The sequence below is a fragment of the Ambystoma mexicanum genome, chromosome 1p (assembly GCF_040938575.1).
Source record: "Ambystoma mexicanum isolate Mex_15411 chromosome 1p, UKY_AmexF1_1, whole genome shotgun sequence".
NCBI classification, from domain to species: domain Eukaryota; kingdom Metazoa; phylum Chordata; class Amphibia; order Caudata; family Ambystomatidae; genus Ambystoma; species Ambystoma mexicanum.
Genome location: NC_090921.1, coordinates 516229863 through 516301951, shown reverse-complemented (window position 1 = coordinate 516301951; position 72089 = coordinate 516229863).

Sequence of the window (72089 nt, the reverse complement as noted above, 5' to 3'; positions counted from 1 at the left end):
CAACCAGAATGTATGGCGTAGAACAAAGAAAAGGACAAGGCCGTATTTAATCTGGAATGAGTATTGCATTTGCTCATCCCGTTACGTGGCTTTGTTCGGGAGTCTTGCACCACTGCAAAAGAGTCACACCTCACGCTGTATCAGACCCTTGATAACATCACACATCATTTAAATGAAATACTGCATCTCGTTGATATTGACAGCAGTGTTCAGGCTTGGTGGTGGTGAAGCTGTGACTGCGGGGAGTCTGAAAAGTCTGCGTGTACCCACACACAAAAGAGAGCAGGGCCATCTTTCCTTTTGTTCGTATTTGTTAAACGGAAACCGGAAATGTATTTAATCGCTGCAGGGCCCAGGCATGGGCCTAATTTTAGGGGGGGGACAGGGGTGTTTCCCCCCCCCAACTTTAATGGCATACCATTTTGTCCTCATTCATTTGACTGGGGCACCTTTTCTTCAGATGTCATGTCCCCCCCAACATTTTCAGCAATGTTACTCCACTGGGCCCGGGATCACAGTGAGGCTCCGGCAGCAGCGCAGCACCCTGCAGGGTGGTGCTGCAGCTCGCGGGGTCACTCCCCTCCGCCTTGCGGTGGCTTTATTCTTTCGTCATGGGAGGGTGATCGGGCCCTCCCTCTTAGGGAAGGGGGTGGGGCAGGCACTCCTCTCGCTATGTCGGGGGCTGCATCCAGCCGAAGGCGGCCGCACCAGTACTTGCCTGCTTCAGGGCAGGGGACCGCTCCATTTCTTTTCTTCAGCAGCGGATGCCACTTCCTATGGTGCAGAGAACTTACTGACACTGCCGTGGAGGGGTCCGGTGGCCTGCCACACTTTATTTACTCTGGGGCAACAGGCACTCCCAACCACAACTCTTTGTTTTTTGCGGGATGCCACGCACCCGTGCGCGTTCATCTGCACACCCACTGCTGCTCCTTGATGGGCAGGCGCCCACTTCCTGTGCTCCACCAGAGCACTTCTTGTATGGCAGATGCCGCAGGGGGGGGAAAAAGCCTGCGGCGACTGCCACCATACTCAGGCCACGTCCAGGGAAACTCACCAGCAGGGCACCCCACCTTGTCCTTTGTCTCCGCACCGTCATTCGCAGCAATGGCTGCCTCATGCAGCTCACAAAACAAAGGGAGACAAACTCTGGAACGGTGGGAATGACATAACCCTGCACGGTTCGTCCTCGTCACCAATGTTGTGGGTGGCTGCCATTGACATCCGGCAGGCCCCCATAGTGCTGCATTGGTCTGGGCATTGTATTGCAGAGACCAATGCCAGAAGTAGGTAGGAAAAGAAAGCTTGAAAATACTTAACAACAGCTTTGCATGTGTGTGAGGAACCAAAGACAGCTTGGGAATGTTGTGCTGGCTTGAGCCGCCGGTCTCCCCCCCAAGTCCAGGCACACTTGGCGCCACTGATGCGGTTTACAAGGAAATCAAACAAAAATTACAAGCTCTGTGCCCAGAAATGACCAATCCCAGAAGAAAGCGAGAAAATACTTGACAACAGCTTTGCGTGCGTTTGAGTAAGCAAAGACGGTGGGGAAAGTAGTGCTGCCACGAGCACCCCGTCTGCCATAAGGTCCAGGCACACTTGGTGCCTATGATGTATGCGATTTCCAAGGAAATAAAACGAAAATAACAATAGCAGCGAACTAAAAAGTTATACATTTAAAAAATGATGCATATCTATAAAAAGCAAAGCATCCAGTCATCTACCTGGCGCAAAAGCACATAAAAGGAAATTAATAAGAAAGCAGTTAGAACAAAATTGGAGAAAGTAAAAAACCCACACTTAGCATGTGTAACTGACGAATCAACTTCCGGGGCACCAGTGGTCCAGGGATGAATAATGGTTTCAAACCATCAATCAGCCCCACACCTCTAGTACATCAGAAGGGATCCGAACAGATTGGAAACACAATTCAATGAAACCTCCTTGTAATATGTTGGTAACATGGACGGAACAGTTAGTTGCAATTGCAACATAGCGAAAATACAATTATTACCCAATGATAAAAGGGACTGTCCAGTAAAGGTTGTATACAAATATCTAATTACAACAGACAGTTCTAGCACACTATAAAATACAACCCAACCTGTATAGGGACAGAGAGGGCAGACAGTTTCACAATGAAAAGGGATGCACTCTGAATGCTGACAGGAGAGTAGTCGGTAAAGCGATCAGTCATAAATGTTCAAGGTTCTTTGGTTTCAGTACCAAGGGAGCAAGGGGTCGTAAATGTCAAGAAAAAATACAATTATTACCCAATGATAAAACGAACTGTCCAGTCAAGGTTGTATACACATATCTAATACTAAGGTCCATTGATGCTACGAATACCGGCATCGAATCTTTCATCAGGGCAGCCTTCTTTATGGAACTGATGATTAGTCCCCCACAATCCATTCCCATGCCTTTTTTAAACCCGATCTGATTTGTGTTCAAAATGTGGTTATCGTCTATCCATTTCTGTACATGGGTTAACACTAATGAGGCAAACATTTTTGAGTCAGCGTCAGCAGTTGCAATAGCTCTATAACTTGTTGGATTAAGTCGAGGGCCTTTTGGAGAACATATGAAAGTCTCCAGGAAGCAGTAATGGTCTTAGTTTTCAGTATATCGTCAAACAAAATGTGCAACATTCTTGCCCAGAACGTACTTACATTTCAAGATTAAATTTGAGAGATTATTCAGTCCCGGACTCCTTGAATTTTTAGAATGTTTAATTAGTCATGAAACGGTATCCAAAGTATTACCTAAACACCAAATTGTTGACTCAATAATACCACCAACAAACCAATTCCAATGTCCTTTATTGAGACTACTGAAATTATCTATCCGTATTTGTTCATTAACGGGATTCATGGTCTTTGCTATTTGGGTGGAATCTAAGTTATTCAGTATCTCCCAAAAGGAAACTGAATTGTTGTACTTTACAGCATTAAGCAGCATTTCACTATCCCTCTGATACACCGTTCCTCTATACCACATAGCCAGTTTTAGAAGTGTTGTTTAAGCCGTTTGATTTTAAGTGATGTTTCTAAAAAATCCCCTTCACCATTTCTAATTCATCTTATTTCTTTACGCAACAGTGACTTTCGGTCCTGAATCGGTCCTGAATCATATTATCCGTTCTATGCAGATCTCTTTGCATTCTATTGGAAGATGGTATTTTCTTATCCTCTAACTTTCTCATCGTACCCTTCAAATATGGTATAAAATTGGTAACTGGATATCTTATAATTTTAGCTTCCATTTTGAATTATTCAAAATCGTGCAGCACAGTTGACATACATTTCTCGATTTTATGTTGCATCTATTTCAATCTTTTGCCACTTGTGTTAACTGTGAGACTCGCCTCAAAAAAGTCGATATTATCTCTGGGTATACTGCGTTGGAAATATATTAAAAGCATTGAATGATCTCTGTGAGTGGAATCTCTCAGTTCAAATTGCACCATTCTCTTCCTCAGTTGGCAAGATAGGAACACATAGTCAATTGTGGAGGACAGTCCTCTTGCTTTCCACATAGGCTGACTATTGTCTATTAACTCGAAACCCCAGATGTTAGTGAAGGTTAGCCATAAGGCCCATCGTAGTTTGGAATTGCCTCTCTTTGTTGTTATTATTATTATTATTATTATTATTATAAGTGTCTGTGTCTGACTTGAATTCATCAATCTGCAGGGGATCAATGTTACAGTCTGCATTTAGATCTTTTGCAACGACTATTTGACCTCCTTTGGTTCTATACAACCACTGATCTATGAGTTCACCAAGAGAAGAGAGGTCCTTTACTAACTGTTCATCAGAGTAATCAGCCGGATTCCAGTAGACATTGGCAATCATTATGTGTAATAGCTCTACCGGTTCTTTTATCTGGAATGTGCCTTAGCATGCTATTCGATATTTTTCATTCTTCACTCTTCACGATTGATCTACCCTGTGGATAGCCTAACAGGAGGCCAACTTTCGGCCTGCCAATATACCCTCCAGTAGCACGAGTATTGATTGTATGAAAGCCATCCCACAGCAATCTCCTCTAGCCCATGTTTCTTGGATGAGAATGAAGTCAAAACAAGATAATTCTTCAGTTAAATTTACATAATTAACCAGACGAGAGTGGCCTCGAGAATTCCAACTGCGTAGACTCACCATCTCAGTTTCGCTAAAGTGGTTTAGCCAGTGCTTTTAGCTGGGTAATCGAATCACGTAGAGACAGAGCTAGCCATCTCCAGTCTTGTATGTCTATTCCATTTGGATTTCCTTCAATCAGATGAACTGTTATAGCGGGTTGAGATTGTTCTAAACCTTCCATTACATAGTTTGATTTTTTTTACATTGGATGTCATTGGTGACGTATAGTTGGTAATATCAAAACCCTTTTTCTGTAAGGCCACCCCTTCTTTCAATAGTAGTGCCCTTACTAGAGGAGAGGGTATCACTAAGCGAACATAATAAAATCTTTGGTTATGAATAAAGTCTACCAGCAGAATATCAGCTGACGTAATTAGACTCAATTCCGGCACCTCACGGAATAGAGATAAAATATAGGGTCTATTCAAAGACCGAGGTCAATGGTCTTCAAATACATAACTCATAAGCTAGGATTGTCTGGGGATATCGGATTTCTCAGGTCCATTTCAATGTTGGATCTGACTCTACTTTCTACTTCTTTAAATTGATTCTCAACCCTTCTGGGGATTTGTCACCTGTGACCAATCCATTCTGGATTTGCTATGTTACTCTTACCATATCTTTCTTCTGTCATATTAGCCATTAAACCTTTCACCGCTACTGCATCAAGATTTGAAGTGCATACACTATTAGATAACAATTCCTTTGTATTGTTTCTCCCATGATCATCTAATCTGTTAACATCAATTACTTGTGACACCATAGGTATTCTGGCGTCCATAATGGATGTAGTTGGTGGGTTGAGTTTTGAAACTAGTTATTTTGGCTGATGGCCAGTTCAAACATTTACTGGTTCAATAGTAGGTCTTCTAACAGGTGATGCTAAACTCTCAGCTACCATACCTGTCTGCTGAACAGAGTCACGTACATTTATAACATCCTTCTCCAACACCTTGTCCAAGGACCATTTGTTCATATTAGCCGATACGGATAGTGCAGCTGGATTTTTGAAGATCAGGAAAATATCATTAATACCATACTCGATAGATTTTAATTGCGACTCCAATCGTGCAGAATCTTTTTTATTTTTCACGGTATCCGAAAGTTTTATATCCCCATCTTGATATTCACTTTGAGTACATTGATCTGTGCTCGTTTGTTTAACACTGGCAGTGTTCATAGGGACATCTTTATCTGGTGGTGGTTAAACAATCTCAACAGTCGAATGTTTCCGCGTTGCTTCTTCCTGAGAAGCTTCATCGATCATATGTCTGAGCCCTTTGTCTCCTAGGTATTTCTGAGAAGACATATTCATTGTTTTTAACTCACTCACCTTTTTTGTTTGATTTTTTTCTTGTTTCTTAGTTTAACTTTAAACGACAGGTTCTCTACTTGATCAAAAGCCTGTGCTTCGGTAGCCAATACTAAAGAGTGGCTATCGGGATCAGGCACTCGATCCTTAGTTGCTTCCTTAGTATTGCATATATTGTGATCACCCCTATTACCATCCTTCATTGACATTAAATCAGTGATGACTATAGCATCAGACACAGCCTGACCAGAATCACTAGTTCTTATGATGTCACAGTCGTTGCTTAAGTGAGTATCATTGGTCCTATGTAAATCTTTCAACATGATGGAGACACAACCTTTCATATCTTCTTTACATTTGTCAGGTAACAAACCAATCATTCTGAAAATACCATGCAAGACTTCAATCTGTTTGCGCAACTCTTGTAAGATTAAACCGCTGTGCAGCCCTAACACAGATGATAACTCAGAGATGTTACCATTAGTACAACAGACATCTTCAATTTTGTCGGTATGTGTGGACAAATTCAGCAAAGAACCCCCATCCTGAAAGATAACTGGAGTGTCTATAAATGATCGATTGGTACTATTTTCTGGGTCTGGAGGACCTTCCTTCCCCATACAATTACGATTGAGATTGTCTGCTCCCCCTCCTTTTGACAATCTTCAACAAATAACGATTGAGAGCAGCATTCGTTATCTGATTCCTTCACAGTCATATTATTCATTTTAAGTTCATTAGAACATAATAGTTCTTTCTCAGTTTGACAAGCTTCCGGCAAAGGTACTGCTGCAGCTCTAGCCAAACTTGCTCTGTGGGTATTCATGACCGCAAACATTTCAGGGACTGTATCCTTTTTGCCCAATGTTGATTTTTTTCTTCATTCTATTATGTACTCCACGAGAAACACACACTATTTTACCACAATACCTTCTTTCAGAGGATAATTACACTCAAGTGCACTGTATGATGAGGTTACGGTCAATAAGGACCTAATTAGCTATACCGATTACACTCTATATTTTCATACGTGTTGTAATCATGCACAGTAAAAATTCAACCTGTATCGTCTAATAGGAATACTAATGATAACATGAATAATAATGAAGGCTAGAATATAGCACACTCGAGAAACCCCCGGGACACAATAGAGCTTACCCAAATGTTTCAGAAGCTCAGCACTCACCTCTGAAAAAGACAATACTAGTCAGGCGAACATACGCATTCAGTGCGTGTGGTGCCAGCCAGCAAAGTGACACCGTATCCCAAGTGGAATGATGCCAAAACTTCTATTGCCGCCTCCCCGCTGCACACTTGAACAGCCAAGCAGCCTACTTAGGGCTTACTTCGGGTGCACGCGCGGGTTTGCTATGGAGGAGTAGATGTAGGTTTGTTGGGAAATAAAGAGGCGGGGTCAAGTAACACGTGAACGCACTGCAAGATTAAAGATAAAAGACAAGGTAAGCCGTTAGGAGTACTACCAAAGTTCATATAGCAAAGTCCACACGATCAGCAGTCAGTTAAAGTCCAAAGTAAACTTGATGCTGAGTCACAGCTACCTTGTAGCGTTACGGCACGGCATGAACTTCTCCTTAAGGACGCCAGCACTCTCGCGTCCCGCAGCGTTCCACTGCCAAACAGCCTACTTAGGGCTTACTTCGGGTGCGCGCGTGGGTGCGCTATGGAGTAGTAGATGTAGGTTTGTTGGGAAATAAAGAGGCAGGGCCAAGTAACACGAGAACACACTTGTAGCATTATGGCACGGCCTGAACTTCTCCTTAAGGACGGCAGCACTCTCGCGTCCCGCAGCGTTCCACAGCCAAACAGCCTACTTGGGGCTTACGCCATGCTAGATTTTGGAACGACGACTATACCAGGTAGTAATCAGGGTTAGGTCATTGAACAGGCATATCAGGCATGTGCATAAAATGTCATATCCTCTGTGGGTGACTCAAAAGCACAATTCCTCTGCATTTCATTTTCTTCACATGGTTATGTTGCTTATATGGGCCAGTAAGGCATATTCTATTTGATTTCAAATGCAGGGTTGTGTGGGTTTCATGAGGCCAAATGACATGATGTTGTGAAGGACTTTGTGTGTTTCCTCGGTCACAAGGACATGCAGCTTTGGATTTGTTATGTGGCATTGGCTTGTGTGGGTTCAGAGGGTATGCTGTGACTGATTTGTCACACTGTGTGATTCGTGTCCAGGCAGGACATGCAGAATTAGATTTGATGCACAGCCTCATTCATATCTTTCCTCCAGTCACGCCTCCACAGTAGACTTTATTTAAAACTCAATGTGTGGCAAGCTCATGTTGAACGGCATAATCACAGATCAGAAAATAATGTTCATCCATTTACGCCTCTTACTATTTTTTTTTTAAAACATTTTATTGGCATTTGTAAAAGTGCAAAACAAACAACAAACAGTGACTTAACAACCAACTGAAAACAAATTGACTAATTAACTACTTAACTTCCACAGCCTTCATAGAGCAGTGTATCGTCCGTGGTGGGGGGCGGAGGGGGGGGGTTCGGAGTGCAGCAAGTCCGTGGTCGTGGGGGGCTGGGTATGGTGTTGGCCATTCTTGGAGACCAGTCACAGGCGGTATTCTGTTAGGAGCGAAAATTCAGGGGGGTTTGTGGTCGGAGGCGAATTGAATGTCACGCACCAGGGCCTTCCATGAGTCCAGAGCTTCATTGGAGTCGTCATCGTTCGAGCGAATGCCATCCTGCCAGGCCCTAGTCTCCGCCTCCGTCCACTTTTCCAGGTCTTTGAGCCAACGTCCGTGTCTAGGGCCCCTTGGGGATTTCCATGCCATCGCTACGGACCTCTTCGCAAGGATGCAAGCAAGGTCCATTAGTTTGACCTGATGCTTGTGTTTGCTGGGTCTGGGATGGGCTCCCAGCAGGCATTCCTTTGGGTTCCACTCGTATCTTGTGAGCCCCGCCTCAGTGCATGTACGTTCCACCATGGACCAGAAGTGCGCAGTCTTGGTGCAGGTCCAAAACATATGGATCAAGTCCGCCTTGTCGTTACCGCACCAGGGGCAGTGCGGAAGTGCACGATTGTTGAAGGTGGCAACTCTTAGCGGAGTCATGTATGTCCGGTATAGGACATTTAACTGGACTTGTTTAAATCTGGTATTCCTCGACACCTCTTTGGGGTATAGAAGTATTCGCTCCCATTCGCCGTCGGTGAGCGGGACCCCCAGGTCGGATTCCCATTTTTGTCTCAGGGGCGTGCTTTTTGGGTTGGGTCTGTCGTTCAGCTTGGCATATAAGCGGGAGACCGGTCTCCAGCCATCTGCTAGGTCGTACATCTCCTGAAGAAGGGGGTCCGATGGGGGTTCCTCCGGCCAAACGGGCCATTGTGCCTTTGCCGTTCGCTTGAGGCGATGGTACCACAAGAACTGGGAGTTTGAAATGCCTTCATTGGCTTGTAGGGATTCGAGTTCTCTGAACATGTCGTCTTCGAACAGATCCCCCCATGTGTAGATTCCAGCTCTCTCCCATTGTCTCGCTGTCGCTAAGTCTGCGTGGGTCTTGCACACGTCAGCCAGGATGGGGGCACTGGGATTGTAGGGGTGCTCTAGGTGTCGGAGAGAGCCGGTTCTGGCCCACACCTGCCGGCCCAAGGTGACAATCATGGGGACTCCTGAAGCTTGTTTCAACGGGTTCCAAAGCATCTCCCTGGGGAACAGCCTGGAAGTCGGGTTACGGAGGAGCTTCGTTTCCGACGAAAGTTCATCAGAAAGCCATTTCGTTGTGTGACTGAGCTGTGCGGCCAGATAGTACCTTTGTAGATCCGGTAGTTGTATCCCACCTTCTTTGTGCGGGAGCGTGAGTGTGGGGAGGGAGATCTTGTGTCTGGAGGACCCCCATATGAAGTCCTTGATGAGAGAGTCCAATTTTTTGAAGAAAGGCGGCCTGATGTAAAAGCATACATTCGTGAAGTGGTACAAGAGGCGGGGGAGAATTATCATTTTGACTATTGCGGCTCTGCCCATTACCGCCAGTGGTAGCTTCGACCAAAAGTTCATGGATTTGCGAAGGGTCCTAACAGCTTTTTCCGTGTTATGGTCATGTGTGAGAGCTGGGGTATGGCACACGTCAATTCCCAGGTATTTAAAGTGCTCTAGTTGCCATCGTATCCCGACGTCTGGGAGGTCTGACTCAGCCAGGCCCCTAAGTCTCGCCAGCGGAAACGCACAAGACTTCAATTTGCTGAATGTTATTCCGGAGTATCGGGAGTAGTTGTCGAGGATATCGAGCGCGACGTGTGCGTTGAGCCGGGGGTTATTCAAGTAGAGGAGGACATCGTCCGCATACATGGATATTATGGCATAGTCCCTGCCCAGCCCGATGCCCGCGTCAAAATGTTGTGCCCTGAAGTAGGCAGCCACTGGCTCCAGGCCCAGTATATATAACATTGGGGATAGTGGGCATCCTTGTCGGGTGCCGCGCTGTATCGGCCAGGCCTGGGACATCGTCGTTCCAGTCTTCACCCTCGCTGTCGGGGTGTTGTACAGTACCTCGATCCACCTCACGAAGCTCGCTCCAAAGCCGAATTCCTTTAGTACTTCAATTAACCACTCCCAAAAGATGGAATCAAAAGCTTTTATGGCGTCCAGAGAGAGTATAGCGAGGTCTTCATCTCGGTCGTGGGTCTCCGCCATGATATGCTGAAGCCTCCTCAGGTTCGCAGTGGTGTTGCGACCTGGCACAAAGCCATTTTGGTCTTCATGGATCAAGGTTCCAATCACCCTTGCCAGCCTCTTAGCTAAAATTGTGGTCAAAATTTTGCAGTCGTAGTTCAGCATGGCAATCGGGCGATATGACTCGCAGTTGTTGGCGGGTTTGTTAGGTTTAAGTATAGGGATAATAATTGTCTCTTTCATGGAGTCAGGTAAGGTCCCAGTTTCAAATGCCTCCATATAGACCCTGTGGAGTGTCGGGGCAAGGGTGGCAGCGTAGGCTTTGTAGAATTCGGGCGGAGTCCATCGCTCCCGGGGGTTTTACAAGTGGTCAGCGACTGAATCGCATATGTCACGTCCTCAGCGGTGATCTCTGCATCCAATGACTCTCTCTGGGCCTCCGTCAGACTTGGGAGCTCAATCTCGGCCAGTGTGGTCCTGATGTCGTCCACTGGTATTTTGGTGTCATAAGCGTACAACCTGGAGTAGAAGGCCGCAAAAGCTTGGTTGATATCTCGTTGCGTCCGATGAGTCGTCCCCCTTTCATCCGTTATTTCGGTTGGGAGGTGTCTTGGAAACTCGCGCCGACACAGCCAGGCAAGCATTCTACCAGGCTTATCCGCTTCTTTGTGAGTTCTGGCTATGTAGGTCGCGTAGTCGAATTTGGACAGTCTGTTCCATGCCAATAGGCACTCCTCCCGGATGTCCTTCAGCTCTGTCTCGGCGTCGGGTGCATTGTTGAGTTCGGATTCAAGGTGGGTGATCCTGTCTTCCAATTTCTCCAGTTTCAGTTTCAGTTGCTTGCGAATACCTCCGGCACCTGATATAACCTCGCCTCTTGTGACAACCTTCATGGCCTCCCAGAGTGTGCTCCAGCGCGACACTGAACCCGTATTAATGTCGAGATAATCTTCGAGTTTGGTACCCAGTTCTTCCCTGAATGCGTGGTCCGTGAGTGCTGCGGGTGGCATTCTCCATAGCGGGATTGGTGGCCTGGGTCCTCTAGGGATCCATTGCATGATCAATGGCGAGTGATCAGATATGGTTCTACCTAGGTAAAGTGTGTCGTCCACCTGCTGAGCCAGCGCACGATCGATGAACAGATAGTCTATCCTCGTGTGGACCTTGTGGGGGGCCGAGTAATAGGAGTAGCTCCTCTCGATGCGATGTTGTTCCCTCCAAATGTCCACCAGATCGAGTTGTTCTATTGCCGTGTTCAGCGCGTTTGACGCGAGGTTGTTCGGGGAACGGGGGGGGTCCGACCTGTCCAGAGCGCCGTTCCTGACCGAATTGAAGTCGCCACCCCATATGAAAGCGCTCTCTCTCCTGGGAATGATTTTGGCAGTGAGCATTGCGAGGTGTGAGGGTATTCCTTGTTGCGGGAAATATGAGTTCACCAGGCACACCGGTATGGAATCGATGGTGCCCCATATTATTAGATATCTGCCCTCCTTATCGGCTTCGTGGCCCAACAGGTGGAAGGGGACAGTTGGGCTCACCCACGTGAACACTCCTCTGGCGAATTTGGAATAAGGCGCCCCTTTCCCAGTACCTCCCCACTTATCGGAGAGTTTGGCCGTTGCTTCGTCCGTGAGGTGGGTTTCTTGGAGCATTGCTATTGATATCTTTTTCCTACGCAGATAGGAGTGGATCCGATTCCTCCTCATGTACGTGCCCATGCCCCTCACATTCCACGTCATCACCTTGATTTGGGACGCCATAGAGTTAGTGTTTCAGCCTCGTCTTCCACGCCTCCCCCGCCTCCGGGCGGTACATTATCCCCCTCAGGGTCTGGCGACGTCCCGTCCGCCACCCCCAAGAGCCTCCGGTCCCATTTTTCTGCTTCATTAGTAGTCTGAGGGCTGTGGTAACGCCTCTTACTATACCACTGCTATCAAGGGAGTGTAAAGTGGCTAGGTATGGTTCTGTACAGCATAAAGACCCTTTCTCTGAGAAATGGTGTTACAGTATGTATGTTATATATCTGCTTCCCGTGTTGTTTCTATGGTCCTCCCCCTTCCCCATCTGAAATTACTTTAAAAGAAGTAACTAAGTGGGATGGGTGGAGACTTTAGAATTAAAAAAGATCTCATAAAAATCATTAAGAGGACATTGGTCACAAAGTTATTTTTAGATGTAGAATTAGTTACAAAAATACTAATGTTTACAGAATGTAGACGTTTAATACTAGGTTGATGCCCTACAAGTGTATACGTTTGGGATGTTTTGCAAAACTATACTAACATGGTCCCCTTTGAGAAACGAGCCTGTGACCTTTAGCTATAGGCAATAGTACATCAGGGTCCTATAGCATATTAGCCACACAGACGGTCCTGCAAGGCCAAATGCATTTTGCTGCATTTAAATACAACATTAAAGCATTTTTAATTCTCGTTTAAGAAACTGTTTTACAACCACAATTTCATGAGGACGTGGGAAAATACTGTCTGTAGAATTCAAAGAATACATATGCTTTTGTGGTCAGAGGGGCTCTGGGGACCAGCTATGCACACAAGTCATGTCATGAGCAAAATGGATGCTGTATTTGGAGAAATCCCCAGAGCTCTCCAAATCCCACACAGTCTTTCGGATGTATCCTGGGCACAGTCAGGGCTAGACTTTAACCAAATTGCCTCTGGTTTGGCATGGACCAGGGTTGGAATGGATTACAGTCCTCAACCTGCTTACATAGCGTCAAACAAACCAGGGCCAGAGGATGGTAGTGAGTTTGGTCAGCCAGCACCTGCAAGGAAATGCTCATCCTCTGCACCCTATTTATCCAGTGTGACGCCCTCCCCAAAGCTCTCACAAAAACTACAGACACCTTTTAGCGAAATAGCATTCCCCTTGCCCAGGTCAGCCGTTTTCCTCTTATCAAGAGCAGAGCTTGTGCTATAACATGGGCAGGCTACCAGAGCTCCTCTTCCTGTGACTGTACTTCTAATATCCCATCCAGCCTGCATGCCTACTTTCAAAATATTGATTACATTCAGGAAAGTATCACCAGAGACCTACAGGTGAATCTTTGCTCCCCAGTAGTAACCACTCCCCCACTATGTTGCACCCAAATCAAATAGCTGATTAAATGTAGATAATAACATATCTGTATAATATCAACATATAAAGCACAAAACATATTTTAATTTGTGTAATGTCAAGTCCATGTTCCCACGGCACATCCCTTCCAACATCTGGTTCATAACCAGCTGATTGCTGTTCTCATGTACAGCATTTCTGATCTTGGCGTCCATCAGTGCCTTCGTGTTTAATCAATATGAACACAAAAATACATATATGATAGCTCACATTGTTCAAATCCAGGCAGGGACAACAAATCCCTTTATGCTTCTGAAGGAAAATAAATGCATGCTATGAAAGTAGCTTGCAGGGTGCTATACCCACTGTGCGAAACTGTAGGCTTCATTTGCTTCAGGAAAATAACGAGTCAACTTGTGCTTTTAGCTATTTCTTTTGCAAGTATTGAAATACACACTTTCATGCCTATTAATTGCAACAAGACAGGGGCCCCAGAAAGCCTGGCACAAAACTACCAGGGACGTCATGGGACCTGTAAGGATTTGCTTGGGCTGAAATCACATAGATGTGTGTCCAATCGCAGGTTCTCAGGAGAATAGGTAAACCTTTTGATGGTCACTAATTTACATGCAATATTCTCCAACAAAAGAATGAAATGTCTGTGTTTGAATCACATGTGTACATTTGCAATTTTGATCTACAGTGTTTCAGGTACGTTGAGACATAAATAGGGAGACGTCTATTATACCATTGACTCACATATATACTGTAATGTATGGCAACATAAGATTTGCAGGATGCTGGTTTAAAAACACCACCTGAGTGCAGAACATGGTGCCTTGAAAGGCTGGAAGGCAGTGCTTTGCAAAGCCTTTCTGAACACAATAAATGCTGAATTTTATTTACAGCTTTTAAGATGCTGAATTTTATTTACAGCTTTTAGGAAATTGGTTTAAAAACACTCCATGTCGACAATCTGTGATGCATTTCACCTACACTCTTCAGCACTATGTGGATTGTATAGGTTTGGACATGCAGCCTTGTGCTGATTTGGTGGATAAAACAAAAGCAAAATGTTTGCGTCTAAAATTCAGATATGTGTACTGCAAGTCCCATTGCATCCCGAGAAACAGTAGTAATTGTGACATATAAAAACGCATTGTGTGCCCCTAGGTAGAACTAAAGCCACCCTGGGTGCAGTGCTGAATATTTACAGTAACATACTGCTATGCTGACAACCATCTCTTCTGTTCCCAAAACCAACATAAATTAAACCCAGGCACTCACCATAAAGCAGCCCAGGCAAGTCTAGAGCCAAATCTTCAAGAAACTGGCAGGCAGCAAATATCTTTCCAAGAGTCTTCTGCCTCTGAAGAACATAGCTGCTCCCCTGAACAACTTGTGGAAGTGAAACTAGCAAGAGAAAATCAAGCCGCCCCCTCCACTGGGCCGGGCTGCAAACCATGTGACATTTTCAGTAGTGTGTGTATAAAAACCACTGTTCATGTCTAAGCAGCTTAACCAAGCTATATGCACGCTTCTCACTACCGTGTATAAAGATTCTCAATATATCATATATTTCAACATGTAGTATATATATTTCAGTAAATAGAATGCACATTTTAATGAACAGTATACTGTGCATGCATGTCACTGTACAGTGAATATATCTCAGTGTACAGTGTACATCTTTCAATATACAACGTATGCAACTCAGTAAACTGTATATACATCTCAATATCCAATGTATGCATCTCAGTATACTGTATATACATCTCAGTATTCAATGTATGTATCTCAGAATGCAGTGTATATATTTCAATATATAATATATGCATATCAATATACAGTATATGATTGCATCTCAGTATACTATATATACATCTCAGTATATAGTGTATATATTTCAATACAAAATAAATGCATCTCAGTATACAGTATATGCATGTCAGTGTACAATGAATATATCTCAGTGTAAATCTTTCAATATACAGTGTATGCACCTCAGTATACTGTATATACATCTCAGTATATAACGCATACATTTCAGTATGCAGTATTTGCATTTATGAATCTTGAATTACATCCCAAACGCCCACCCCATACGATTTACACTAACATTTCTTTCCTGAATGTTTGGCAAAGTATGTTTTGTGTACTTGATATAGGATAAGACCCTACTTTTTTCGAATAGATCCACTAGAAGAAGGCATGCATCTAAACCTTCTGAGGCCCTTTGCAAAGACTGCCTATAGATGGAATTATACACACACTGTTCATTTTATTGTTCAGGTGAATAGCAATTACAATACCCACATAAGAGATTACACCCTAAAGCAATTATTGTAATGCAATACATCATGCCTAGACAATTCTAAAATCATTAATGTGCCGACGGTGCACAAAAACACAATATCTTGTAATTACAAAATAATATTGACTGCTAAAATGACCACAATATAAGAAAAAAAGACAAAAAACAGGAAAAGAGTTGTATTAGTCCTACCTCACAATCTCCCTCTTTCGCCATCATTGCCCTTACTTCCCCAGCTCTACAATAAAAATCTGCAATTAACAGTGCTTCTCTCATACTTCTAATCACCTCTGACTGCAAGAGAGACATAATCCCTCTAGCCTTCAGGAATGTATAATGGGGACATAAGAATAAGAAATTGGTTGTTGTTTCTGTATACACATCTCCCAAAACAATTACATGAGCATTCACCCTTACAAACCTATTCCACCAACTGGTGAGTTATTTTGTGGTAAAAGTGTAGTGAGGCAAGACACACCAAGTGAGGATAAAAGCAGATTTATTGGGACACGTATCAGACATATAGTTGATACCCCAACAAGTTCCATAGCAGTGCATTGTGACCTCAACCATGCACATCCCAATGACTCCATATAAAGAATGCTCATCATCCCCATGGCAACACTTGGCATTCCCCTAGCACAGTAAACCCATATATACAACACATCCCCCCCTTATCTGAACAAAGCCTAAAATTAATAACAAATGAAACATAACTTAACTGGGTATTAACATGAAAACAAATGGAAATATCAAATATAACATCACCAGACATTGCACTTTTGACATATCAAAGGGATGATTTAAGACAACTACTTTCTTATCTTCGTAACTTTTGACAAATTCCAAATTTGGCCGCTTTCTGTCCTAACGGCACCTTTGTACACTTGGACAACCTTCACAGGATCCGAATACAACAGATCCCCTTTCCTGTTTATTACAGGCTTCCGTATTCTGATCCAATCACCCACCTCAACAATAGTTACTTTCCTCTTTGGGATCTTCTCATTCATCCTCTCGACCCATTTACCCTTTCGTTCTTCCATTCTTTTTTTTACTTCCTCTACAACCTCATTGGTTTCCCTCACTCTTCCCAGCCATGCCAGTGACAACACAGTGTTACCTCTTCGCCCTCTCATCAATTCGAAGGGACTTACTCTCGTTTCAGCATTGGGGGCCATCCGTAAAGCATACAAACGCTCTTTGACTGCTACTTTACGATCACCCCCACATGCGTTTGCGCCTCGAATACCATCCATTATACAACGGTTCATTCTCTCAACCATTCCGTTCCCTTGTGGATAATATAATGCAGTCTTCTTGTGCCGAATTCCACATTTGAAAAGATATTCTTGGAACAACTTACCCGTGAATTGTGGACCATTGTTTGTGAGAAAGGTCCTTGGCAAACCCTCCCTCTCAAAAACACTCTCTAAAAACTCCACAATGGATTGACTTGTAACATCCCTCAATATTTTAAACTCCGTCCACCTTGAAAACATATCTATTAAGACAATAATAAACCTTCCTCGTCCTCTACCCATATCGACAGGGCCCAGAATATCAATGGCAAGATCTTGCCACACACCTTCCGGTACCAACGTCTTTCTTACTGGTTGGACCACAGCCGAAAGATTCTTTCCTGATTTAATGCACACTACACACTCACCAACGACTCTCTCGATTTCACGATCGCAACATGGCCACCAATAATCAGCCTTTATAACATCCTTAGTCTTGGATACACCCACGTGACCACAATGGGCAATTTCCACCAGCCTTTTTCTCAAACTCCCAGGAACGACCAACTTGTCCCACCGATATAATACGCCATCCCTCACCGACAATTCCAATCTTACTTCCAACAATGATCTCTCCTCTCCCGACAACAATCTCTTTTCCGGCCAACCTTCTCTGACGAAACCCATGATGCGTCTCCACATATCGTCAGACTGCAGAGCTTCAATTCACTCTTCTCTCTGTATCACCCTTTCAGTGGTCGCAAATACCATATTACCAACATCACCACATTTTTCACTCTCTTCATCATCACTACTATCCACCCTTAACCTCGAAGCATAATCGGCTTGTACATTGCTTTTCCCAGGGACAACTTCCATATTGAATTTAAGACATTGTAACCTGGTTACCCAGCATGCAACTCTTCTTGAGACTTTATCCAGGCCTTTACTTTCAAAGATTGCCTTTAATGGTTTATGGTCAGTTCGCAAAGTGAATTCCTGACCCCACACAAAATTTTTCAGTTTTTCAATTCCCCAATGGCACGCTAGTGCCTCTTTTTCTATAACTGAGTAATTCAACTCAGCCCCTTTCAACATGCGTGAAGCTTGTAAAACTACATCTTCCATACCATACGCTCCTGCTTGGGACATAACCACTCCAATCCCCATTTCACTAGCATCCACCGATAAAATAGTCTTCTTCTTGGTGTCCTACATAGCCAATGGTTTCGCCATATCAATTTTCAATTTTATTTCTTCAAACTCCTTTTGACAAGTTTTATCCCAGTCAAACTCAACACCTTTCTTTAGCAGAGCTCTCAAGTTTATTACTCTATCCGCAAAATTTTCTACAAAACGATGGTAAAATTCTATGGTACCCAAGAATTACCTCAATTCTGCCTTGTTTTTCGGAACTTGCATTCTTCTTATCCCATCAACCAAATCCTTCCTGGGTCTAAGACCTCCCTCAGATATTTCATGGCCCAAGTACTCTACCGTACGAGTGCAAAAGACACACTTCTGACCACGTAACGTAATTCCCCGCTCTTTGAATATCTTTAGAACCACCTCCACTTTTTCCCTCAATGCCTTTTCTCACACACTAACACATCGTCCTGGAAGCACCAGACATCTTTCACTCCCTTTAGTAATTTGTCCATCACTTTTTGAAATACTGATGAAGCAGATATTAGCCCAAACGACATACGTCGGAATTGATAAACTCCTTCATACGTAATGAATGCAGTAAGTTTTCACGATTCAGTATCTAAATCTGTTTGATGGTATGCACTTGCCATGTCTAGCTTCGCAAAAAACTTAGCATTACCAATTCGACTCAATAATTCACCCATATTGGGTAGTGGATGTCGATCGGCTATGACACACTTATTCAATTCTCTTAAATCTATACACACTCTTAATTCACCACTTGGCTTCCTTACGACCACAACCGGGGAAATCCACTCTACGGCCTTGGCTGGTTCAATGATACCCGCCTTTTCCAGTTTCATTAGTTCGTCCTTCACAGCATCACGCATCGTCATAGGTAATGGTCTCAGTTTCGCACACACTGGCTTACTCCCATCTCTTAGCGTAATTTTGTGCACCATACCCTTCAGACAACCTACTCCATTACTGAAGACTTTGGGATATTTCGTTATCAAATTACTGTTAACATCCCCCACTCTACTAGGCCCTCCGACATTTCCAATGTTAAGGACTTGCTCTTCGCTATTAGGGTCCAGTTTGATGCCCAGACCTCTTTGTTCTCTCCACCCGAGTAAAGTTTCCCCCTTCCTTGTAACATATATTTTGCCATATGTCGTTCTCCCTTTGAAACTGAAGTGAGCCATGCAGCACCCCAATAGCTCTATTTTCCCCCCATTGTAGTCCCCAGGATTTTTATCAGATGGTGTTAGATCTTCCATCTGACCATGTACTATGTTTTCATAAGTACCCCTTGACATCAGAGTAATCTTTGAACACGAGTCTGCTAACATTCTTACTTCTTACCCATTCACCTTAACCCACACCGCAGGATGTTCACACTCGTCATTCTCAGGACATTTCACCATATTAACAGTGACTACCTCACTCTCAGACTCTTTCACCCTCTCCTGATGATACAACCTCACATTCCTCAACAAACATGGTTCCTTTAGCCCCAGCTATACAATAATTTTTACAGCAGTTTTCAAAATGCCCCCACTTCTGCATATAGAGCAATTTGTTCGTCTGCCAGGACATATCGGTGAAGTTGATAAGTGACGCGGACTCCAACACCTAAAACAACACTCCTCTCTTCTTGGACCTCTATAGGTAACCTCCTTCTGAGTATTTTTATTACTCAGTTGGGCTTCCCCAGCCCCACCCTTGCTCTGATCTGAGTCATTCCCTCTTACAAGTTTATTTCTCGATTTCCTCTTCCCCTTAGTACCCCCCTTCTTAGGATCACTAATCTTCAAAACTTCAATAGGCTGAACAGGTTTTGTCTCTTTTGTACCCAATTCTGCCACGCACTTCAATGTGTGCTCTATCCTCTTAGCGATCGTTATAACTTCATCTAAATCAGGATCGTCCTTCAACCACACTTCCTCTCGAATTTTATCATTTGAACAATGTAACATGAACTGATCCCTTATATGTTCATCTAATGACCCACCAAATTTGCAATTCAATAACAAGTGTCTCAAAGCTGTAATGTATTCTTCTACTGACTCGCCGTCATGTTGGAATCTCATTCCGAAATGATAACGTTCCAACACCGTGCTGATCTTTGCCTCAAAATGTTTGTCTAATTTAAGCAAAGCATAGTCAAAGTCATTACCACCATCTTCCATGTCCAATTCTGCAATGTCAGGCAGTGTTTCATAAATTCTTTGCCCTTCATAGCCCAAAAAGTGCATTAACATGGATACTTTCCTCTCCGTAGACATACCATTGCCACATGTCGCCTTAACATAATGCAAAAATACCCTTTTCCATGGGCCCCACTTGATCCTAGGAGGGCCCGGGGTAGGCATGAACATTTGTGGCCCAGGGACACCAGACAAAGCCGTGTTAGGAGTAACTGTATCGGTATCTTCTATAGCGGTAGTGCTCTTCTTCACTCACGTGACCAAGGTTTTGTTAAGTTTACCAATCAACAGCAAACCCTGCCACGTTGTTTCTCACCTGGACCAATAATAGTGTATGTTCGCCCTTTTTCTTCAGCAGGTAGCACGTCGCCGCCTTCCCAAAAAGGGCCCTGGGCGGTTGACCAATCTCGTAGCTGCTTCCTGGGGTGAAGACATTAGTTCCAACCAACAGAGATTGAAGGGAAAAGAAATTGTGATGCTGTCACGTGACCAGGTACGCGCTCGCCGTCTGTGTATCAAATTCTGGGTCACATGAGCCGGGTTACGACTACGACTACAGGAAGTAGGAGTTCGGTGATGCCACCCACTCTTCGCAGCACAGCGAGATGGTAGACTAGATCCTGTACACACTTCACCCAGCACAAAGCAACAGCCGTGTCTCGATACTTCTTCGACAAAATTACCACTAGTTGTGTCGCAACCGGACAACACTCGGGTTTGGCAGCTGCCGACCTCTGTACTTGCAGGTACCAGGCAGCGTGTGCGAAGCTGGAGACGGCGTATGACGGGCAAACGGTGATCCACTCTTCAAGGACCGCCGCAATCTTCTCGTTGGGTAATCTACAAGGACTGCAGAGTAGGTCCGCAACGATTCACCGGGCTGGGGGTCTCAACAAAAAAAAAACTCCTTCACCATCAAGGCTCGCCTGGGTCGTTCTCTCTGACTTCTTCAGCATCCCATCCTCATCGCCAATGTAGTGAGGCAAGACGCACCAGGTGAGGATAAAAGCAGATTTATTGGGACACGTATCAGACATATAGTTGAGACCCCCAACCAGGACAGCATCAGATCTCCAACTGCCGAAATACAATGCATAACAAATCCTAAGTTCCATAGCAGTGCATTGTGACCTCAACCATGCATAGCCCAATGACTCCATATAAAGAATGCTCATCATCCCCATGGCAACACTTGGCATTCCCCTAGCACAGTAAACCCATATATGCAACAAAAAGATTCCCTACATTTCATAAAATAAATTTCTCTTGGTGTGCTTTGACATAATCTTTAGGCACACTGAGGGCCTCACTTCACTTTAAGGGATTAATACAAAGGTCTCCTTGAGTTGGTGCTCACCCTAACATGGATATCATCTTCCACTGGATCCCAGTAGTACCCGTGAATATCCTTCCTGTTGATGTGCTGAATGCATTCAGGTTTTTCACAAAGGTCCTGCCCACTCAATTTAATCATTTGCCTCCATTGAGCCGGTCAAGTGGCACAGCGAGTAGAGCGCTCACTATGACATCCGTGCAGAGCCTGGTAACTCAGGTTCGAATCCCGGGGGGCCAAACTCAGCCTTTCATCCTTCCGAGGTCCATAAATGAGCACCACACACCATGGGTAATAATAAGCAGCGCTCAGATACCTGAGGGTTCGTAGCGCTATATAAATGCCTAATTATTATTATTATTATTATTATTATTATTATTATTATTAATTATATATATTTAATTCATGGTAGGGGATCTGGACCTCGCAGTCTCTGTATCTCAGTAAAGAAATCCTTATAAACCGAGAGTTCGGCCCAGCATCAATCGTTTAAACCTTGCCTCTGCTCTTTTTCTCACAATACAGTGTTCCTTCCTAATCAAAATGTTGAATGTACCTTTAGAAAAGGACAAGGGCTACTCTATCACCTGATTTTAAGAAGGTTAGTCCATCCGCAGAGCTTGCACCAGCAAAGCACACAGCAAAAGTCTTTCCCTGATGAGCAGGAAAAGGAGCCCTTTGGGGTTTGGCTACAATGTTATTGGTGGACGTCAACAACCCCATGGATACCCCCTTCCTGTTGCTTAAGGAGATAAATACTCTTTACCACATTAGAGAAACATGACTTTATGGAAAATAAACCTGACCCCTAGGCAGCCAAACTCATAGACCTCAGGAACCCTCGCCCCACTCAGGAATATGCTGTGAGTGAAGTGCACCTGCGGACCCAGAATATGCCCTTGGTCTTTCTAGTCTTGATGATCAGCCACTTTTCACTGGCCATGCTAATTCTTGAAGGATGCAAGGAGTTTCCTAAGGCAAACTTGGATATGCTGAGTTTACATTTTGGCCATGCCTGGCTTTGTAATCATCAACTGCTCTTCAACCTGATTTATGTAATTGTTGAAAAACATCAGGGCTAGGATGTACCCCTGCTTGAATTTAATATGATTCAGGAACCTGATGGTCACCTCTCTCTTGCATCCTAAACACATCCTTCCTTGTGCCCCAGCATGAACTGCCGAATCAGATCAACTATTTTTTTAATTATTTTTTTATTGTGTTTCCAGTTTATTAAAACATGTACACACATTTAATTACTGTACAATTAATTTTTACAAAAATAATCATTAGTTATTACATATATCCATAAGACAAACAGGTCTATTCATAAGACAAACAGAAACTCACACCTGCGTAGCACCAGTAACATGTATCATGAAGCAGCTGATACTTTCTTCTACAATATGGTCATGCACAGAAATAGAATCTGTTCACAATAAAAATCTAAAACCCTTCAATACTATTCTCACCAGGCAGTTGATATACATCCTTAATAAAGTGCAATAAGTGCCCAGTGAGGGCTGTTAGCTGTGGGAGTTGTGGAGCAGTAGTTTTCCTCGTTTTCCTTGTTGACCATGAGATTTACAGACTATTTTTGCTTACGAAACCTGACCCCGCCCCTTAGGACCAGAAGCAGCTATATTACAGCTGGGCCGCTCGCAACCGCGCACACGCAACTCAGGAGTGCCTTGTGAGTGCAATTAGCTGTGGGAGCTGTGAGGCAGTAGTGTTCCTCGTTTTCCTTGTTGATCATGAGATCTATGGACTATTTTTGCTTAAGAAACCTGACCCCGCCCCTCAGGACCGGAAGCAACTATATTACAGCTGGGCCGCATGCAACTGCACACATGCAACCCAGGAGTGCCCTGTGAGTAAAGTTGGCCGTGGGAGCTGTGGAGTAGTAATTTTTCCCGTTTTCCTCGTTGATCGTGAGGTACTTATTATATACCCCCTGGATGCACTAAAAGAAGACATCAAAAAGGACTTGTTATGCTTGTATTTTAATAACTTTTGCACTGAGTGCCCCGTGAGTGCTGTTAGCTGTTCGTGGTCTCGATGGTGCGGATGGTGTCGGAGCCCAGCTCCAGATTATTGTTCCTCCTATTACTCAAGCCCTCAGCATGAGAAAAAAAGAAAGGGTGGTCTCATTGAGGAAAGATATATTAGCCGCTCTGCTTACTTTTACTAATAGAAGGGACAGTTTGTCTCGTGCCTTGGCCCTGCCTTTACCCCCTACGCTATTGAAGGGGAAAACAACACATTTGTTACACCTACCAAGGGGCCTTTGCCGTAGCAGGCTACAAGTGGGAATGTCTAGCCCTCACTTGATCTCTAATACTGAGAATTCTGGCTTGTTGCCCTGTGAAATTAATAACCAGATTCTGGGTAATGGCGATTCTGTGGGGACGCCTGTGATCGCCCAACATTTAATGCCTCTTTCTTGGACACACACCCCAACTTTACGACAGGAGAGATTTATCTACTACCATTGTCTGAACATGTGACAGATGGGGAATTAGTGGAGGATGCTGGTCTCTCGTCAGCTCAGATTCGTGGGGTCTTCCTGGGAGAAGGGACGGTGGTCCCAGATCTTATACATCCATCATTTGTAGTATTCCATGAGACGGTATGTGAGTAGTTAAAAGAACACATGAAGTATCTGAAGGAAATCTTTTCCCACATGGCCTCCCTGGAGAAGTTGATTCTTGACCGCATCACAATGAGCCCAAGGCTCCCCCGCCCCTTACAGGCTAAGGTACACAATATTCATCATGAGATTCCTAAGTCTCTGTTGACTGAAACAGTAGGCTCACAGGAAATTAACAACATAGCAGGTCCTGATTATATATTAGTGGATGACGAGGTGCAGGATTCCAATGGATCAGAGTGCGTCAGAGTCTTGGAATCGAGAGAAGGTGGCTCTAGCCTGTCCCGGGTTGGGAAGAAGTATCCAACAAAAAAATCCAAAAAAGGAAAGAGGTTGATTAAAAGAAATAACAAAAATAAATCTCTTAACATTCTAGGAGTCTCTAATAAATATTCCAGAAAATATTTATGATCTCTCCTCCAGGAAGAGGCTCTTGGGTGTGATGAGTGGGAACTAGAGAATGTCACCCACGTGGAGGATGAATTATATGCCACTCACAAAGCAGTAAGAAACAGCCCTTCAATATCAGTAATAGACTTGGGGCAAGAACGGGGGGTCGCAGAGGGAGAAGTTGATGCTTTCTGTGTGGCATCCTTGGGAGTAGACGATTTGAGACTTACAGAGGCCATGAAACATAAAGCTCCAAAAAATGGAGGTACATCTACCGAAGTAAAAATGGGAGGAGCGGTATTAGAATTATGTAAAGCCTCCAGGTCTATGGCCCCCAAAATGAATAAAAACACAAAGTCCAAACCCGTTCTGACTTTTGAAAGTACTAATAATTTAGGGGATAACCCACAGGGCGGGGGCGTCCGCTTAAGGGGACCAAACCATTGGAGGTTGGTGCCCCAAAGGGGGGTCGTTGAGAAGGGTGTTGCTCCTACCCCCTCTTTCCTAGCAGAGCAGAACCTTAATTTACCTGAACAGTTGCCAAATCCATCAATGGATGAGGGGGGACCATTACCTAGCTCTGTCTGAAGCCATGATTATGGAAATCATCAAAAATATTCTGGCGCAAAAACAGTTGATGGCATCTCTTTCAGGGCCTTGTCCTCTGAAAGAACCCCTGGCAAAGGCTGATGGGGCCGTCAATGTGATTAATATCCCTCGAGAAAGGGCAACTCATTCGCGATACCATCCACTTACCCCTAGGGGGTTCCCGCTAGTTCCTTCTAGGGAGGATTATCAATTGGAGAGGAACCTGATTGAGAGAGCTGGTGCTCCCCGACGATCTTAGTCTAATTCTTCAATATATGTTTGACTATGGGGGTCCAGACTCCTTAAACAGACTCTGTGTCTTGGCACTGTACAATGAGATTCCCGCCCTGAGATTAATCACCTCTAAAGATGTGAAGATTGTAGACTTCATTCACCCTTTAAAATATGATTAAGTGACGTTAGTAATTCCTTTCAGAATTGTACATGAGACCCTTCTTAATGAATCACAAAACCTTCAGAAATTAGGGTATGGCATTTTGCCCTTTAAGACAGGGCAGCCCTAGAGAAGAAGCCCCCAGGTAGTCAGAGAGAAGGAGCCTCTCACGTCTAGAGTCGATTCCAAACCTGAAGTGGCTTCAATACGTGAGGGAACTATGAACGATAAGGAAGTGATTAATAGGAGGGGCCTTGGGCTGTCCCTAAAATAATCAATAATGCAGCTGAAGCAACTTAACTGCTCTCTTTAGCACAGACTTTGAATTAACATTTGTATCATGGAATGTGAGAGGCTCCTCTCATTTGTGTTCTGATCCTGACCTTTGCAGGGATCTACGCAAATTTTCTATCATGTTCCTTCAAGAGACCTAGTTGGTTGCACATGCTTTGTTGGATGGGTATGACATAAGGGTACAGCCAGGAACTCAGGGATTAAGGGGTTGTCCCATGGGAGGGTTGCTTATCAGAATTTTGCAGGGGTGGGGGTTTAGAGTAATCGACTAAAGGTATTCTAACGGTGGAAGTGGAGTCAGTTGAATTGAAATTTGTTAGCTGCATTTTACTTATAAACGTTTACTGGAACCCCTTTGATAACTTATCTGAAACCCTGAAAGAAAGTAATATAATTTTAGAAGCTTGGTTTATTAGGACTTCAGGGGGACAGGTGATCATTGCCAGCGACTTTAATGCACAGTGCAAAGTTGCGAGTGTATCAGCCTTTGAACATCTTCACTCAGAGCGTACACCTTACGTGACAAATCTTGCCATAAATGTGTTAAAGCAGACTGGTAGCAATACTGTGTCTAGAAGGAAAAGGTCTCAAGGACAATTTTGGCGTAAGAATTTAGGGTGGTGGGGTTTTACCCTCTTGAATGATACTCAGGAAACACTGATGGGAGACATGCCAATGTGGTTTGGTAGAGGTTTATCCTCGACCTTAGACTTTATCTTTGTCTACAAATCGTTGTTCGATATGGTCATCAATTTCAAAATGTTGCCAAATAGGTTTAGTGATCATGGTATGATTATGATGACCTTGGGTGGGATTTACGAAACAATTTTTTAACATCCCCTTGATTACTAACACACAATTTAATCAAATCATTTGGCATGATGGCAACATTTCTAAACTTAATATGGTTTTAATCAGGAACTGACTCAATATACTTTCATTTATTTATTAATTTTATTTATACCGCAAGAGAGACAAATGCCCAGAGGCATAGGGGCGCCAAGACACGACAGGACAACAAAAAAAAAAAAAGAAATCCAAGAAGTCAGAAACAATTCAGATCGGACGGAGAGGGACAGAATGATCAGTCAAATAGGATAGTCTTTAGCCTGTGCTTAAAGAGAGAGGAACTAGGACAAGATCTAAGGTCCACAGGAAGGGCATACTGAAAGGGGCCCCTAGGGGACCCTGACGTCTATGGAAACAAGGCGAGTCACCACACACGATAGATACGCCAGACAAGAGGTTGTATTCCCAAAGCTAGGGTTTATTGCAAAGCAAAAGTCTCAGTTGGCCAACTCGGTCTCACGCCCCGCGACGTGTATCTCTAGACCTCGAGGGAAGCAAGAGAGTGAATTACGTACATCAGTTACATATATACAAAATGCATAACAAACAATCAGCTATGACATGTTTAACACCCCCCTTTTATTGGGTTTCTTTGAACTTGGTGTGATGATGGACATCTCCGACAACTATGACACCTTCAAACATCTATTCTAGTAACAATTTGCAATTTGTGAGTGCGAAGGCATCTTTCAGTTGTTGAATAGAACACAGCGCTTCTGTTCTTGGAAGCGAGCTACATACGGGGTGGAAGAGTTGCATTCCGGACCTTGATATCTATTAGGTGCTATTCGTGTCCTGGGAGCCGACACGCTTTAGCGGGCTCAGCAAAGGGGGGCCATAAGAAAAGCATAATTCAAGCCATTAGCGGTATTATTCTAACATATTCTACCATATAACAAGACTGGCTGGCAGCTGCGAAATGATTAAATGCCCTGCAGCTCTGCTTCAAGGCTACATTCGGGAGGGAGCCGGGCATTCTTCCTGGCGCTGCCTACGTTTGTGTTTCAACGAACTCTTGTTATCCTCTCGGCCCTGCGGCCTTGTCCTTTTTACTTACAGACAACAATGTTTTGCAGTCGAGCAGTGTAAGCGGAAAATATACTGCGAAGCAATAGGAACAGAAAGCAATGAGCAATGGTTAGAAAACAAAATGGCGATTCTTGTTACATCAAAATGGCCGTTCATTGGCAAACTCGAAAACCTATATTCTGTCATATCGTGCATGAGACGGTTGGCCCACGGCCACCAAAATACGTTTGCGGTCACAAAGTAGAGGTATCCATTTTTCTAGACTGACAATACCAGATCTGAGGTGCTGCATAAGGGAAGGATCTCTGTTCCACATAAGAAAGCCTAGTTCTTGCGGTCTCCAGAAGGCAAGTGTTGTTTGATCTCAATACTCTGCGAGCGATAGTCGCGAAATGAGATTAGATAGGTACTTAGAAATCTGCCCAAAAAGGCATTTGTGCGTGATGCACATCACACGGTAGGTGATTCTGCTACAGACAGGGAGCCAATGTAGCATTCTCCTTGCTGCTGTATCATGCTCTCTCCTTTGCAGGCCCACAACGATGCGTACCGTGTTTTTTACCACCTGTAAGTGAGCAAGATCATTTTTGGTAATGCAAGCAAAAGGCTGGAACAATAATCCAATTTAGTTCCTATAATTGTCCAGATAACAGAAAGGGCTGGAACTGGGCCAGTAATTTAAGATGGTAGCAAGTACTAGACACAAGGCTATTAACCTGTCCTTTAATGGATAGTTATTGATCAAAAATAACTCCAAGTGTCTAGACCTTGGACTGTGTAGGAATATTACAACCTGCTATTTTAAAAGAAAGAAGGTAAGCTTCTGCAGCCGCGTAGCGGTACCCAGCATCATGTGTTCTGTCAAAGAACTGTTAAGGGAAAGCTTATTAGCTTGCATCCATGTTTGGAAGTACTCATAGGTGGAGCTCAAACTAGAGGAGTCTGAGACATAGTCACCCGTAACTGGAACAAGGCATTGCGTGTCATCAGCGTAATTGGTGTATAAAATGCCCAATTTATCAAGTTGCTCCAACAGGGGGAGTGTAAAGATGTTAAAAAGGGTGCGTGACACACACGAGTCCTGTGGAACCCCGCAGGTGACTACAAACTCCTCAGCCCGGGGATCTTCAGAGAACACCCTTGCTCTGCGATCTGCCAGGAAAGATTTCACCCATTTGGTGGTAGAAGTGTAGAAATGCACTGTATCCCATAGTCTTTCTGCCAGGATGGTGTGATCCACCAGATCAAAATCGGCAGAGACATCTAGGAGCATAAGCATGGTGGTATTTGCCTTTGCCATGAACTGCTGTATATTTGTTTTAAGTTCGAGTAGGGTAGACTTTGTACTATGAGCTTGTCTAAAACCAGATTGTTTAGGCCCCAGGATATCATGTTCAAATAGAAAGGTCTCAATCTGTAAATGTGCCACTTTATCCAAGATTTTAAGTAGATAGGGCACATTCGTAATGGGTCGATAGTTTCCTGGTATGACGGGATCAAGGAAAGCTTTTTTAGCAATGGTGAAATCCAGGCTTGTTTTATGTCACTGGGGACAAAGTTCTCCCTAAAAGACGCATTGACAAATTTGGTTACAACTGAGTGGCACAAGCCTTCACTGTAATAGCAGGACAGACATCGCCCTTACAATTGGTAGGCTTCAATTTTCTAAGGATGTCAGCGAGGTGCTGCTCAGAAATAAGTTGGAAAGCATATTCAGGGACGGTCATAGAGACTTTGACCCTTATTTGAAATCAGTAATCAAAGACTTAAAGGTTGGTGTCAGAAGGCATCGAAGGACTAAGGCTCATATGCATAAGTTCGACCCGCTAATCCAGGCCAAGAAAAAAAGTTCTCGTAAACAGATTTGCCTGATAAAGAAAGGTTTGGAATCTGATGGAGACAAGCTTAAGGCCATTCAGAAAGTTAAACAAGGCCAAAATAATTGGCTAAAGCTCCAGCGACATCAACTATATCAAAGAGATGGGGAGGTCATGATGACTTCTCTGAGAGACTGTAATTCTAGGAAGTTTGGGATTTTGGTGAATAACACGGAGACAACTCAAACGGTGGTGCAGACAAACTCTATATCTAAAACTATTTGGTGTGGATACTTTTCAGAGCTATATAGGTCTGAGGTACCCCCATCTGGGAATCTGTTGTTATTTAAATCCAATGCATGAAATATGTAGCCAATATTGAAAATTTTGAGAGAGTAATATCAAAAGTGGGTAGTTCGAGCACGGGTGTACCCAATCAACTCACAAATGTTTGAAAACAACAGGAACTTGTTAAACATTCTGAATACAGTTTGTTCAGGGCTCCTGATGTACCAGTTGAACAGATAGTTCCCAAATCATCATATAGTGATTGCTTATTGGATGCAATATTTTATTAAATAACATTCATTTCTTGTAGATAGTGACTGCATCTAATGATTGCAATCCAAGCTCGATTCTCACAAAGAATATTGGTAAGGACCTCGGGAGCGCAAACAAAGCTTAATATAAAACCCTCCATTCTATCAAAGGATTTTTTTGGGGAAATATCCAGTAAATCAAGACCATATAATATGATGACAAAGTATATGCAAGCCCTCCTTAGGGATGTCCACAAAAGCCGTCTATCCAAAGTATTGAAGGATACCTTAATAACGAGAAAGGCCAAGTTCTGTATAACCCCCAGTCCTTGGTTGGACATAGTTCATGTGCTTTATGGACTCTCTTAGACGCTGTTTTGTGTTACCTGAGGCCCTCTGTAAAAATCCCTTGTTTACCATCTAATAATTTCCCATATTACAGATGCTCTGCCAATCTTCTTAACATGATATGCAGAAATATCTTTAAAGGTCCACTAATCAGGAAGATTCTTACACCATTTCTTACTCTTAGTTGCTCTGAGTTCTTCCAATGTTTTTGCATTGAAATACTTACAAAGGACCTGACCCCAGATTTTGGCGAACGTAGGACAGAGGCTACAAAGGACTCTGTCCTCTCCGGGGGCCTTGGCACTCTTCAGGCTGGTATCCCAGATAGTTCTTTCGTTAGCACTATTTCCCAGATTTTGAAATTTGGGAAGGACTTGTGCTTTGGAGGGGTGTCGGTTGCTGGTCACCTGAACAGAAAAAAAACGTTTTCACTACAGCTACCAGAATCCTTTGAGTCTAATTAGACACACCTGCTCAACAGCCTCCCTGATGATTATTTGAGATAAGAAAGCGCTAGGAGGAGAACAACTACAGACCACAGAACTGCAGCTGAGGGATCTAACCCTGTTATTACTGAGTAACTGATTTGCAGCAAGGGATCTAACCCTGTTAATACTGAGTACCTGATTTGCAGCAGAAGGGATCTAACCCTGTGAATATTTGTCCATTTTGGGATGTGACCCAGCTACTTATTTTTTGCAACAGGTTCAATTGACCAGGACCGGGAGTGCGCGCCTCACCCACCTTCTTTTTTGTACTGAATGCTATGGGAGTCCCGGGCTCCAGAGGCAGCGCCACGGGGTGACTGTGCCCCACTTTGGAGAATCATAAAGATGGTTCTCTCCCCTCCCCCAAATTTGGGAAGGACTTGTGCTTTGGAGGGGTGTCGGTTGCTGGTCACCTGAACAGAAAAAAACGTTTTCACTACAGCTACCAGAATCCTTTGAGTCTAATTAGACACACCTGCTCAACAGCCTCCCTGATGATTATTTGAGATAAGAAAGCGCTAGGAGGAGAACAACTACAGACCACAGAACTGCAGCTGAGGGATCTAACCCTGTTATTACTGAGTAACTGATTTGCAGCAAGGGATCTAACCCTGTTAATACTGAGTACCTGATTTGCAGCAGAAGGGATCTAACCCTGTGAATATTTGTCCATTTTGGGATGTGACCCAGCTACTTATTTTTTGCAACAGGTTCAATTGACCAGGACCGGGAGTGCGCGCCTCACCCACCTTCTTTTTTGTACTGAATGCTATGGGAGTCCCGGGCTCCAGAGGCAGCGCCACGGGGTGACTGTGCCCCACTTTGGAGAATCATAAAGATGGTTCTCTCCCCTCCCCCAAATTTGGGAAGGACTTGTGCTTTGGAGGGGTGTCGGTTGCTGGTCACCTGAACAGAAAAAAACGTTTTCACTACAGCTACCAGAATCCTTTGAGTCTAATTAGACACACCTGCTCAACAGCCTCCCTGATGATTATTTGAGATAAGAAAGCGCTAGGAGGAGAACAACTACAGACCACAGAACTGCAGCTGAGGGATCTAACCCTGTTATTACTGAGTAACTGATTTGCAGCAAGGGATCTAACCCTGCTAATACTGAGTACCTGATTTGCAGCAGAAGGGATCTAACCCTGTGAATATTTGTCCATTTTGGGATGTGACCCAGCTACTTATTTTTTGCAACAAGTTCAATTGACCAGGACCGGGAGTGCGCGCCTCACCCACCTTCTTTTTTGTACTGAATGATGGCAAAGTATATGCAAGCCCTCCTTAGGGATGTCCACAAAAGCCGTCTATCCAAAGTATTGAAGGATACCTTAATAACGAGAAAGGCCAAGTTCTGTATAACCCCCAGTCCTTGGTTGGACATAGTTCATGTGCTTTATGGACTCTCTTAGACGCTGTTTTGTGTTACCTGAGGCCCTCTGTAAAAATCCCTTGTTTACCATCTAATAATTTCCCATCCCTGCCAATCTTCTTAACATGATATGCAGAAATATCTTTAAAGGTCCACTAATCAGGAAGATTCTTACACCATTTCTTACTCTTAGTTGCTCTGAGTTCTTCCAATGTTTTTGCATTGAAATACTTACAAAGGACCTGACCCCAGATTTTGGCGAACGTAGGACAGAGGCTACAAAGGACTCTGTCCTCTCCGGGGGCCTTGGCACTCTTCAGGCTGGTATCCCAGATAGTTCTTTCGTTAGCACTATTTCCCAGATAAACAATTCAGAATATCTTTGGTGGTCCCGGGTAGAAGGGGCTAGAAGTGTCCATTTCAGTTTGTCCATAGAGAGCATGGAAGTGATTCTCCCGCCCTAGACAAGTGAAGTTACTTCAAACCTCTTGGGACATAGATCTTAGTCACTAGGACTGTCCTACAATATGACACTAAACTGGTGTGCAGAAGTAGGTGACAGGACTGACACTCTTTTGTTGCTATCAGTAATTCGCTGACCGGCAAAGAAAAAAAGCTGTCATTAACATGGAAGGGGTACATTTTGCTGAGTGGGGGACAATGGAGTGTGCTGCCAATCTGCCGGGTAGCCATTTCCAGGCCTGCAGCAAATTAATGAAGTAACTCTGAAGAGCAGGAGCAACAGGCAGGGTGAAACTGATGATTTTAAAACAGAGCTTGCACCCAAGAGAGAGGAGGCAGTGAGAAGGATATGGTGTCCTGGGAGTTAGAGAAGCTCTGTGAATGGATGCTGAATCACTGTAAGGCTAAAAGATGCATTGAGCCAATGATGAGCATGTGAGAGACCCGGTGAGATTATTGCCCAATTCTGGTAGTGAGAGAGAGCACCAAAGTGCTAAGAAGGTCCTGGTGAGAGCACACCATAATACAAAGAAAGAGCCAAGCACTGAGAGGTTGAGAGACCTGAGCAATGTGGAGAGGTGGGAAGCAGCAAAATGAGTGCATATTGGGCGCTGTTTGAGGTGGGAAGCAGCATAAGCGGCACAAAGAGAAAATAAAGCACCAGGAGCGCTAAGTGAGTAACCAAAGAATGCATGTTGGAAGTTGCAGTTGTCACAGATGGCACAGGAATCACTCAAAAACTCAGAGGCAGCTCAAGGTTTTTTAAAATAAATTTCCAAGAGCCCTAAGGCAAAAATACCTCTCACTCCCGTCTTCAAAAGCACCTCCTCCCTAACCGAGGCATACGTGACACTGGGTTAGTAGACAGCAAATGTTAACCCCTACTGTCTAATATCTTTTGTATGGTGGAACAGGGGACCTAAAGCTGGATGCATTTTCTATCTAGACTCCCACTGATACTTCCCAGCTGTCCCTACTCTATCCAATGTTGAGTGTTCCACAAGGGTACAGAACATGTCTTACAATTACCCTGTTAGATTCACTTTGGAGTCTGTTATGCTCGTGCTCTGCTCTCCCTTCCTCTTCTGTTATGCCACTTACTACACTCCTCCTTCAACTCTGCCTACCTTGCTTCACCTCCCCCTCCTGCTGTAACAACCAATGTCACTCACTTCCTCTGGGCTTTGCCTCCACTCTTTGATGTTACTCCTCCCTGCTCCTCACCATTACTCCCTCCTCTACACTACTGCTCCCTCCTCCTCACTACTATTCCCTCCTCCACACTGTTGCTCCCTCCTCCACACTACTGATCCCACCTCCACACTTCTATATACTCACCCTTCTTCCACAACTTATCATACGCATCACAAACACTCTCTATTCTGAACTTGCCCTAACCATACCACCACACTACCACACACACTCACATTGCAGTACCATTTCCACTCCTTAGCCAATACCTTACATTCTTCAGAAGACGCCCCCTCCCTTTATTGCTCCTTCCTCCTTCCTGCTAGTCTCTTTGTCGTCAACCTCCTCTGATCCCACCCAATTAACCCACACCTACTGCTTCCTGTGGGGTGTCTTTTATCCCTCTCCTCCTGGGACTGGGCCACTGCCCCGCTCCAATCAGGCTCTATCTTTTTGACCCTGGATGTATCAATTAATTAGTAGGGGGCTAAGCCCCGCCTGCTTTACGTGTGTGGGTCCAACGCGGAACAACAATAGTGACGTGGGAAAGTAATTGTTCGAGTTCGTGCTCTGGGGACATATTCCAGGTGCCCCTCCGATGAGTACCACGGGAAGGACTCCCCTCATGGCCCCTTTTGGTATAGGGATTGTTGAAGTCTTTTTTCGTGGCGCTCCGGTCTCCCCTGTTAGCATTGCACAGAGTTCCTGCTGGCCACATTTGAACACAACTGCCCCTTTGTCCCCATGCTGGGGCTCGTCGGTGTCACCGTACCACATAGGTGCCGAGGTTTCGTTTACTCGTTGTTGGGCTCTTTGCAATGCATCTCTGCATTGGCCGGGAAGCAACAGCGTGTTGGTCTTTCCTGCAATGGTGTGGGGTACAGAGTCAGGATGCATGCTGATATGCTTCGGCTTTGTTTCAGGCTGGAAAGATGTGCCTCTATAAAGAATAGAAATAACACGAGCAAAAATCTTGTATGGGAGACATGTCTTAAGACAGAGGTCTACTGCCAGGAAACATACTGGCACACGAGAATTGATGCCTTCTCAACTGCTCAGTGTACTGCCATTAAACATTGCCACACGGGAGGAGGGCTGGCATTAATGCCCTCTTAACAGCTCCTGTCATCATGGTGAATACTGCCTCTGGGCTTCTCCCTAGGTGCCCATAGCCCACCTGAGAGGGGATTTTATCCCTCTTTGACAACCTTGTCCCCTAGTTTAGATGATCCCCAAATTAGCACAAGAGAGAGAGAGAGAGAGAGAGAGAGAGAGAGAACAGGAGTGTTAATGAAGAAGTGCATGTTGGGAGTTTTAACTCACATGCTCCACAACACAGTGCAAGTGGCAGTGGGAGAGAGGAAAGTGCCATATGTACAAAGTGACTGATTAAAGGATTTTATGCTGGGAGTTGATGTTCAGACACTCCCCAACAGTGGGAATGTATAGAGGGAAGAGAGCCCGCATTAAGAGCCGCTTTACGAGTTTGGTGGTAATCGGTGGTAATTCCACTGAATTACTGCCAAAATCATGTACCGTTACTGCCACTTCATCCCGTAGTGTTGCAACGGATTTACAAGTGGTGGTATGGTGGTAGAACCACAGAGATTTTTTGGTAGATTTCCTGCTGGCAGTATTACTTCACTTCCTCTGTCTTGTCTTTAAATCTCTTCATGTCCTTGCGCCCCCATATCTATCCTCTCTCCTTTCATTCTACACTCCCTCCCGCTCCCTCTGATCAGCCGATCTCTTCCTACTTTCTGTTCCCCCACCACCATGTGCCTCTTCTCATTTCCGCTCCTTTCAGCTCCTTGCTCCCCTACCTCTTTCTATCTGCTCCATCCCCACCTACTCCTCCTTCCGTGCTTCCTTGAAATCTCTTCTTCTCCATTCCACACCCTGACACTCTTATCCCCCTTTCACCTTCTCTCTCTCTCCCCTCATGTCTTATCCTATTTACCTCTCTCCTCCTGCTCTGTTCCCTCTTAGGTTTCCTCCCCTCCTCTTGCATCGTAACTCTACTCCCCATCCTGTCTTCCTCTTCCTTCCCCTTCTTCACCCCCTCTTCATAGGCAAATTGTTCTACATACTGTTTTACTGGGTTGATTCATGTTTTGTAATTTGCTTCTACTGTTATCATCTTCGATGTATTCCTGTTGTTATAATGTAAAGCGCTTTGGCGTAAAGCGCTATATAAACATAATAAATACAAATACAAATACAAATTACTGCACAGTAAATCTGCCGATTATGTGAGGTAAGGTGGCAGATTGACCTAACAGAATTACTACTTTTTTCCTGCACCGCCAAACTCATAATGAGGCCCTAAGAGGCTGAAATCAAGTGAAGTGGCCATTGTGCTTGGAACTTAACAAGAAAGAGCAGCTGGCACTGGGAGGCCACAAAGTGAACACCTTAGCATGAGATGTGCTTAGAAAGGAGAGTGTGAACCTGAAAAAAGATGATATTGGAAGTATCACTTCTGATACTTCAAAGGACAGACTGTGTGGCTTTAAATGGCCTCACGAGAACTAGTAAACTGCTTAAGTTGAGACTCCACAGTTAGCATTGGCTGTGGTACAGAGGTCTCGGGCGAGTTCCTGATTAAAATGCACTGAACCATCACACATCTAGCAATGATGAAAAGTTCCATCAACTGTTAGCAGTTTTTGTTATGAAATTATTTTTTGCGAAGCATGCTCGGCTTTGGGAGCTGAGAGGTTTTGACAAGTGTTCACCCGACTCGGGCTTAATGAGCTGAACTATTGAATTAAAGGTAGTTTTACAGTATGTTTGCTGTAGTGACTTGAATGTATGTGTCTGAGTGAATGCACGGTGCGGCCTGTTAGAATGCTGTGTGGAATGTGGAGTGTTGGAGGCCTGGGGGTTCCAAGGATGTCAGTTGGGGACTTGGAGTGATGACAGGGACCAGAGTAGATGCTATGTACCTTCTCTCCCACCTCTATGCTGTAACCTGTAACTAAGAAGAATTAAGCATCCTTGTTTCATCGGCATCTCACCTGGGTCAGTCTGGTTCCTGCTCCTTGTCCTTTACCTGACTCTGGATACATCATTTGCACATATGCAAACCCTGATTGTGCAGTCGCATTAGGGCCTGTGCAAATAGAGAGCGGTTGTATTTAGACTGGAGCAAGTGCGATTTTGTTTTGCACATTGTTCTGGAATTGTCATTCTCTTTTAATGCACATGGTATGATATTCTACATAGAGATATATTTGCCTAAGGAAGCCAACGTTCATTGGGGGCTATCAAGGTGCCCAGCAACATACAGACAGATACCCTTATCCTGATGCCCTGCTTCTCTGCCGCTCCCTTTTTAAAACTCTTTGAGACTCCCGACGGGAGAGAAAATATTATTTCCGGGAATCGCTCAGGTCGCAATTGGCGTGAGAGATGTCCTGGCCATTGCATCTTCACATCCAAATCCTGAGGCTGTGCTAATGAGTCATTGGAACAAACACTTTGTTTGGCTGAGTGTTGTGAAAAATGAAATGGGCATCAGAAGGGCCTTATGTATCTCTGGTCATTCTTATGTGCCTATAATACTCTTTGATTTTAGGCTCAGCAGCTACAAACCCTCTTTGGTGCTATCTATGTGTCTCACTATGCTTTCTCATAGGGCTATTTTGAAAGAGTGTGATAGAAGTGTACAATGATAAGCTTCTAACTGAAAATAATGCATGTTATTCTAGGCTTTGATCAGGTGCTTTTCTCAGTAAGACAAGTGTAATGTGCTTATACAATATATACGGAAATATGTACTGCAAATGGTCATTATAAATTAACATGGTTTTTATTTATTTATTTAATATACCATCTGCCACATGGCTTTGTATATACAACATTTAGAAACCTACATACATATTACACATAACATTAATATATCATCAGTGTATGCCGCTTGCGTGCTTTAGGTAGGATGTGGACATTGTATTCTGAATATAAAATCTAATTACATATATAAAAAAAGCATGTTATCACATACATCATTAAAATCAATAATCCATCAATAAATACATAATGCTATGCTGATAATAAAAAACATCTTAATTCAGTCATCGCAGGAATGTAAAATAGAATTAAATACATTATCAGGATACAATGTTAATCATTTCCACACACTTCCAATAGAGTAGAACAATATAGAAAATCAAGTTATCATCAGAGCCATTTAAGGACTTGGTCCAGATGGATGTCATGGCTTCCAAATTTACATTATTATTATAAGCTTTCAGATAGCTGTGTCGCAACCCCCTTGAGCTTTCACAACCTAGTAACTTTTTTAAAAGAGCTAGTTTACAATGTGAATATAATTAAAACATTTCTTTCTTTCATAGGTTTCATGCCAAGAATACACCCCATTTTGTCTCTCAAAATCTCGTTCTTTCTTTTTGTGCTCTGATTAAAACAGTTGATCTTTTTCCTGTGTGTGTAGCAAGGGAGTGTTTACTTTTGTTTGCTGGCCACTGATTGATTGGCAGTGCTGCAGAACTTACACTTTGTTAGAGTATGCACAAACACTACTAATTAACAAAAGAGAACGTAACAAATACAAAATAAATGCAGTTGTAGTATTGGCCCCTAGTCCCTTATAATGTTTGTCAGCACCCTCTGCAGAGCCTATCAACGTCCCCCCCATATGGACAATGTGCCCCCTCTGTGATGATGACATTCCTACAGGACACACATGACGAACATCTATGAATTGAAAAGCTGGGTCAGTCACCACCTGGGGGGATGCCTCTGTCGCCCGCAGGGAGCGAGACAGTGAAGTAAAGTGACAGAGAGACAGAGCGTGAGAGAGAGAGACAGAGAGGGAGAGAAAGAGAGCGACAGACAGAGATAGAAAGCTTTATCGGCATATGACATGCTGGTTACAGCCAGGCTTGGACTGGCCTACAGGGCAATAGGCCCATGCCCGACCAAAAAATGCAAAATGCGGGTGTGGGCCAGTTTATTTGGTCAAAGTGGGCCCGTTATTTTGGTCAACTAGTTTTGACCAGTGTTGCTGAGTAAATTATCATCAAAATGGACAATTTGCATCACATTTTAACAAAAAACGTCCCCTTTGGTCCTATTCAAACAGTGTCACAAAAGGAATGAATAACCATTTCCAACTGTTGGCCAAGTTTTCATTGGTGCCCGACACAATTTTATGGCCCAGTCCGACCCAGGTTACAGCAAGTTGTATATATGGGATAAGGATCTGCCTTACCATATAAGAATATAGGGAGTTCCTTTATAAGGCCACAGAACTCAGAGGGAACTTGCAATATCCTTTTTATGTACGGTAGGGGATATTTCATTCCGTATAATACACTCTCATCCCCTTCAATAACTAGCCTCCTGCTTAATGTATTGTGAGAGATCTTAAGTGGTGATACATATAACCAATATGGATTTTGTTTGGCTATACAGAAAAATAATAATATGCAGCTTCTAATGTTTTGCAGAAAAATAATTTAAGCAGTTTAATAAAATGTGCGCCAACAAGGTTTTTATTTTTTCGCTTTAAAATAAGCCATTACATGGGGATTTCTGCTCTCATCTGTTGACCACTAGCAGTGCACAACATAAACCTACTGCCATGAACATTCTCTTATCAGTTAATGGTATTGAAAAGTTTCATAGAAAGCGAGTTTATAAGAACGGAATTTGTAAACCATGTCACGGCTTTGATTACTGGTGCAGTGGCACCTGGAAACGCTGCTCTGTGCTGGCTCAAGCAGCAGGCATTGTGAGGACGGACACAACCCGACTGTAATAACTGATTAGCAGTGGTGGTGTCATTTTCTTATTTCAAGTCGTTGGAAGCGGTGTCACAACTATCTTTCAATAAGACTGTTTTTTACTGGTTTTTATACTGGCATTGCAGACTGCCATATACTGTATGTTTCCTTGATCTAGCTGCTGCTTCTGTATCGTTTGGATGAGTTTTATGTATGCATATTTATTTTATTTTCATGTTTTGCAATGTTGCATAAAGATAGAAGATGTGACGCATTGGTAATCCAATGAGAAAACGCATCTGGTTTACTTGCAAGCAATGATAATGAAAGTCGGAGATACCTTGGTCTGAATCTCAGCTCCATGTTTTCCAGTGATCTTGTTCACACCCCTGTTCTTCAGATCGTGTTTGCGCCTTAAATGTATTTAACCTTGCCTGCAAAATATGATTGTTTAGGAATCATTTGATCCTGCTCTGTGAGTCAAGTTGTGTTGTATCTGCTCTTCTTATTCCATGTCCTAGTGGCTGAATTCTGTGAGTGGGTGATGCCAGAGTCTATGGGATGTCATGAGTGGAATGTGTGCATGGGTGTACAAAGCCAGGCATTCCACTGGAGACCGTTGGAGGTGTAGCCTTGGGGGTGAGCACCGGTGGATTCACCGGTGGATTCTCTCACCGGTGGATTCTCTCTTGATGTGTGGTAGCCTTGGTGGCGGGCACCGGTGGACTCTCTCTTGATGTGTTGTAGCCTTGCTGGTGGGCACCGGTGGACTCTCTCTTGATGTGTGGTAGCCTTGCTGGTGGGCACCGGTGGACTCTCTCTTGATGTGTGGTAGCCTTGGTGGCGGGCACCGGTGGACTCTCTCTTGATGTGTGGTAGCCTTGGTGGTGGGCACCCGTGGACTCTCTCTTGATGTGTGGTAACCTTGGTGGTGGGCACCGGTGGACTCTCTCTTGATGTGTGGTAGCCTTGGTGGTGGGCACCGGTGGACTCTCTCTTGATGTGTGGTAGCCTTGGTGGTGAGCACCGGTGGATTCTCTCTTGATGTGTGGTAGCCTTGGTGGTGGGCACCGGTGGACTCTCTCTTGATGTGTGGTAGCCTTGCTGGTGGGCACCAGTGGACTCTCTCTTGATGTGTGGTAGCCTTGCTGGTGGGCACCGGTGGACTCTCTCTTGATGTGTGGTAGCCTTGGTGGTGAGCACCGGTGGACTCTCTCTTGATGTGTGGTAGCCTTGGTGGTGGGCACCGGTGGACTCTCTCTTGATGTGTGGTAACCTTGGTGGTGGGCACCGGTGGACTCTCTCTTGATGTGTGGTAGCCTTGGTGGTGGGCACCGGTGGACTCTCTCTTGATGTGTGGTAGCCTTGGTGGTGGGCACCGGTGGACTCTCTCTTGATGTGTGGTAGCCTTGGTGGTGGGCAGCGGTGGATTCTCTCTTGATGTGTGGTAGCCTTGGTGGTGGGCACCGGTGGATGCTTTACTTGGAATGTAACTGGAATAAAGCTTCTTAATGGGACATTTACCTGCGGCTCCAGAGATCTTCCTTTATAACAAGTTCCTCCCTCAGGGTGGCAATATACACTTTTACTTCCATCATGAGGTGCTGATGTAATACCGAGAATGTGGCCTGCATAATTGCATGACTACTGCCTTGGAAGATTACTCCACCAGCCACAAACCCTCTTTCACTGCCTCTCACCTTTGAGCCAATGACTAGAGGGTTTGACAAAAGTTGGATTGGTCAAAATCACAAGACAGGCTCAGGCATTGTCAGAGGAGCAGGTGTTTGTTTTAAAGTACAACCTGATTAATAACACCCACTTGATATTGATTATCTGTAGACGGCGCCAGTGCAGGGCCTGGCGCCAGTTCACTTTAAGCTGTGCAACCTTGACGGTGGCATAAAGTAATAAATACAGACTTATGCTTTCCTTGGAAGATAAGGCTCATTGAAAGGAATGGGGCAGAAACCAGGGAGCAGCAGCATAGACCAGCCAGTGGCAAAGCTGGAGGCAATGCTATCTACCATTAAAATCTATGTTTGTGTGCAGTTCCCCAGTGTATTGCGGTAGCCAGCTTTTCTGTTGTGTGTTCCAAACCTTCAAAATTGTTAACACAAGATGTGCAAAGGAGCAGGCAGTATTGTGTGTTTTCACAAAGGATAAACAGAACACTTAGGGCCTGATTCACAGAGCGTTTTTCTATGGTATTGCACCATTGTAAGCCACTTCTGTAAATTACGCCATTAAAGTCTCCTAGTGTCTTTGGTAATTTGGAATTTGCATCTAATTAAAAGAGAAAGTAGACCTTTCATGAAAGTTGGAAATGCCATAGTTGTGATATATGACATACTATGTTGGACGCTCTTCCTTAGATATCCCACAACCAGTAGAAGCTGTTGCAACAGGCGTGGAAATTTAAATGCTTGTCAAACGCAGGAAAGGTAAGGCCCAGGTAGCAGAAGTGCAGGCTTTTGCCACGGACACATAACAGGTGCAGAATAGGCACTAGCAACACACACTTTGTTCAGAGGTCAATCCATTTGGGGGAATGTGCGAGAGCCTAACAAAGATGGCTTCCCTCTATTTAGAGTTCCTCTGGCATGATGTGATAGGTTATTTATAACGTGCTTAATACCCAGAGGTTTCTAAGCGCGGAACCAGGGATCGAACCTGTGTTGCTCCGTGTCGTCTTGTTTCCAGTGTCGTCTTGTTTCCAAGTCGAGCACGCTGCCGCTGAGCTATCCTCCTGGGCATGGACATCTCAAGGCTTTTGAGGCCCAGGGCATGGACACATTCGCACCCCGACACCCGAACCATATAAATGAAGGAATCCAAGAATCTAGTTCGCCCTTCTGTCCATGGCCCCTTAATCATGATCATAACCAATAGTTGAGAATGCGGCCCTCACAGCAATCAAAATACTTATGGGCGCTCCCTTCAAGTGTTTTTACCTCCTTCATCTGTACTGGAATCAGACTAAAAAGCAAGTCGCATTTTAAGGGCAAATTTAGCAGCCCACTGTGGGGATACTTATGTTCATGCATAGGGAAAAGACCAATTTTAACGAAAGAAGTCAGGAGGAAACTATATGCGCTATAGTACAAAACAGTAGTTGTATGAAAATGGTACAAGTACCTCAGCACAGGCACAGAACTCAGATTAGTGCTCAAGTATGGACACAGGAGAACATTGAAAGACATGAGCAAGGTACACTTATCATGGCATAGAGATGGTTAATATATATTAGAAGTTACCAGAAAGGTACAGGTATCAGAACAAATATTCAGATTAGGAGCGGGCTATGGCTTTCAAGTGAGGTTGCCTTGAATGAGCAAAGAAACAAAGGACTTTTTGGTGTGCAATATGTGGGTGGTTACTATTCTAATATGTGATGAAACGCCATAACCAGTTAACCCAAGAGTGAGGCTTTTTTGAAGGGCCTGCCCTGGAAAATACATGACTCTTAGGGACTGACCACTTTTAAATATTATGGGACTAGTAATGTTGCTAGGTTAGGTAGTATGACCAGAGACTGCAACCTGTGACTCTCCAGATGTTTTGGGTTATGAATCCCACGCTCCCTCACTACTGACTATGCTACCTGCTGCTGGCGGGAGCTGTAGTCCAAACCATTTGGAGACCCAAATGTTGCAGACCCCTGCCCTATCAGATTGAGTTGCCCAGGATCACATGTTGGGTTAAGTGGTAAAACTGGCATTTGTACCCAGTCTGAACTTTCTGCTCTTGTCCACATTAATTCCCACTTCTCTTACAGCAAGGTGCAATTATTTACAAATGTTTAACTTTCATGAAGTAAAATAATACCCTGTTTTACAGACCTTATGTTGAAAGTACACACGTCACATGATAACCCTAAATGATAATATATGTTTTTACAAATCCTTCTTGAAACATGTTATGCAAAATGAGCATAATTGTAACTTTATTTTCTCCACCATACAGGTAGGTCTACAGTTAACAGACTACTAATTGATGTCTAAAGACTAAGATAGCTTATCTGTGTTTTCCTGCTGTATTTTAAAGCTTGAAATATTCCAAACAAATGAATCTGTGTGATAAGGTCTCCTGCTTATAGTTGGTGACACAGACGTGCACATGGTTATTCATGATGTTCACAAGGACATTTACAATGGTAGATAAAAAGGTTGTGTGCCAAATATGCAAACCGCAACATAGTATTGTTATGGGCCTGTGACAGTTGGTCACTTTCTCTTGTCTAGGACCCTTTGCAATGAAATGGCCTGCATGAAAAGAAAGATCAAACAGTTGGCTAAACTATGCTAACAGAATGTGGGAAGGCAAACCTTTTCACCGAAGACAGCACAGTACTATACAGAAAGATAGATGATCTGTCCAGCATCACAGTTTTGTCTGCTAGGTTAGAAGCCTTATCTCTTTGGTTCCACAGTATCAGCTTTGGCTTCCTAATCACCTCTTCTTACTAATGTGCTATGCTCTTCATTGCAGGTGGCTGCTCAGATTTTACAGCTCTCACTGGAGGGACTAAGGCTCTAGACCTGCATCATTCTGATGTTGGTCGGAGTACATTGTTTTGTAGCGCAGTAGATGTGATTGTTCGCAAAGTAAGAGAGATGAAAGCCTGAGTCTTCCCTGCTGGGATATGTTTGTTTGTTTATTTTATTTATATAGCGCTCTAGACCCCTAGCTAGAAGGGCACGTAAGTAAGCGGTTGCAGGGTGGCATATATACATTTCCATAATCCCTCAAGTGGGATATGTGCAGTTTTCAATACGTATTCAAAACATCGATATTTACAAGTTACAAACAAGATTGAGCAGTTTGTCATATATTTGGGTAGCTGATGTTAAGGACTGGGTATTACATTTCGGTCAGTAGCCAGTCAATGACATGTTTCCGAAAAATCTGAAATGACTCAATGGTTTTTATGTTGAGTGGTAGAGTGTTCCAGAGTTGGGAAGCAAGTACTGAGAAGCTGGTGCCGCCTGCTCTTTTTAAGGAGAATCTAGGTACTGTTAGGCAGAGTGTGTTGGAGGATCTGGTGGTTCTGTTGGAGGATTTCAAGCCTTGTAAGTGAGGCAGAGGCTTTTCAAGTCTATTTTTTGTTTTATGGACAGCCATTTGCATGATTTTCTGATATCGGAAATATGCTCTCGCTTGGGGATGTTAAGAGTTGCTCGTAGTGCATTATTTTGGAGCACTTGAAGTTTGGAGATTATTGTTTGGTTGGCACCTAGGTGCTGTTACAATAGTCAAGTCTGGATTGTATGAGGGCCCTGGCAAGAGTAAGGCAGCTATTGGGGGGTCTGCTGGCCCTGATCAGCTTGCCGGTGTAAGCAGTGGCTGAGGCGGTCATATTAATTTGTTTGGAGAGGTTGGAGTTAGCATCAAGGTAAAAGCCTAGGGTTTTTACGGTTTTAACAATAGGGATAGTGTTGCCATCAATGATGATGTTGTTGTAGCTGGGGCTCAACTTAGACAAGTTACTAGGAGAGCTGACAAGGAGAAGCTCTGTCTTCTCATCGTTCAGGCATAGACCGTGTGTAGCCATCCATGCCTGAATGACGGAGAAGATTTCATTAATCGGGGTGACGTCCATGTTGTAGTTGCCTGAGATGGTAAGGAGTTTCTGGGTGTCGTCTGCATAGTTGGTGTAGACGACGCCCAGACGATCTAGTTTGTCAAATAGAGGTTTTGTAAATATATTGTAGAGCGTGGGGGAGACGCAGGAGCCTTGTGGGACCCCACATGTGATGGGGATGGGGTCTGCTGCCGCTATTGTGGAGAAGACCTCATGGTTCTGTTCGCCAATAAGGATTGTATCCATGCGGAGGCGGATGTGGAGAAGTGAGCCGCGGTGGATAAGTGGCTGCAGGGGATTTGGTGATCAACTAGATCAAACGCAGCTGAGAGGTCTAAGAGGAGTAGGATGGTGGCATTACCTTAGTCCTTGATTTCATCAATCTGACTTTTGAGGTCAACAAAGGCAGTTTCTGTTCCATGTTGTGGTCTAAAGCCAGATTGACGTATACCAAGCAGCTGGTTAGATTCCAGGTGTTCTTGAATCTGGAGGTAAGTCACTCTGTCCAGTACCTTTAGCGGGAAAGGTACAGTGGTGATGGGCCTGTAGTTGGTGGGTATGGCCGGGTAAAGTGATTGTTTTTTTAAGAGTGGGAGAACCCAGGATTGTTTAAGGTTATTCGGGACGGAGTTGTTGGCAAAGGACATGTTAATTGGTTTGGTGATAAAAGGGGAGAGATCTCTGGCTGCGTCTTTTATGATCTGGACAGGACATCTGTCTCCTTTGCAGTTGAACGGTTTTAGGGAGGTGATGATTTTTTGAACTTCTAGGATGGTTACTTTTTTAAATGTGAATCCTGCATCTGTCTCGAGGGGAATTGGTATGCTAATATTTTTGGATTTGCTATTAGAGAGTTGTTGGCGCTTGTCCTCAATTTTGGTTTGAAGTCCTGCAATTTTGTTGTTGAGGGCGTTTTGGATGCTGGTGCACCAAGGTTTGTCTTTCGTGCAGGTGTCTGGCGGTGGGTTGGGTTTTTCTTTGGTACATAAGCCTGCTTGATCTATCCTGACATTGCAGGCATCTTTTTTTGTGCAAATTATCTCCTTTTTATACAGAGAGCAAATGATCATCAGATTGGATTTGTTTTCAACTGATGGATTTGTTTTCCATAGGAGTTCTAATTTAGCTTTCTTTTTTCTGAGTAGCTTAAGTTCAGGGGTGTACCATGAGTTCAGATGAGCTCTTGGTTTGCCTAAGCGTAGCTTAAGTGAGGCGATGGTGTCAATGGCATTGGCCATGGTTTTGTTGAAGGTATCGACAAGGAGTTTCAGGTTAGCATTAGCTGGTAGTGCGTTGAGGGTGGGTAGGACTAAAGGTAGTAAGGCTTCAGCAGTAATGTTGCGTTTATTTCTAGTCAGGCAGGCTGGTGCCATGGTGCATTTTATAGGTACTGCACGTTTGGTGTTGATTTCAAAGGGGATGAGGTAGTGGTCTGTCCAGGTGAGAGGTTGGGGAGCCTTGCAAGAAGTATTGCAGTTGATGGCCGCTGAACTATAGTTGCTGGTCAGTTAGACCCATTGCAGTTACCCCATTTTGTTTTCTTATCATATAATTGTGAATACTTTGTTAATCACATTTTTTTTGGTAACATTTTATGAGTTCAACTGTAACACCAAATGTATGATGCAGGTAACTGGAAAGTTCTTAAAAACCTGATTGTATATATTTCTCTATTTTCAGTGATTGATTCATCTGGGCTCTTGATGAAGAGAATACATTTCTCGAAATGCGTCAGCCACCATCAAATGAATTGAATCTTTCCTGGTCTGCGTTTGGAATAAAGAATTGTTTACTCTTTATAGTGGATGTCATCACTGTATTCATTTAAAATTGTGCTATTAATTGAAATTTGTTGGAATATATATCTACCTTATTACCCTATGAAACTGAATTTCAAGGCGTCATACTGACGCAACCCCAAGGTGTGCAGGGGACGGGAGGGTTCCGTTTTGGATCCTCTTTTCTCTCTTCTTGTATCTTTAGTGACCCTGTGCCAGGGCTACTTTTCCTCCCCCGCACCCTAAAAGCTCCTCAATTGTTGTTAAATTGGGATATGTAATTAGTTACTCTAAATCTCTGTGTGTGCACCTTCCATCCTCTTCCTTGTTGTTTTTTCCACTAGACATTAGTGTGGCACTAAATGAAGGTAGCACCCATTTCTCAAATTATTTGACTAATATGTCTTTTTCACGCATTAATGACATTACTGACAAACGCGCCACCACATTAGCTTTTGACGCATCTGAAGCTAAACGCATTCTATCCCTCATAAAAGACACAGAGAAATCAATGCAATGCAGAGCTAACCCAGAGAGACTAGTCTTTCAGTTAGAAAAACAAATTTGACGTGAAATTGCACAGAAATTGCATGCAACAACACTGGTTGAGTATTATAAATCGCAGAAAATACCCCGTGGACTAAGGGTTTATCTACGTCCAACTCTGTGCAGTGAGAGTAAATCTTTCATTGAAAAATGGGATCAAATTCTAAATAAATGTTCACTGGACCTTATACTCCTGACCATTGAAGAACTGTCTAAATCCCTCACATCCATTGACACAGAAATCCCCACCCTGAAAACTCAGTTAAGCGAATTTAAAACAGCTGAAGAACTCGCTATCCTACTCACCGATATCAACTCAAAACTAACAGGCTATAAACAGGATATTGAACAAAGGAAACTGAGGAAATTCAAAAGAGATACCTTTGATTACCTCAACGACATTGTCGTTACGTGGCAAGTATTCTACTATCACCGTGACCAACAACGTAAATCTCGTTTCCAGAATAAAACAAACTCTGGTAGTGACAGCAGCAGCAGTAGCATTGGGGACCCAATTCAACCTGGAGAGGACGCCCCTCTAATAAAGAAACAGCGTATTCCGACACAGATCCTATAGACCGACCTGCCGCTAACCCAACAATCCCTGTGACACCACCTAGTCCTGAAACATCGAGTGGTCCTTTATTAGGACTAAGAGACAAACAAAAAGAAAACAAGGAGAGGCAATGTCTTGATATTGGGCAAAATCTTCCTCGGGGCCAGCCCTTTGAGAGCAAAAATACCCAATTCAGCCCAAAATACAGGTTCTATTGTGCTGAGCAGTGATCTCATGCTAGTGACAAATGACACCCTCAAAGATAAAGCATATTTATTCTAAGCAGTGAATTTCATATACATTTGGGATTCAAGTTAGAGAGTATTACAAAGCATAAAACAAAGAGCAATGCAAAATATAGTGAAACATGGAACTTAGATAAACATAGAGAAACATAGAGAAATATAGAGAAACATAGAGAAACACAGTCTTACGTCCCTTAATCTCAGCCCTGGGAGACCTGGGTTTCTCATAGAAAAACAAGGCTGGAGGACACCGTGAGAGCCAATTCCGGGCACCTGACTGTACACGAATCAAGTCCACAGGCGATCTCCCCCTGATCCATGTGTGCATGGATATTTTATAACTTCTTGCTGTCAGTCACCATGACGCACAGTTCCAGAACTTTCCCTGTGCAACTGGCTCATGGAAAAAACCCAGCTCTCTCTGAGATGCTCCCTGCTCGCTCCTACCCCCTCCCTTGTTCCCATCTGCGCTGGCTGAGGAATGTCTTATCAGTACCTTCCCAGAGAAAAGGAAGATTAGCTTGGGGCCAGGGCTAACGTTAGTGAGGCTGAATATTCTAAGGGAAGCAGGGATGTATTAACCCCATCTGCAAGCTCTAAAAGGCATGCACTCATAGCTTAGTGTTTATAGCGCTTAAGACTGGCTATCTAAGCGCTATATAGGTGCCATGATGTTCCAAACACTCCAAAAACCTATTAGCTACATAGCTGGGGGCCCTCCCTGCCTGTCTATCATATTCCTTGTAGCTCACTACTGCATAATGGAAGTGCTACAACAGACTACTGTCAGCATTTTTAGCACATACTTTGAATACACTATTGGCTTTCAGCGGCTAATGCTGTCATCTAAAGCCCTGATTGGCAAGGTTGCAATTTCGTGTATCACTACAGGCAAAAGGTCAAAACAAAAGAAAAAACAAATGACCGAAAACCTAGTGGTGAACCTATCCAGTAAAAACCTCACGAGCGGTCAATTGGACATGCTTAACCATGGACTTTCATTCGTACCCACAAGTAACACCACACTTTTTGAGGAAAAAGTGTGTTTTCATATGCTATTGCGAAAGCTGAGGCTCAAACTCTTCTTTAACTCTGATATGGATGGGGAAATTCCTCCACCGGACACTAATACTCTTGAATTCTGTCCAAAGAGTTATTTTGACCCCTTCACACAAAATTCCATGCTCAACTTATTCGACAAAAATGGTAACGAGGGATTTGGAAAGGATTAACTACCAGAAGAACACACCAAGTAATGTGAAGCGGTGTCAATTGGAACATATCGAAACACTAGCCAAAGACGAAGAATTAACCATCAAACCCGCTGACAAAGGGGGTGCAATTGTCATAATGGATAGTAAAGACTACACCACAAAATGTCTCACACTGTTAGATGATGCCAACACCTATTCCAAGCTGGATAGCGATCCTATCAACACAATCAAGATCCTCATTAAGAAGACCATTGAAGAGGCATTAGATCTCAACATGATTGATGTTAAGACAAGTGAATTTCTACTTAATCTACATCCCATCACTCCCGTATTCTATGGTCTCCCTAAAATCCACAAGGACCCTACCAATCCTCCATTGCGACCTAAAGTAGCTGGCACAGACAGCATTTTCGATCCTCTGGCTATTTACATGGACAAATCTCTCCAGAAATTGGTACAAGATACCCCTACTTACCTGAGAGATACAACTGATTTCCTTAACTGTATCAATGACATCACAGCTCTAAGCACAGAGTGCATAATTTTCAGTATGGATGTGTGTAGTCTATACACCTCCATCCCCCACACCGAAGGCTTAAACGCAGTTCATTGGCTCATCTCCAATGGTAACAACAGTATGTCCAACAACAATCTGGTCCTAAAATTTCTTGAAATTATACTCTTTAACAGCTATTTCAGATTCAAAGGGAAATTCTACCTACAAACTACTGGTACTTCCATGGGCTCATCCATGGCCCCAGTCTACGCAAACACATTTATGTACAGATTTGAACACCAGCATGTACTGGAACATCCGGAATGGTCATACAAGATAATATTGTGGAAACGCTACATTGATGACATTTTTGGCATCTGGTGCGGGACACGTGATGAATTGGACGCTTTCCTTATCTATATGAGCTCCATTCACAACACCATCAAGTTCACCATGGAGATAGGTGAACCTCACCTACACTTCTTAGATGTGGACATGGAAATTAAAGAACACCGGATCTGGACCACGGTCTTCCACAAACCCACTGATGCAAACAACCTACTACACTTCACAAGTCATCACCCTAAATCTATGTTAAAAAGTCTACCGTACAGTCAAGTCCTGAGACTGAAATGTATAATTTCGGATCCAGTAGGTCTAGACACAGAAAACAACAAACTATTGGAAAAATGTACAGCCAGGGGCTATCCCAACACCATCCTAGAGGAAGCCAAAGAAAGATCTGGGTTAATCAATAAAGAACAATTGCTTGTACCTAAAATTAAATCAAAGGAAACACCATTACTCCATATCAGCAAATATTCTAGACAGAGCTTCCAGATAGGCAAGTCCATCAGGAAACATTGGAGTATTCTCCACAACGACCAGACACTTAAGGAACTTTTTCCTAAAGCTCCCATGATCGCATTCAGACGTGGTAGGAACCTTAGGGACACTCTGGTTAGAGCAGAAATACCACCAAAGGACAGATGGTCTTACAAACCAAAAAAATTGGTACTTTCCCCTGTCTCTGTTGCACTCACTGCAGCAACGTCATAAAAGGTGACAAGATCGTCCACCCATATACTGGGAAGAACATTAAGCTACGACACTATGCCACTTGCATGTCATCCGGGGTAATCTATGCGATTAAATGCCCCTGTGGCAAATTATATGTTGGTCAAACCACAAGACCTGTCAAAGAACGTCTTACAGAGCACAAATCGAACATCAGATGCAAGAACATTAAATCCCCCCTCTCTAGACACTTCATGGAAAACAACCATACAATTGCACAGCTAAAATTCCAAATCCTTGAAGTAGTCAAAAAAACTTACAGGGGTCGTGATTATGCATCAATGCTCTCCGACAAAGAGAAATACTGGATTCACACACTCAACACATTGTTACCAAAGGGTCTTAATGATGAATTCTCTTTAAAATGTTTTATCTGACATGTTTTACTGCTGTCTCTCAGTATACCCTAGCTCTGTTTGCATCCCATGGATCTCTGTACAATGTTCCAATACCAGCATTTAAACCTCAACATTGACAATTGTTCACCCTGTGTCATTATGTGACTATACTTCCACTATAAGATACCAAATGTGAATTAAGTGCTATTTCATGAATACTTTTTTGTTCAATAAGCACTGTAAATCCAGAGTGACGATACCGAAACCCAGATGGCTGGACCGCAACCCGAATTTATATATTTGGTTTTTTTCATTATTGACTAATATAGTCCGTACCTGCGCTAAGCGTGTTTTCATCTACATTGGTACCTCTTTTACCTTCTAAGATGGCCGCCGTTTTCTACCAATAGCCTATTACTAGGCTCCACCCGTATTCATTTCAATAGTCCTCCAACTATTGTTACGCATATCGGCCTCGCTCCACGGACCAACGCTGCTTTGAGGGTCCTACACTTTTGCATGAGCGTCTCGCGCATAGCAACAATCTCCGGGCACGTCTTCTTTTTTAGACGGGCTTGTGCGACCTCCATTCACTCTGCATTAAGCGTTACATCTCCAGATGGCACACCGATCACAAGTCAAAGTAAGTAGTCTTTAACAACACAAGGCGTTTTCCGCTGTGATTCTGCAGTGTTTTCTGCATACGTGTCACCCTGACACTAATTCTTAGCAGCTGCCGTTTTCTTTTGTAGACTTGGCCATCAGAGTGTCTAGAATTCTTGAAGTCAGACTGCGAGCCATTCGAGCATCGCCACGCTTAATCATTGGTCATTGTTTGAGTCTGTTTGGCATCTTTCAGTGGTGAGTGTTTGCCCAGTTATTTTTCCATTTTGACGACGTGCCGCTTTTGGCATTTAACACTCATCGATGCAATTATTATTTATCCTCCATAGTTCAACTGACTCCCTTGCTCACCACTGGATGAATCCCAATGGAATTCCATTCAGAGTCATTTCCCCGCACATACTGAGCGGCCTTTTTTACACATTGGATCACAGGACTCCCCTAGTCTTGGTGAGCGATTCTTATATATTTTCTTGGCAGTATACCAATGCCCTTGTGATGTACACTATATTTCTAATTTATTTTTGGATTACCGGCCATCCCTCGTTTCGATTGATTGTGGCTCTGGATATAATTGAACTATAGTTGCTGGTCAGTTAGACCCATTGCAGTTACCCCATTTTGTTTTCTTATCATATAATTGTGAATACTTTGTTAATCACATTTTTTTTGGTAACATTTTATGAGTTCAACGGTAACACCAAATGTATGATGCAGGTAACTGGAAATTTCTTAAAAACCTGATTGTATATATTTCTCTATTTTCAGTGATTGATTCATTGTTCTGGCTCTTGATGAAGAGAATACATTTCTCGAAACGAGTCAGCCACCATCAAATTAATTGAATCTTCCCTGTTCTTTGCGTTTGAAATAAAGAATTGTTTACTCTTTATAGTGGATGTCATCACTGTATTCATTTAAAATTGTGCTATTAATTGAAATTTGTTGGAATATATATCTACCTTATTACCCTATGAAACTGAATTTCAAGGCGTCATAGGTGTGCAGGGGACGGGAGGGTTCCGTTTTGGATCCTCTTTTCTCTCTAGTTTATGGCCGCTACCCAGTCAATAGTTCTACCCTTCTGGTGTGTGGGTGAGACACTAAGTTGAGTCAGGCCGTGCTCAGTTAAGGCGTTGGCTAGTGATATGGCTGGGGCATCATTAGGGTCATTATAACCAAGGTTGAAGTCTCCGAGGATAATAGTTTGAGCTAGGGGTTTTGAGTTTTCAGTGATAAGTGAGGTAATGCTTTCTTCGAATGCTCCTGGGAGGCCTGGGGGCCTTTATATGAGGTGAAAGGAGGTCGTGCTTTGGGGGGAGGTTTGAAGCTTAACTGTGAGAAGCTTGCAAGATTTGAGCGACGAGGAGGAGACTGATCTGTTTCCTGATGGACTTGCCTATCTGCAAGCTACACCTCCTCCCCTAGCATTAGGTCTATCGGCTCTGAGGATAGAGTAGTTATCTGGGATAGCTAGTGATAGGTAGGGTCCTGATGCTTCATGTAGCCATTTTTCGGTTTAGGCAAGAAAGTCAAGATCGTTAGTGAGGATGATGTCTGCTATTTCCGTGGGGTGGGCGGCAAGGGATCTAACATTAAGTAAGGCACCTTTTAGTGGGGGTGGCTGGGGTTTGTTAGGGTCCTCAGGTTTTTTGTTGGGTTTTCTGTAAGGCCTGGCGAGGGTCCCGCTGGTAGAGAGGGGGAGACTAGCGCCTAGTCTAATGTTGCATTTGGCAAGGTTAGGATTGATAGAGTGTGTAGGTTCAGGCTTTGTTGGATCGATGGGTTTATGATGAATGGGAGAGCGGTTGAGGGTGGATTTGGCTGGGAGGCCGCTATCTTTGGGCGTAGTGAGGGAGGGGTAGTTGCTGGGCGGGAAGGGCGTCAGGCGGGGTAGGAAGGGTGTCGGGCAGGGGAGAGGGTAGTGTCTAGGACATCCAAGTTTGGCTAGGCCGTTCTTAAAGGCGGCATAGCTGTTGCCGCTGCAAGGTACATTATTTTGCACTATGCAATAGGGAAACATAGTGAGAATGAGCCAGATAATCTGTGACCTGCCATATGGTACTGTGACCTGCCATATGTACAGAGATCTCTGCAACAAGTGCTTAAAATACAACGCTATCTTCAGAATGGCTGTGGCACTCAAACTTATAAATATGCATTTCAACTTCGGTTATTGCACATAACATATTCTCAGGAGAAACGTGGAGACGGTCTAGCAATAGGGAATGCACTACCTATATGCAATACAGTAATCCCAGATCACATTATTGGATTCATTGACTAGATTGGACCATAGTTGTCAACAATGCCCAAGCAGCAGGCTCAGAGCCTCAGCAGGGCAGTACACAATATCATGTCATGATTACTTTATGTTTTGCAAAAGATTAGCACTGACTGCTTTTCATCCGGCAGCTGGGTGGGCCCGTTTTGCCCTCCCATAAAGACCTCTATGCCTTTCGGTGTCCTACAGACAGGTGAGGATTGGAAACTGGGTCACAGGGGAATGGGACGGTGGTGTCATAACATGTCCTGTCTCTGCTCCGATGCTGTGCGTCTGATATGCCCCCTACAACGGAAACTGAGCAGAGGGCATATAAGGATGGTGCGCACAGGGGACACTTTGAGGAGAGTGGCTGCTTTCGGCTATCCTCACTGCAACACATTAAGACTCAAAGTGTTCAAGTACATAGGCTGCATTAGAGGATAGTGAGGCAGAGTCGGTCCAGGAGAAGTAAAAAGATGTTGTACCGGTAGAGCGGTAAGGCACGAGTGATGACTCAAGCTAACACCATGTCTTGCGTTCCTACCTACAAAGGGCACACTAATGATCACTTGGAATCAGTTAAGCACAACCTTTAGGTGGGACCTGGATGCACAGATAGGCAGCCATGCTGGTGAACGTAGCAGTATTGAAGGGCAAAGAGACCACAAAATTCTGCTAGTGGAAGAAAACAGTAATGAGATGATGATTCATGACAGGCATGAGGATCTCTACTAAAGGCAAGCAAAATGTAATGAAGCAGCTCCTCAAGTACTGTACCATAACCAAAGGGATGGGAGATTCGCTGGACTGGTTCCTGATGAGCCTCTACGAGTAAGCCATTGCCTGCAATGTTCTTGACTGCTTGATCCTAGTACGTTGAAAGTTTCAGAAACCCCCATATACAAAACAGCCTTGTCCAGAACACAGACCCATCATTGGAAGAGGCAGAGGACATAATTTATTTATTTATTTATTTGAATATTTAAAGCGCACAGCTGCCCTCGGGCATTGTGGCGCTGTTACAGGAAGGTTGACTTAAACCTAGGAGCATAACACATAGGAGCATAATATAGAACAGTGGTAACATGGTAACAACATGGCAACAATTCCGTGGGAACAGTAAGCATAGGTAACAGTTGTGTGTTCTAGCTAAAGTTCCTTGAAATGGAGTTTAAGTAGGAGTCACTTAAATACGATGGTTTTCAGTGCTTTCCTGAAGGCCATGAGGGATGGTTCAGCTCTCAGTTTCGGAGGTAAAGAGTTCCAGTATTTTGGGGCTAGAACTTCGTGCACATAACACATAGCCTAGAAGAAATGTGGCCGCTGGCAGCCACAACAGTGAACTGAAATAGGAGGTAGTCATATCCTCTGTGAGTGAAACGTGCTGCAAGCGGACAAGAAACACACGAAACAGACAGAGGATGCAAAGACCAGATCCCTTGTTAGGCAGGACCTGCTACTGATACAGTGGCAACAGTCACAAATCAAGTCACATTGAATGCCCAGACATCAAACAGACAGGATGACTGCTTTGCAAAAGTGTGCAAGAGCCATAACGTTGAATAGGTTACCCACCCAGATGAATCCCCTGACTCCGCAAGGTCTACAGAACATGAGGGCTGCAAAATGGTCCTGGGCAAGCTAGGAGAATAGCTGCACTGTGAAGAAACCATCATTTAGTAAAGGCTCACCATTCTAGGTGACTCTGGGACAGACCTGACAAGAATATCACAAGACACTTACTGGTAACTATGGTAAAATGGCTCACATAAAATCCTCAATAGAAAAATAAAATACTGTTACTAAGGAGATGTGCTGATATGCATATTATTTGACGTAAGATTCAAAAAGACATCATTATTTGACATCAGATCCAAAGGCGAGCGAAGGGTATTTCGCCAAAAGTGGTAGCATGGCTCTGGGATGGCCACGCAGGGGGTGGCTTGAGATCCAGCTGGATCCAAATGCTAGGGTTAAAGTGATGCTGGTCTAAGCTGTGCAGCATTATGATATCCTGCGGTCAGTGGTTGGGCCAGCAATGGGAACACTAGCAGGGCATGTGCATGGCATGCATATCACGCCTGGGCCAATCCTGATGAAGCAGACACTCAGGCCACTGCCGGTCCCTGTGACAGACAAGCTGCAGGAGCCATTAGATGAGCTGGGCAGAGACAACCTGATAGAAATGGTGGAGGCCAGGAGGACTCGGCCACATGGCGGTCACCCAGAAGGCAGAGACTAAAAGCCCCATTTCACCGCACATATATGTGGGGGGATGGGTTAAATAATAATAAATGTGGGAAGCACGGAGGGAGGGACTTCGGGCATCTCCCCCACATATATGCAGTGAAATGGGGTAAAACAAAAAGAATAATTGACATTTTGCGGTGCGCAGTAAAAAATGCACAGTGATCATATAGATCCACAAGCAGGCACGGGTGGATCTAAGGAGGCTCAACATGACAGTCATATGCAACACCTTCCTACTGCCTAAAATAATCGAATTAATCCTGCCCTTGCATGGTGCCAGATAGTTTTGCCAAGTTGGCCATGGGAAGTGCCTACAAACAGGTGAGGCTGCGCAGTAGGTCCAAACATCTCACAGTGTTCATAAAGTCCTTCGGTGTACACCAGTTCACTAAACTACCATTTGGTCTGCATTTGCTGGTATTGGTACTCCAGAGACACATGTCACAGACTCTCAAAGAGATCAAGGAGGCGATACACTGCTAAAACCATATCCCAGTCCATGGAGGATCAGTTGACAAACACAGCAAATGTTATGCAAAGCACTGGCTAGCTTTAAGGCATGAAGCCTCAGGCTGTGCAAGGAAAAATGCTTCTTCTTACAAAGTCACGAGGCCTAGCTGGGATACCCTACATCAGCTGAAGGGGTACACAAAGAACTTAGTCAAGGACATTACTGAGACTTCCAAGGACAAACAGCAGAATAACCCCTGCAAGAGTAAGTATTACTCAACATATATGAACGACCTTCTCAGCGATTCGACAGTACATTTGAGGAAAGGTCCACTCATAGGGCCTCATCACGAGTCTGGCGGTAACCCTTAAATGCGGCGGTAGCACTATTACTGCCACATTCAAGGGTCTGCCAGATCATGGTGGATTTCCCCCTAGCTCTTAGCTGGGGGGAAATTTGCGGCAAATTTGCTGATTTTCGGCGCTATTACTGCTGGCAGGAAATCCGCTGGCGTCAATAGCACAAATTTTCCCCATTGGGCCCAATGGGGAATGAGGAATTCCTGAATGAGCCCAATGGGGAATGGGCACTAACTGTTTCGCCAAACCTGTGATCCGGCGCTAATAGCGCCAGGGGGTTTGGCGGTAGGGCTAATAGCGCCAGCGGTAATAGCGCCGGTGTTACCGCCCAACTCGTGATGAGGCCTTAGTCTCATGTGGGCATAAAATAAGCAAAACGTGCAGAATCCTTATTTCAGCCACTTTTACTGGCAACTTGTCATTCCCCCACATGCATATAAAACATGGTGAAAACCTCTCATGCAGGTTTTCTATGTGTGAGAACGGATACATGAATTCATAAAAGAACACTTGGATTTTATGCTTTAAAATACGACTGCATGACAAAAATGGCTGGTGTATTTTTACGCATGATAAATCTGCATGCCAGCATCATTAGGCATGTGAAAGGACACCCCCGAACCCCCTTAAAAAAGGTCCCCTGAATGTATAACCAGGGAGGAAGAGGCGTCCTACTTCGTTATGCCAATATTGATTGCAGCGAACATCTTGGATGAACTGTAGGCAGCTCAGCAACCATCCTATCATCACCCTGCCCAGTAGGCACCCCATCAGCTTGCCCACCAGGCATCCTATTATTCTGCCCATTTGCCACCCATGAGGCAGTTTAACAACTACACCATCAGCGCGCCCAGCTTTGAACAGAGGAGAAGCACCGACAGATACCCGCCAGCTGCTGGCTAGACAGGGCAACAATCCCCTCAATCTTGAGGGACATCCAGAATGACCTAGAACCCCAAAAGATTTGAACAATAAAACCTCTCCTCCTGCTGAAGCTTCTCACAATGTTGCATTTCTTTGAAGTGGCTCATTCCAGGATCTTGTGGCAATTGCACATGGAATTATCCAGCCCTGCATCTCTAGAAGCCTGAAGTAGACTCTGGCTGCCGTGATGTGCCGCATGGCACAGTGCATCCTTTTCCCAAGAGACCCAGCTGCTATATATAGAGTCTATGAACGCCTCGATCTATGCCATTACTGGATTTCCCAATGTGTTTGGGGACATGCAGTCCTTGCCCACCTAAGGCCAGGTCTCCCTGAATAGACACATTGGCGACATTTAAATTTGCAGAGTAAATTGCACAGAAGAGACCACTTATTTTTCATCTTCCAAGAGAATATCTATCAATGATGTTTGCATTGAAAGGTTGGGTGCTCCTGGCTTGCACACTCTTCCCCACAAAACTAGACACCTCTACTGTTCTAGGTAGGTTGGCAGGGCTCTGTGAAGACCTCTATTCAGTCAAATCTCACTCATTGATGATAACAAAGAATAGAGTGCTAACCCATCAGTATGCATTTCCATGTGTATTAATACACCCTGCCAAGAATCGCATTTAGGGACAATGGGCCTCATTCCGAGTTGGGCGCAAAGGGATTACCGGCACCGGTAAGGACACCGGTGCCAGTAAACCCTTTGCGCCCTATTCCGAGGTTCCTTAGCGGGTCCCTCCTTTAAAGCCTGGTGTGACCAGGCGTTATGGACGGGACCCGTTAAGGGACTTCAGAGCTAATAACGGTACCACCCTATGTGGGCTCAATGGGAATGGGGAATGGATTTTTCAATGGGGACTTACTGGTCCCGCAAAGGTCGGACTACACCGGTAAGTCCCCATTGAACCAAGTCGGAGTCGGTACCGGTATGGGAGGTAGTCATGGCGCAAATAGTGCCAGGACTACCTCCATACTCGGAATGAGGGCCAATATCTTAAGGTCGTTTTCTATGGTTTTCATCAGAGATATTGTAGATGCTGAAATTCTGGGGTATTCTACGGCATTTTCTTGACAAAAGGAAATTATTTTAGAGTTTTGTGGACCCTGGCTGCAGTGATGTGCTGCATAGAGCAGGGCATTACATCTTGTTTACCAATATAGGAATCTTATTGGATAGGGACGGCCTATGTCTGTGTTTCTTGTCATCCTCTTCCCCCCTCCTCCACAACCAGGTGGGATAGCCTGCGACACGCACGATGGTCTGTAAAAGCTGTCTAAAAAAAGATGCTGTCATTTAAAAGTTTTGATTGACGTGTCAGACTCCAGAGGTGCATGCGTCCTGTGCACTAGCCCTTCGCCCTCATCTGTGCACCAACAATCACCCTCAGTTCATGTTTTTCCATCTATTAGGTGTGTCAGGTTAGCTGTTGCTCCATGGTGCCCCAATCTATTGAGTATTCACTGACTTAGTCACTCCTTTTGGGGCGCAATTGCTTTGAAAAAATCATATATCATCGGAATTTCTTTGAGATGACAACCTACTCCACTAATTGCTTTGTTGCTTCTTAAATTCTATAAAGAAATGAAGTTTCGATTAGTTTCAATAAAATCATGAGTGGGGTGCATCCAGGTTTTGCAAATTCTTAAAAATCCAACTAGACATGAAAGGCGAGTTCCTTCTTTTACATACGCGACCTAAGAGGAATGCACTTGCACCAAGGTGACTGGCGACAAAATATTTGCCATTGCTTTTTGCAAAATGGTGCATGTCGCCATAAGCACACTTCATATTTTCTGCTGTGATGTCAAGCATGCACAGTGAAATCTGTATTTAGCATTTACTGCAGTGTGTTGCAGTAAGTGAAAAATAAGTTTCTAACATCCTCATACTCGCCAGCAAGGTCGAGTATCAAGCAAATGGTACTCGCCCTGCAAAAAAACGACTAGCCAATTCTAGTGGACTGGTATTTTTTGCAAGCCCCGGGTGCAACCCACTATGTAGTGCCTCTGTGTTGGACACGTCAACTGACAATGATGAACAAGTGACCTAGGTTCATTAGCTTTCGGTGTGGGCTGCACACCCATGTAACCACTCTTTTGGCTACGTATATTTACTTCAGTAGTTGTATTGGGATGTCGTTGTAACAATACTTTGTATGAAATAAGTAAATGTGTCAAAAAATAGATGCTCAAATCACTTCATGTATTTAAATCACAGTAGTTGCAGATTCAAGTGGTTGCCAATGCATTTCGGACTGAGATTAGTCCTTCATCAGTGCGTCTGCACATCATCTGATCAATATAATACATATATACAAGTCAACATCATTCGTGAATGTCAATAAGTGTGACCCATGCTATCCAAAGATACCCCACACAAATCCGCCATATGGTGGCACCGGGGATCCAGTAAAGTTCATAACATACCAGTATACCGTAATCCCCCAATAGTAAACCAAAAGAAAATTCCCATTTTCGTGGTATTTGAAACATAATTCATGTGTGTTTGATGATAACCAAAATCCATATTAAATTCAATTTGTACAAACATGTTGGGCCACAAGACATACATACAGAAAACAACAGTAAACAATATATAAAGAAAGAGAAAATAAAAATGATTCATAAGCTCTTATACATAATGGGCATGACATTACCATGCTGTAGTTTGTCCCATTTTATAATGTCACAATGTCAGGTATGCAACGATCTCTTAACTCAATAGCCCGGTAAGTGTTAGTCATCATAGATAAGTGTGATAGTCTGTAGAATTTAGCCTGTAATCTCCCCGAAATAATAAGCGTGATCTCATGGGATGTTCGTAGCATCAGAAAACCAGTAACAGAAGTAAAAAGTGAACTATCTACGAAATGCTGGTGCAATCACACAAACAGTGTCAGTGGCAAATCATTCCCAGTAACCACAGTGTCAGTAAGTTACCTGTACCGTACTAACCTCAACTCAAAAAAGTAGCCGTCTTCAAATCGTGAAACCCCAGTATATGAAGAATTTCGTTATCTAATATTAAAAAAAACACATTATCTACCAATATTTTCATCTACAACGTAATAATCTGCTAAACAGTAATAGTTTGGAACTCAAATTGTCTCTCACCTGGTCTCAGAGAAAGCCGATGTGATGCGCCATGTCCGCGAGCCGTGACCAGCGTGTGCGTGTGAATCATGCAGTAAAAGCTGCTTGCTTGTCTAAACAAATCATTGCTGTGGCAACCTTGCGAGAAAAGTGAAAATGCCTAACACGACAATCATTGCCTACCGGGTTGGCCCTTATGGAAAGGTAGCGTGGCCATGCTACGACTATTTGAATAGAATGTGAACAGGGATCGAAGAAACTCATTTGTCCAGGAAACATTCATACCATCCTTTATTTTAAAAACGATGGTGCATACAGTGGAATGGTCTAAGTCTTCCCAAATATTCAAAATTATTCAATGATCAGCTGTTTAAGGTGCCTGAGTGGACATGATGTATCCGCGCTTTGACTAAGCAGAGAATATAAACCTTAGCCATAACAGAGAGGTGTTTCAGAAATTAAATAAACAACGAATAACCTAATAAGTCTGAGCATTCCTCTGCTATTAAACAAAGGATTTAAACCCGAACTGTAAAACAGAAGTATTAAAGTGATTACATATAACATACATAACAAAACAAAGAAGTGTAAGTTTCTTATTTGAATAACTGGCTACAATACAGTAGATGTTAATTGACAGTCTATTACAAAAAACAGTTGAGGTACCAATCTTCATTCATCCCGTTAGGATGCATTAAGATGATCAATCCAATAGGCTTCTCTCTGTGCCCTTAGTCTTTTAAGATCTTTTCTCCGATCCCCAGTGTCAATAACTTCGAGTACCTGGAATATCAATTTGTTAATGCTGTGCCCCTTGTCCTGAAAGTGTCTTGCGACTGTCAATGTCCTTTTTCTGTTACTTATACATGATTTACGCTCATTCTTTTGCACACATATCTTTCTTCCTGTTTCCCCTACATAGTAAATGCCACATGGGTATATTATGCAGTATATTGCAGTTTCTGTGAGGCAGGTTGCGTAGACTCTGAGCTTGATTTATTCTCCCGTATTCGGGTGGTACACTACTACACCTTTGTTCACATTGTTGCAATTGCCACAGTTGAGGCATGGAAAGGTATCTTGTATTCTTTCTTTTGGCATTCGTCTTGTGCCAGTCCTCATGTTGATGAGTACGTTCCTACGATTATTGCTCCTTTGGTAAGTGAAAGTAGGAGGATGGCCAAATAATTCTTTGGTTCTTTCATCACTCGTGAGTATGTTCCAATACATTGTGATACAACTTTTGATCTGCTGTCTTTGCGTTGAAAACTTAGAACAAACATTAATGAGGGTGTTTCCTTTGCCTTCTTATTTTGTAAAAGATCATCTCGTGTATGAGTCCTTATTTTGGAGACTTCTGTCTTCAAGTCTTAATCCGGATATCCTCTTTCCTTGAGTTTGGTGCACAGTCTGGATAGTTGTGCTTCGCATTCAGACAGATCGCTCACTATTCTTTTAACTCTGAGCATTTGGCCATATTGTAGGTTTTTCAGTGTGTTCTGTGGATGGAAGCTCAACCTTTGCAATAGATTATTCCTGTCTGTGTTTTTTATGAACAATGTAGTAGAAATCTTAAACTCCTGAACCTCACTTTGTACATCCAAGTAGTGTATACCTGGTTTGCCAATCTAAGTGGTAAACTGTATTCTATAATCTATCATATTCATGTATTCAAAGAACTCCTTGAGCGAATCAATGCTTCCAGGTCATACTCCAAAAATGTCATCTATATACCATACCCATATTTTGATGTTTTTAGACCAAATTGGATTCCTGAGGATATGTGTCACTTCAAACTTGTGCATGCAGTTATTTGCTTAGGCCGGTGCCATGGTGGCGTCCATGGCAGTTCCTGATGTTTGTAGGTAAAAAGTAATGCTATGTTGAAGGTAAGAATTATGTGAAATAAACTGTAGGAGTACCATAATGAATTCTTTGGAAGTCCCTATTGCTACTTCTTGCAGGAGCAGCCACTCCACAGCTTCATGTTCTTGGTCATGTCTTCAGGCTGATGAGTGGTACAAAGTTGGCCATCTGCTGTATCTGGGACATTCTAAAGAACAATGCAGACAACAACTCCAAGAGTGCACCCTTCCTAATGAACATTTTGCCAGCCTTTGATACCATCCGCCACAAGATTTTTCTAAGGAGTCTAGAAGACATTGCAAGAAAAGGAGGTGCACTACACTGGATCACCTCTTTCCTCACCAGAAGATCAGACACAATGTCCTTCCTGGCTCCCTACAGATCTCAGTCCCGACTTCTGACCTGTAGAGTATGCCAAGGATCAACCCTTTCACCTTTTCTGTTCAAAATGTACATGGCCCACTCATGGACCTCATCAATCTGTCTGGTCTCATCAGCTATAATTAAACCCGAAGGCATGCAAACCATCTGCAGACTCTAGAACAACCTCTCAACAGGTTGTAGGTCAAAGGATCGACAGCCAAAGGGTCGAATGGTCAAAGGATCGACACAAAAGGACCCCCAACCCCTGTTTTTGTGGTAAAAACCACTTTCTTTTTTCACTAAACAAAAACCCCCCAAAAAATATATAATAAAAAAAAAGAATTCGATCCTTTGGTTTTGGATCCTTTGGTGTCGATCCTTTGACCATTCGACTCTTTGGATTCGATCCTTTGACCAGACACCCTCTCAACATACTCACCTGTCCTAAAAATATTTTTCATATGTGGATGACAACAAGCACACTTAAGCTCAACACCACCAAAATAAAACTCATTATTTGCAGTGTGGCCGCATCAACCACTATATCATTCCACTTGCCTGACAAGATGGGCTCCTGCCATGTACTATTCTCCTCAATAAAGAATCTCAACTACAATGTACAGTGGCCTCACACGTGAACCACAGGTGAGAGCCATAATCACAAAATGTTTGTTCAATTTGTTCCTCTGCAATGAAATATGCTTTATCTGTCCTTTACCCACAGGACTGTGGCTATGATATCATTAGTCCTAACAAGTCTGGACTATGCAAACAGCTTTTATCTCTGCCTCCCATAATACCTAATGGAAAAACTACAAAGTGTACAAAACACAGCAGCCAGACTATGCCAAAACATTAAAAGCTTTGAAACAGTCTCCTTCACAATTAAATCTGAGCACTAAACACCACTAAGGACTCTAAGGTCCAGTAACACCACCCTAGTACTAGTGTGAAGCTTCAGCAGGAAAAGGCTGCGAGGATCCTCTTTCTCCCTACTGGTCATCAAACTTTGGAACTCGCTACCCAAGCATCTTCACATAGAAGAGAAACACCAGACCTCCACAAAACAACTCAAGATGGGGCTCTTCAATTAACTGCTATAACCACCTATCAAAAGCTGAGCAAGGAGATGGTCTACTTTACCCCCTATCTAGAAACCACAACTTGCACATCTTGACTGATAACGTACAACCTTTTCCACTATCATCACAATTTTCTAACAAGAATACAACCTCTGCAAGAAACGAATAAATACATTCCTGCAGCCAAGGAAGTTTCATGGGTGCTCCCTTATCTCCCTCTTTCCCATGATGTTTCTTTCACTCACAAAGGGGAACCTCATTTCATGTTTCACCTATCTGGGAATAGTCATTACTCCAAATCTTTCCTGGAAAGCACAAATAGATTCAGAAAGTAGAAAAGGGTCAATAGCTGGCAGAGCCATCATATATGTTTTACGTAAGTATAGGGATAACTTTGCCACAGAAATACAGACGGTCTATCCAGGGAAGGTAGGAGGCACAGTAATTTATGGTGCAGAACTATGGGACCTAGACAAGTTAGCCACCCGGGTCGGTATGTGTGAGCAGCATTTCTGGAAAATGCTTTTACATCTACCAAAATGCTTTCCATCATCTGCTTTACATGCAGACATTGGATTCCACAAACAACAGAGAAGGGTGGCGATTCCCCATCCAGGTATGCAGTTAAAACGGCAACCATTCAGACAAGGGAGATAGTAGATTTAGCCTGGCAGGAACATTTATCCCAATTTTGCATGCCTCCCTTCAGAAAACAGCTGCCAGAGGAGTTTATAGAGCTGAGTCTAGGCTACATCCTGGACCCTCTGAACCAAGTTCTGGATTCTTATAGACCCTTTCTATCTAAAAGCAGCCCAAAAGGCAAGCACAAGGAGGGCTAAATGAGGCGGAGTTGACAGGTCTAGGCAAATGTTTTTGTGGCGGATGAAGCACACCAATCATACCTGTCAAGTCTTGCACAACAGAGGTCAGATGCCTCTTTGCCCTCGCACGATCTGACACTCTACCTTCGGATTACATTATCAAAAAATGTAAAAGGTATATTGAGCTCAAAATCCAAAATATGTAAAGCACGGTTGGAAGACCTTTCACATTTCATGCTCGCATGCCCAGCCTATGATCCCTGAAGGGTGTACTGTATCGCTCCCCTGCTAAGGAAAGAAGGTCTCTTGGAAAATTTAAATGCTGCTTTGACATTTCTCTTGGGGGACTTTGATCAAGATATTACAAAATCAATTGCAGGTTTTATTTATGGTGTCTGGCGACGGAGAACAAACAAAATCAGTCGCCCTGGAGCGTAGAGCTCATGGGACCTACTGTTTCTGTGGCTGCCAGTAGTTAGGTAGATTAGAGATGTTCATTTCACCTCCCCGCTCACCCCAGACATCATTCAGGAACCATTACAGAAGGATAAGTCTATGATTATTTTATATAGTTTCTAAGAGCTTTAGAGTTTTATTCTTGTGATGTATTATGCATGTTATCCATGTCTCTTTTGGCTGTTGGTACTAATCATGAAACTATTTACACTTTGCTTTTCTAGGCTTGCGATTGGTTTTAGATCATAATTGGGGTTTAAAATAAGTACATATGCTCTTTTATCTTGTATTTTATCTTGTATTTCTGCTGTCACGAAAGTCCTATTAGCTGAAAGTGTAAATGAAATCAATCATACATTCACTAACATCCTCACTGCTTAAATCTCTGATGTAGCACTAATTCACTTCCCATCAGATGTCCCATAAGGCTAAGCCTACTAATTACAGATCGCAACCCTCTCTTCCTTCATGCACCACTGGCTTCAAACAATGCATCCTACATAGGAAGCAGTTCTTGGATGCAGACCGTCATCATGTCTGTGCCCAGTGTCAGGGCAACCACCACCTGGTGAGTACTTGTGGACTGCATGAGAAGATTCAACCAATCACACTAAGAAACCATTCGGTGCCTTAGTAATGAACACATGTTTCACTCCTGATAAGGTAACGTTGGTACTGGGTAGTAGCGTTGTAGCTCTAGATCAATACTTAACCGTCTTGTTTTGGCATGTGGTTGATCAAGCTCTGTTAAATTCATCTTACACAAGACGATTTTGGTACCAAAATCATCATCTTCTCATAGAAATTTCGAACTCGGCTCCCTCCAGGGTCCATGTCCCTCTGCTTCAGTACAGGTTGTCCCTGAGATGGTACCTTGGGTACCATCAAAATTAAAAAAATTAAAAAGGAAAGATTAGACTATACTAAACATGTAACAAAAGCATAAGAGGTCACCTGTATCAGCACAGATCTCTCCGTCCAGAAAAAGTGATCCTGTTGATCTGGCTTTTGATACTGAAGACTTTGATCCACGTTGCTTGGTTACTGTGCCACTGGAGCAGTTGTTCAGTACCCATAGCAGAGATATCACCCCACCCTTTTCTGCTCAGTTTTCTTCTGAAGATGCAGATGGACAGCACTCTTGAGCCTCCTATTTCTTCTGCTCTATTTTTGACTAATATGCAGTTACCTAGTCTGGTAGTATTTAACGTTTTTAACAAAAATGTGGATCCTGTAGAAGTCCCTCAAACAGCAGATTCTTCTAAATCACTTATCAGGACAGAGGACAGACTTCTTGCTACAGAGTCTGCAGATATGGTGAAAGACATAACCAATATGTTGTTGGATCCTACGTTATCCAATCCTTTCTCACAAATTCTAGTACAAAGGATTAAAGGAAAAATTACCCCAATCAGTACAGCCTGAGACTCAGCAGATTCTGCCGAAACCAATTGTTGAAAAGAGTTAAAGGTAATATTTATATTGCACATAGTTCTTACTTTTTAATGCACTTGAAGTTTTGCCATATAAGTGGACTGGGAAACAGCGGAATAAGTTGGCTTGTCTAGGATCACACAATATTGGTCGAGTAGGAAAGCTGAGATTGTAACCAGTGCCTCAAGTTTATAAATATCATACCTTTATCTATAACAGATTGATATGAAAAATAAATTTCCATTACTATTAAACACAATACCAGCTCTCCAGCGTCCATACTGTCATATGGTAGAAATTGCTGTTACATTCCTTGTTCATTAATCTGAGATTGTGTTGCTCTCTTGGAGACCCTGACATCGGCGAAGCTATTCCACCCACCAAACATTGTACTGGCTCATCACATTATGGCTTTTATGTGAGGAAACTATGTCTTCAAAGTCATGTTATCATGGGTGGGCTAGGAACCAATTGTTCCTGTATTATGCAATTGGCCATATGTGGATTAGCACTCCGTTGGACATGAAGGTGATGCTCTTTTGTATACTGTACGCTCAACAAAAACAGCGTTAGTGAATCACAATTCTACCAGTAAAGTGGTGTAAAGTGGTTCAACTATGTCAGTAAATTCCTGTAAAATCCCTTCTCCTTATAAAGGGCACGTGTATACTACACAAATAACTGCTGTGTGCAGTGTGAATCTCACTGACATAACTCATGAATATCTCCAACTTCATTGCCTCTGCTAAGCAGTCTATCCTTTCCTCTATTCAAACTTTCCCTGACTTGTCCACTCCCTTTGACACAGTCCATCACTCCAATCTCCTTAAAACTCTCTCACTACTTGACATTCATGATCAAGCCCTTGCCTGGATTGAAACCTACCTAGCACCTTGCCAGTTCTCTGTCTCTTGAAACAACAACACCTCTCAACTCACTTCTAACTATTGGTGTTACACAAGACTGTGTCTTGGGTTCACTCCTCTTCACACTCTACACCTCTGCTCTTGGGAGACTATTGTCCTCCTTTGGGTTCTTGTACAAACTCTTCATGGATGACAGACACATCTTCTGCTCTTTTCCTGAACTCTCCTCTGATCTCTTTCTCAACATTTCCAACTGTCTCTGCCATGGAATATTGGATGGCTAAGCACTCTTTGATGTTATACTCTCCCAAAACAGAGGTGCAGTACTATCCCTGCCCAGAACTCCTTTTCATCTCCACCCGTGCCTATCCAGTTCCTACCTGAGAAGTTCCCCTGCTCCTCTTCAGCTAGAAGCTCATCATAATCTATGAATGTTCTCACACCTTCTCTACTTTAATCAGCAAAACTTCAACAGTGTCTCGCCTCAACCTCTTAATGATTAGGGAAAACAAGCACCTGCTTCCTTTCAACACCACAACGCATCTTTTAACCACTCTTGCCTTCTCTAAACTGGACTACTCTGGGGGAACACATTATAGACCCATATACGATAGGAAAGGAGTTTCACAGATTTTATAAGCATTTATATATGACAGAAGCCCCCATACCTGAAAGGAGGAAGAATGCTTCATGAATGCCATAAATCTTCCAGCACCCAACAGGAAGACAGAGACATGTTGGGCAGCCCATTCTTAGTGGAGGAGGTAAAGGCAGCCATAAAGGAGATGGTGCCAAATAAGGCACCAGGGGAAGATTACTTTTCTATAGCATTGTATAAAGTGGGAGACGGTGAGTTGGCGGAAACGTTGACATTGCTCTACAACTAAGCAGACATTAAAGGTGTGTTACACCTGTAATTCAATAGATCATCAATAATGATATTACCTAAACCTGGCTGGGAGCCAACAAGTTGTGGAAGCTACCAACCAATATCTCTAATCAACGTAGGTGTCAAGTTTATGGCAAAAGTGCTGGCAACAAGACTAACGAGAGTGATAACGTAATTAGTGCACGAGACACAAGTAGGATACATGCCAGGCTGTTCAGCCAGGGATAACATCAGGCTACTACTACACACACTTTGTCAGGAAAGAGATGGCAAACCAGGGGTAGCGCTTTCTTTAGATGAAGAGAAAGCTTTCAACAGAGTTCAGTGAGGATATCTATTTCGAACGTTGGATAAATTTGGCCTATTAGAAGATTACAGTAAAGAAAATGAGGCTGTTATACTCTGGGCCTAGTGCAAGAGTAAATGCAGATCGCCAGAAGGACATGGTAAGGTTGCCCGCTGTCGCTACTACTGTTCACATTAGCCTTAGAACCTCTATCTGTGGCAATTCGGGAGAACAGAAATATAACAGGGAAACAGACATCAATGGGTGAAATGAAGGACCCTTATGCGAATGATATAATGTGACATTAACTTACCCATGCCCTGCTATACAGGCACTGACAAAGGTGATACAGGCTTTTTCCAACTTCTCTGGGCACAAGATTAATTGGAATAAATGTGAGGGGATTCCTTTAAACACCAAAACATCCAAAGAGGATATACCCAATGAAAAGTTCAGATGGGTGGATAAGGGCATGAACTATTTAGGGGTATACCTAAATAGAGATCTAGTGATCGTGGTAATGGACAACACAGAAAAGACATGGAACAAACTCTGCCTCGACATGGCCAGGTGGACATCGCTGAATGTGTCCATATGAGTTAGAGTGCAAATTGTAAAAATTATGATTGTGGCAAGACTAAACTATCAGGCCGATTCGTGGAATCAATGTGCGCCGAAAAAACGGCGCACGTGTGCGAAAACGTGCGATTCGCAGTGAAATAGCGAAATTCGCAGTGCAAGTGCGATTATCGCACAGAAAACATCGCACATCAATTCATGGAAGTCCGTGCATGCGCAAAATGGGGGATGTGCGCTGAAAAAGTGCATGGTGCATGCTGGCGCACGCTGGCGCACGCTGGCGCACAAGTCATCGAACGCCGTGCGATAAGGCCACAGCGAATTCGCACATAGCGCGGCGCACATAACAAAAGTAGGCGTAACACGGGGCGTCACATGCAGAATGGGGAACAACTCGTGAAAATGTGGGCGTCACGGGGGAAGTACAGGAGGCAAGTGCGCAGAACGCCCACACGCTTGCCTGCAACACGTATTCATGGAATCGAATAGGGAAAAACAGCGCACGGCCAAAGACGCGCACAGGCCCATACATGTCCGCCACACGAAAGCAGGCGGTAGCGTCCCTGCGCAGGAAAAAAATGTGCGCCAGAGAAGGCCCACACGCGATCGGGCCTGGGGGAGCGTGTGCGTGTATCTCAGAGGTGCGCGAGAAGTTTCACATGCGATCGGGCCTGGGGGAGCGTGTGCGTGTATTTCAGAGGTGCGCGAGAAGTTTCACATGCGATCGGGCCTTGGGGAGCGTGTGCGTGTATTCCAGAGGTGCGCGAGAAGTTTCACACGCGATCGGGCCTGGGGGAGCGTGTGCGTGTATTTCAGAGGTGCGTGAGAAGTTTCACACGCGATCGGGCCTGGGGGAGCGTGTGCGTGTATTTCAGAGGTGCGCGAGAAGTTTCACACGCGATCGGGCCTCGGGGAGCGTGTGCGTGTATTCCAGAGGTGCGCGAGAAGTTTCACACGCGATCGGGCCTGGGGGAGCGTGTGCGTGTATTTCAGAGGTGCGCGAGAAGTTTCACACCCGATCGGGCCTGGGGGAGCGTGTGCGTTTATTTCAGAGGTGCACGAGAAGTTTCACACGCGATCGGGCCTGGGGGAGCGTGTGCGTGTATTCCAGAGGTGCGCAAGAAGTTTCTCACATGGGATTGGCCTGGGCGCGTGTATTTCAGAGATGCTCGAGAAGTTTCACACGCGATTGTCCTGGGCGCGTGTATTCCAGGGGTGCGCGAGAAGTTCCACACGCGATTGGCCTGGGCGCATGTATTTCAGGGGTGCGCGAGAAGTTCCACACGCGATTGGCCTGGGCGCGTGTATTTCAGAGGTGCGTGAGAAGTTCCACACGCGATTGGCCTGTGCGCGTGTATTTCAGAGGTGCGCGAGAAGTTCCACACGCGATTGGCCTGGGCGCGTGTATTTCAGGGGTGCGCGAGAAGTTTCACACGCGATTGGCCTGGGAGCGTGTATTTCAGAGGTGCGCGAGAAGTTTCACACGGGATTTGCCTGGGCGCGTGTATTTCAGGGGAGCGCGATAAGTTCCACACGCGATTGGGCTGGGCGCGTGTATTTCAGGGATGCGCGAGAAGTTCCACACGCGATTGGCCTGGGCGCCTGTATTTCAGGGGTGCGCGAGAAGTTCCACACGCGATTGGCCTGGGCGCGTGTATTTCAGAGCTGTGCGAGAAGTTCCACACGCGATTGGCCTGGGTGCGTGTATTTCAAAGGTGCGCGAGAAGTTCCACACGCGATTGGCCTGGGCGCGTGTATTTCAGAGGTGCGCGAGAAGTTCCACACGCGATTGGCCTGGGCGCGTGTATTTCAGGGGTGTGCGAGAAGTTTCACACGCGATTCGCCTGGGCCCGTGTATTTCAGGGGCTTGCGGGTGTTTTTACACGCGATCGGGCCTGGGGGAGTGGGGTACGTGTATTTCAGGGGCTCGCAGGTGTTTTTACACGCGATCGGGCCTGGGGGAGCGGGGTATGTGTATTTCAGGGGCTCGCGGGTGTTTTTACACGTGATCGGGCCTGGGGGAGCGGGGTACG